The following is a 72,089-nucleotide window of genomic DNA, read 5'->3' as shown; positions in this document are numbered from 1 at the left end:
ACTAGGTTGATTAGGTTTGAGTTGGCTCAAGCCTGAGTCTTGATATTTTGAGTTTCGAAATTTGACAACACATGGAGATTGTGGATGCAATCGTCCAATTGGGGAGATGGTTGATACAATTCCCCTCTGGTCAATGTTGACCAATTAGATGTGAAGAAGAGTCAAGTAGGTCAAAAGGTTGATCAGATACTTGACTGGGAAAGTCCTAACTAGAGGTTAGACAGTTGAAAGTCCTGGTGAGTGAAGTCAGGTGAAAGTCCCGGTGAGTGAAGCCGGACTGTAGGAAAATTCTGGTGAGTGAAGCTAGGTGAAAGTCCTGGTGAGTGAAGGCAGGCAGGTGAAAGTCCCAGTGAGTGAAGCTGAGCAGTGGGAAAATCCTGGTGAGTGAAGTCAGGTGAAAACCCTAGTGAGTGAAACTAGGTGAAAGTCCTGGTGAGTGAAGTTAAGCAGATGGAAAGTCCTGGTGAGTGAAGCCAGGCACGTGGAAATCCAGGTGGGTCAAGGTTGACCGGACACCTAATGTTGGGAAGTCCAAGTAGGTCAAATGATTGACTGAATACTTGGCACGAGAAAATCCAGATGGGTCAAGGGTGACCAGACATCTGGTGGAATTCCAAGTGGGTCAAGGTTGACCGGACACTTGGCATGAGGAGAAAAGTCCAAGTGGGTCAAAGGAATTGATCGGACACTTGGTGAAGGAGACCTAGCAGGTCAAGATTGACCAGATGCTAGGCATGAGGTTCCAACAGGTCACGGATTGATCGGATGTTGGGTTTGGGAACCTTGGACTTGATTTAGGCAAGTCAAAGGTGGGTCAATCGATCAACTGATCGATTGAACTGTAGTCCAATCGATCAGTTGATCGATTGGATGTGTGTCGCAAAGAAGGTTTGGCCCAATCGATTGGTCGATCGATTGAGAGCAATTGTCGCGAGTACAAAACCTTTCCCAATCGATCAACCGATTGATTGGGCATCTCCAATCGATAGGTCGATCGATTAGAGACTGGATTTCTCGTGCGCAGATGCAAGAAAGGCAGGATTGATTGGTCAATTGATTCAGTCATTTCCAGAGAGCACAGAGGTGCTCTGAATCGATTGACTGATCGATTCAAAGTCTCCCCAATCGATTGAGAGTCATTCAATCGATTGAGATCCGACCATTGCGTAGGTTTAAAGCTGTTGCGATCGATTTCTTCTACACAGGTTCAAGCGCTTCTTCCCCGATCTGTTCTCCACTTAGCTCACTGACACACACTAGATCTTGGAGGCTTAGAAAGGAATGTTGTTCCACTTCCAAGCAAGTCAAGAGGTGTATTCAAGAAAGAAGAAAAGCAAGCTAGGGTTTCTTCCATGTAAATCTTATAAGATTTGATATTGTATTAGTTTGTATTTTGTTCTTCTTATATATCTTTGTGTGTGAGCTTGTACAAGGCTTCTTTGCCTTCGGTAGTTACTGTAAAGGAGTGTTTTTATAGTGGATGAGTGAGTGAGGGCCGGATCCTTGGATTAGTCATCTCTTCTTAATGTGGATACCAAGTAAATCCTAGTGTTAGCATTGCTTGAGTATTTTTCACTGCATATCATCATCAAAGAAGCAAGCAACGAGCGCGCGACGAACTATTCACCCCCCTCCTCTAGCATATTTCAACCCTAACAGCTAGACCACTATGATACACCTCAAGTAATTATTTACCTAACCACTTTACTCTCTTAACCTTAGATGCCTTGTTTTTGGTTAATTTCTCCTTGCCATAGTTATATGCAACTCTTGCATATGACTTTTCCTTGACTTTAGTTGACTTTACTATTACATTTCCACCAAAGTGCTCCATGGATAATTTCCCTTTACCATTGTTTGATGAATACCAGTATCCCAAACCGGATATATCACTTTTGAATTTTTGACTACTCAAAATCTTATCAAGTCTTTTAGATCCAACAACGAATCTATTTAGGAATTGCTCTACCCTATCAAGCTTTTCCCTCAAGGCTTGATTTTCTAATTCTAGATTTCTAACCTTATAATTGACTTATCCATCATGGACATTCTTAGATTTACTCACCTTCCTAGGCATATACCTTCTTTTCTTGGGATTAACACCTAGGTTTTCATTAGGTCTATTATTTCTAGGTTTAGCATTTGGATTTAATTTCTTAGGGTTATCAACCATATTAGCCCTATTCCTATCGTTATATCTGAATCTAAAATTATGCATGGGCATATGAACATATTTTTCATTTCTAGCATGTATAAATACACTAGGATTTGAATTGATACTTGAATTAAAATTCAAGTTGGGACTTACCTTCCTACTTACCATTAGAGCTCCCCTCTTGACACGAGCATCTACATGACTTGTTTCTTCTCCATTGTTTCATCCACTCCATCTTCTTGAGCACTCCATTCCTTAGACATTTTGTGTGGTAGTGTCCTCGCTCACCACACGTGAAACACATTATGTGCATCTTTTCCTTCTTCTTACTACAACTCAAATTAGATTCTAAATGTATTGAATTGAGTTTAGGAGTTACCTCTTTTTTCTTTTTCAGTAAAGGATAACTACTTTTGTAGTGTCCCATTTTACCACACTCAAAACACTTGATGCGGTTCTTTCCACTCTTCTCAGTAGAGGCAATTGAGAGTTGCGCTTTCAAGACTTATTCTTCATTTGTCTTGAACTCTACCTCCTCCCTTGACGATATGGACAATTCTACTTCTTCCCTCGAAGATGTGGATGATTCCACTTCTTCCTCCTCTTTGGATGTTGAGTACGTTTCAACATCCAATTGATCCTTCTCCTCCTTTTGGACCAATGAGTCCTTCTTCTTGAGCTCCTCCACTTATTGGATTGATGTAGGATTTACATGAAGAGCAATCACATTGCTCTATAGATCATGAGCATACTTGTACTCACCTACACAAGATAACAAATTAGGAGGCAATAAATTTATCAAAATTTTTGTTACCTTCATGTTTGCCTTCGATTGTTCCCTTTGCTCCTTGATCTAATATAGTGGTCGGAGACGCTTTCCCTTCTTGTCTGTCGGAGCTTCAAAATGTTCCTCCAAAGCTATCCAATGGTTTTGATCCATTTGGAACTATATCTCCAAGTGTTTCCTCCAATACTAGAAGTCTTCGTGCTCGTATGGAGATGAAATTCGGATGCCCCATCCTAGTACTCCTTCCGACTCCATTGCGATACCACTTGTTGGTATCGGATGATTTTCAAAAATCATTGCCTTCTTCCTCTAGTGCTAGTTCCTTTCAACGGTTAGTCCTTCAAGAGTGCTCCTCGCTCTGATACTAGTTGTTGGGATCTTGATCATCGGCTAGAGGGGGACGAATAGACGGTCACCCACTTCGTTCGCTTTCCTACACTTGTTAGCGCAGCGGAATACAAACAAACACAAGTAATACGAAAGCTAATTACTAGAAGACTATAAAGAAAGCAATCAAACCACTAACAGGTTGATGTAACATGGTTCGAAGATGATACTCCTACTCCACGGCTATCCGTAAGGTGGCCAATCTCTTAATCCATTGGTGGATTAGTCCTTGGAACTCCAGCTAGCTCAATCCTCTTTCTTGGTGAAAAAACCTCACTACAAGCTTGATCAAGACTCTTGGATTGCTCTGAGCTTTTGAGACTCTATTAGGAGCTAACTACCTCAAACTCGTCAACCAAGCCCGTCATCCCAAATTATATTATATAGAGCTTGGAAGGAAACACCCAAGTTGTGCTTTCGTCACCAGTTGACTGTCATACTTACCAATCGACTGGCCTTCATGGAATTCGATCGTTACAACCCAATGACGCAATATTGTTGATTGCTCACCATGGACCAGTCGACTTCTCCACATGGGCTGAGCGAACAGAGCCTTTAGTTCGCTCCCTAGTTGACTGCTCAGTCAACTGGATTAGTTGATTGGTGTCTTTACTAGTCGACTTGTAACCCTAGAATCACAAACCCCAAAATTTCATTCCGAATTTGCTGGTTCTTAACCACCAGTCAACTAGTATATATTCTAATCAACTAGTAAACCCTAACTTAGGGTTTTACCCTCGAGTATAATCACTCAACACTTATCCTCGCTTGCACAACCTTGACCTTGCCTTCTGGCCATCTTCTATTAGGTCTTGTGTCCCTCGGATGCTTTCCTATTCTTCATGTCTTGCCTTCAAGATGCATCCTTCGACCTTGTCCATATTGTCAGATCTTCCTTTACCCAAAGGCTCCTTCGAGCCTTCATCGTTGCCTAGAAGCTCCTCGCTCCTGGGACTTCATCCTTATCAAGTCACACTTGGACTTACACGGCTAAGCCTCATGCTTGGACTTACACCGCCAAGACTCCCATGCTTGGACTTCACATTTGCCAAGACCACACTTGGGGTTTCCTTTGCACCTGTCACCTACACACTTAATAACGCATATCAAATATAGATATAAATTATAACTTAAATTCTTTGCCCAAACATCAAAACCTAATGGTACACAGATTGTTCCAACAATAGAGTCACTATAATTTTCACAAGAAAGAGAAATAATGCAGCATTATGTTACTGAAATAGTTGTGTTATCTATCCATTCGACCTTGTATGGTTGGGGATATGGCCGCGTTGGAGTTCTATCATGGATGTCGAGACAACATTCATACAACTTCCTCCATCAATGATAAGCTCATGTGCTTGATTCCCACAACGAACCAACATTTGAAAAATAGATGTCCGCCACCAATCTTCAACTTTGACTTTTTGAGTAGTAAGAATACGCCTAACAATAATTGCCAAAGAAGTGTCTTCATCTTTCTCCAAATCATCCTTAATATAAACTTCAGAATCAAAAGAATTTTCATCTTCCTCTACTCTTTGATTTTTAGCATCATCTTCATGCTCTATCCCAATGTGTAGATTCTTTTTTTCGGATAATTATAAGTCATATGACACAGTTGTTGACACTTGAAACATATGATGCCCTTGTTCTTTAACTCGGTTGGTTTCAAAGTGGTTTAGAGTCACTTTGTTGATTAAATGAGTTGACGAATCCACCTCTTGCTCTCTAGTTGGTTTCATAATTTCTGTATTCATCCCTAAAACTTGAAGCTTCTAACCAAATGAATAACTCAGATACTCCTCCATATCCAAGGCAATTTGGAAAGCTTGTTCTAAGCTGTAAATTGGTTGTCTTAATAATTGTCTTCAGATTTCAGACCTTAATCTAGCTTTAAACTATACAAGAGTCAGTCTGAGATTTTCAACAATTTGGCTCCTTATTTTTAACTTACCAAACTTCTGCATATACTCAGCTACAGATAAATGATTCTGCTTTAAATTAATAAGTTGATCACATAATTTATCATAGTAATTTGTAGGCAAATACTTCTCTCATAGTTTAACTTTCATCTCCTATCATGAGTTGATTGGTGGTTGTCCTAATCTCCTTATGCCTGTTTTGACACCAATCCACCATATTTTTACTAAACTTACAAGCTTCATTCGAGCAAACCTTACTTTTTGATGATCTGGCATGTCATACCAATCAAAATATTCTTCTATTGTTGCAAGCCAATAAACAAATAAAGTGAGGGTTCACTTTTCCTTTAAAACATGGTACATCAGTTCGAACCTTCTTTGTGATATCTCCAACAACATCTTGGTAATTATTTTCTACTTCAAAAAGTCCTCTAGGCCACTTACAAAAAGGTTAATTTTGTTGAGGCATTGGAAGCCCTTCTTGAATCAAGTTGTTGTTTGCTTGAGATGTTTCTCAGTGCTCTCCTTAAATTTGATTACCTTTAGATTGAGAAATCCTGACTTCAACACCATTTAGACGAATTTGCATGCCATCAAGTTGCTCCATCATGCGAATAAGTATCTCATCACATTGATTATCAGTCAACTTTCCTCTAAAGTTCCTTCCAGATCTTATAGACATATTAAAACTCTAAGGCTCTAATACCAAATGATGCAGCACAAGCGGAGATTGAGGGTTGGATGCAGAGTTGTACCTATGTTCAACAAGGCCTAAAGTGAATAATAAAAAATGACCCTTTTGTTATGGTAAATAACTATATCGTTCAGTTTGCAAATAACCAAAGAGCTTAGCCAACAAAATTTCTCTTGAATTCATGGTTTACAGTACACACAAACATCTCTGTCCATGGGGTTTCATAACTTTGTGTAACTATGTTATCATATTTAGATTCAGTTTCAAAACATTTCCTTGGGTATTACGATTACCAGTCAAACAATCATGAACTGTCAGAGATCAACACTTAAAAGACATTCTTGATTTTCTGGTATTTTTTTTTTGGTAAAAAAAACTAAACATTTTTATGCCTAAAATTCAAGATATGACTGTTACAAATACAAGTTCAAGCATTGACATTTGTAGTAACAAGCATTTGCATCTAAAGTACATCCCTACTTTGAATCCATGAAACTCCAACAACAGTATTAAACTAACAATGCCCTTAAACTAATTACAACATCAAATGTCTTGATGCAAGCATAGACTAATAATCTACACTCACATAGTAATTGATAACCACCTAAAACTTATAACCAAAATGATATTGATGCATATTATATGATAATTGATAGTTCACAAGATTCCAATTTGGCACATATGCATTGATCACCATAAACTGCAGTGTCCTAAATCCATCCACGCTAACTTCATGCATGATTAGAGTTAGGTAAAATATTTAATTTGGATAATATAGATTCATTAGCAATAATTATTGATTATGTGATTTAAATTTCATGATGCCTACATTAGGAAGATTTTCTTTTTCATTTTCAAAAACTAGCGGGGGGGAATTAACATTTTACTGAATTTACAGATCTTATTAGTTAGATTTAATAATTATGTATTTCGAAACTCCTCATTTAAAATTTAAATAAATTATTTTACATGTATCATTAGGGGTTGTAAATAGTTTTATGGATTTAGATGAGGGGAGAAATAGAAATTTATGTATATACTGAGTAAGGGCACCTTTAGTTTCAAGATTTAAATTTTTTTGACAAATCCATCAATTTAAATAGGTATAAAATTTATATGACCCATCAATTTAAATAGGTATAAAATTTATATGACCTGAGGAATATAAAATTCGAATATGTATAATTTTTTTTTTATATAAATCCAAAACACGTAAAAAAATTTATATGACTTGATGGTTATTGTTGAATTATTCAAGGGTATATAAAAATTTATATGACTTGATGGTTATTATTGAATCATTCAAGTGTTGATAAATCCTGAATATGTATAAAATTTTATACAAATCTAAAACATGTATAAAATTTATATGATTTAATAATTTTTGTGGAATCAGTGTTGGCACAACCTATATATGGATGTGATATTTGGATAGAGGAAAAAGAACTAAGGTTTCCTCACCCTACACACCGCCGGCCCTAAGCCTTAACCCCACTTTGAATTTCCGCCACCCTAGCCCTAAGTCCCACCGGTCCTAGCCCTAAAGGGAGGAGAGGAAGAGGGAGCTTCGGTGGCAAGGAGTCGAAGGGGAAGGTTGTGCTCCGATCATAACTTTGTTCATTGCGTCAACGGTGAATCCTACAAGCAAAGACATGTTCTATACCCCTTTTATGTATTAATTAGTTCATATAATATATGAAACTGATGTTTAGCTATGGAAAATAATTTAGGGAATTATCTTTTCATGTTAGTTATGAATCGTAAGGATTTCTTGACAATTTGTGGGATTTTAGTTTGAGTTTTATTCAGATTTTAGTAACATGTGTGACTTACCCACCTATGCACCTTAATGTTATAACTACCATGTTTCTTTATTTAGATTTCAATGTGGTCTCATTATGGATATTCGGATTGTTAGTAACATGTGTGATGTATCCACCACCTATATACCTTAATATTATTGGAAGATAGCTACCAAGTTTTTTTATTTTCGATTCAGATTGTAGTACATATGTGATTTACCTACCTATGCACCTTAATGTTATAACTACCATATTTTTTTTATTTTAGATTTTAGTTTAGGCTCGTTAGGGGCATTCAGATTGTAGTATATGTGTGATTTACCCACCTATGCACCTTAATGATATAACTACCATGTTTCTTTATTTAGATTTCGGTTTGGACTCATTAGGGACATTCGTATTTTGTACATGTGTGATTAATCCATCTATGCACATTAATGTTATTAGAGAATAGCTACCATGTTTCTTTAATTTAGATTTCAGTTTGGACTCATTAGGGACATTTGGATTTTGTAACCTGTGTGATTTAGCCATATATGCATCCTAATGTTATTAGAAGATAGCTACCATGTTCCTTTAATTTAGATTTCAATTTGGACTCATTAGGGACATTTGAATTTTGTACATGTTTGATTAATCCATTTATGCACCTTAATGTTATTAGAGGATAACAACCATGTTTATTTAATTTAAATTTTAGTTTGGACTCATTAGGGACATTCAAATTTTGTAACATGTGTGATTTAGTCATCTATGCATCCTAATGTTATTAGAAGATAGCTGCTATGTTCCTTTAATTTAGATTTTGATTTGGACTCATTGGAGAATTTGGATTTTGTACATATGTGATTAATCCATCTATGCACCTTAATGTTATTAGAGGATAGCTACCATGCTTCCTTAATTTAGATTTTTAGTTTGGACTCATTAGGGACATTTAGATTTTTGTAACGTGTGATTTATCCAGCTATGCACCTTAATTTTATTAGAAGATAGGTACCATGTTTCTGTTAGGACCCTTGGCGGTCGGCTAGAGGGAGGGAGGGAGGGAGAGGGGGGGGGGGGGAATAACCCCTACACAAATAAAAATAAAAATACTTTTCTCGGACAACTAACGTAATTAAAGAACACTTGCATAAGAAATGATAAAGAAATCAAACAGACAGAGGCACAGAAGTTTTTACTTGGTTACAATCGGGGAGGTTGCTAATTTAAGGAAGTAGAGAGCACTAATATCTTTTTCAGGCGGAGAAACCTCTTTACAGTAATGATCACACAAAAAAAATGAAGCTAAACGGAAACTAGAAGCATACAAGTGTTGTTTCTCAAGATGCTTGTTGTGTTATAGCTTCTTGGACCAAGGTTGTATTTATACCCTTGGTCGGGGCGCCTGGAAGGGTTCCAGGCGCTTGGAAGGAGATAAAATTTTATCCCCTTCACAACGGATCGCGGTCAAATACGATCCGGATAAAACTCCGTTCCGGGCCCTCAGTTCCGAGCGCCCAGAGTCCGGGCCTTCCGCTCTGGTTCCGCTTGCTTCAATCCGGGTCTTCCGCTCCGACTCCACTCGCTTGGATGATTTCGATCATCCGAAATAGGGCTCACCCGAATCCAACTTCCGGACTTCTCCTAGAGCAAGTTTCCGCTCCGGCTTCTCGTCCCTCAGAAGCGTCGCGCGCCTCCTTCTCATCTGCTCACGTACTCTTCCGCAGTTATAAAATATGATATCCAAATAATAATAAAATAATAAGATTATTTGAGGAATAATCTTAACGAAATTTTTGAAAATTTTTAGGAATTTTCTCGGATTTAATCGGAGCTCGTATGACGTATTTGGAGGGGATGCATTTATGGATTTGGGAAAAGAATGTTTGGACTACCCAAAGATGGGAGTTGATTGAGGAATTGAACCTTAGGTTTAATTAAAATACCTAAGATTATATTTTATTTCTTTTTCTTTTTGTTTCTTTTCTTCCATTTCTCACCCGACCCAAGCCACGCCGAACCCTTTCCTCCCGACACCTCCTCCCCTCTCGCGACGCCAGCCCTTTTCGGCTTCCCCAATCGGTGTCGCCCTCCCGACGCCTATTGCTTCCTCTTCCCCCACACATACAAAGCCTTCGACCAAGGGAAGCCGAGCCCTCTCCATTACGTCGTCGCTTTCCATCCTCTTCCCTTTCTTCTTCGGCCATCTCCACACGGACGCACCCAATGCCACTGCCAGCCAAGTTTCTTCCTTCCTGTCTCGGAGTCATCTTCGGCCAAGGAGAGGATTTGTGCCCTAGCTTCAGATCAGTCACATCTCTCTCGGACGACCCTCCTTCCCTCTGCTCGAGCACTGGCATCTAATCCTTCTTCATTCCCCACTCATCGTCAATCTCTGGCACTAATCGTGTTAGAGTATATACTAAAAGTCTAGCTTTTTGTATAAACATTTAAGAATCACATTAGTCAAATGACTACATTTATGCGAAGTGTAGTTGTCCATTTAATTTATATTGTAGATAACATGGTGTGAGGAGACACACAGAAGATCATGTTATCAGATCCTTATAAATTATAAATAGTAGCTCACAACCAAGATGGAATGTACAAACCATTGGAGTGGTTATAGTGTAATTTGGTATTAGTTTATCTAGACTATAAAATTACACTAGTACACTATGAGTGTATTGAGCAGGACCATTTGAGGTAGTTTCTTTTTATACTGACTATATAAGAGAACAAAACCTCTGTTATTATGGAAGTCCATACTCTTAATCATGATATAATAACAAGCACGTATATTTAATATTTATTTCTTTGATTTATCAAAGTGTGCGATTTAGCTCGTTAAATCAATAGGCCCGATAAATTGGGAAATGATATTATTTATATGGTGTATTGTTGATTATAGAATGAAACTGTGTCCTAGTAATCTAGGTTGATGATGTCCCCTTGAGGAACTCATAAGGATTGTCATGTAAACCCTGCAGATGGACCTAGTCCGGCATGATAATGAAGTTGAGTGGTACTACTTTTGAAGCTAGATATTAATTATGTGAGTTGTCAGTAACTCATTTAATTAGTGGACATTTTATATCTTAAACACAGGAAGATTAATGCACTCATAATAAGAAGGAGCCCATAATGTAATTTGGGATTGGTACGGTAGTTCAATAATAACTCTTTAGTGGTATGAGTTATTATTGATGAACTTGAGTTGGGTGTTCGGGGAGAACACAGGAAGCTCAAGCTCATCGGGAGACCAAAACTAATTTCTCCTCTCGACCCCTGTTATAGTCTCTATAAAACCTTGTATCCACTAAGTTCACTTCTTACCCAAGTAATGGGCTGGCCACATCCTTGTTTGGTTCAAGGGGCCGACTAAGCATGAGCTTAGAAGCCAAGAGGTGGTCGGCCAAAGCTTGTGTCTAAGCTAAGGGCCGGCCACATAAAGAATAAAAGGAAAATTTTAAAAACTTTCCTTTATTGTCATGTACAATAGGAAAATTAAAAAAGAGAGATTTTAATTGTTATTAAAATTTTCTTTTTTACCATGACCAAGGATTATAAAAGAGAGGTAAAGGGTGCCTTATAAAACTAACCTAGCTATGCCTCCTCTTCTAATTTCCTTGTGGCCGAAACTCTCTTTATGGCCGGCTCATCTTCTTTTCTTTTGGTGGCCAGCCTTTACTTCTCTCCTTTCTCTTTGTTTCTTTCTCTCAAGGCCGGTGACACATCATAGAAGTTCCATCTCCTTGGTGGCTGGCTACTTGGAGGAGAAGAAGAAGAGAAGGAGTTTCCTATTTTGGCATCCCTTGGTGGCTCGAGAGTCTTGGAGGAGAAGAAGCGGTTCGAGTGGATTCCATCTTGGTAGATCATTGCCCACACAACGTCCAAGAGGAGGAGAGGAATACAATAGAAGATCAAGAGGTCTTTTGCTTACAAAGAAAGGTATAACAAGTAATTTTATTCCGCATCATACTAGTTTTCTTTGTTTGGATTTTTGAAATATCAAACACAAGAGGCTAACGATTCTAGGCAATCGAATTTATGTTTCGATTTTGTGTTTCTTTTATTTTTTGATCTTGTGATTTGATTGTTCTTATTGGTTAAACCTAGGGTTACTATAAGGAGATTAAATATTGAATTTCGTTGAAAGACTTTGTCTAGGAAGTGGTGGATGATCTTATACCCAAGAAGGCCTAGTGCCTCGCCATGTTTAACCTGGAAGTCGATCTCTGAAATAAATATTTAATCAAATTTATAACATGGGTAGATTTGGATTAATAATGTTAAACATCGTTTGCGATCCAAGTCTAAACCCCTAAGAACAGATGAGTTGAATTTAGAATCAATAATGTTAAGTTCTGTTTGTGAATCGAAATTTAATTTCTAAAGAACACAATAGGTTGTTAGGAAAGGTTCGGGACTTGTACAAAATTTTTGTACATGGGAACCAGTACGATATTCCGAGTAGCAACCAACAGATCACTGGTATGCGGCGTGCCCTAACATCAGCACGGATCCATCATCTTCGACCTTGAGGTGAGCCCTAACTTTGATCGATGATGCCGATCTGCCCTTCTATCTTACAAATCGCTGGTTGCCGATGTGATCCGATCGACGCTCTCTAGTTGCTGATCTAGGGTTTCGGCGACCACAACCCTTGCTGAACTTCATCCACATAGCAAGAAAGTGACACTTGAAGCGTGGAGGGTTTCTAGGACAGAGACGTGAGAGTCCAGAAAGGGAGCCAAGATTCATGCCATTAGGTACGAGATCTATAGAGTAAGGGTTAATGATTAAGATATAGATCGGTACAAGGTAGTTTCTGTTGTGGATCATATTGGAGTGTAGGAACCATACTAAATGTTGATTTGGGGAATGATTAATACAGAAGGCAGTGGCTTCACTTGGTCTCGACCACCATCACCAGTAGTGAGTTGCTCCGACTGTGAGTAGTGCATTGGTTTTGGGGTAAGACATGTTGTGATTGATTATCATCCTAAGGATTCATGCTTAGCCTAGTCTAATTTGTTAATGGAAGGAATGGTGGAGGCTGTTGGGATAATTTCTTATGAAGAGATTATTGTATGCCAACTTGAAACCATTCTATTACAATTTCAGGGGCAAATTCATATTTGGTAATCTAGTAAGTTTATGGTTAGTTGAAGGTCAACCTTAATAAATCAATAGTTAGGGTTAATGGTTATATCGATTAGGGTTTTCCCTAACTAGTTTTAGGGATTTTATTTAGCTATTTAATTCATATGGATTTAGCTAAATAATATATATTGATTGATGCATGACTCTAATTCGAGACGAGCGTCTCAACGTCGGGTTGGTTGATATGATCTTCTTTTGAGGCGGGTACCTTTGACTTATCTCTTTTGATATTGTCATTCTGATATGCTTAGTAGATTATAACTAGTAGTAATGGTTATGTTATTATCTGCTTTGGTATGTCACTACTTGATACCGTAGTATGCCTATAGTGTTATCTGTTGTGCATTTCTACTTATGTATTCTTGATTCTTGCCATGTGTACTTTTATTCATACAAGTAGTGACATATAATGCAGTACCGAATATAGGTCTAGCTACTAGTTTACCACTTGTCATGTGTACCTAGTTTTATTACCTGGCAGGTGTACCTAGATTTATTACTTGGCATGTGTACCTAGGTTTATTTTCTGGCATGTGCACCTAGATCATTGTTATGGACTTGGTTTCCTTTTTGGTACACATTATGAGGAGGCTAGTATTTTTCAAGATTTACATGCTTTAGTGTCATGCACCATTTTGCATGATTGCGTGCTGAGCGATTGTCGACTCCATTGTTGTTGTGCACATAGCCAGTTACATGACCTGTACACACACAACCACTCATGGATTATGGTATTTCAGGCAGGGTGTGTGTTGCAGTTTGCTCTGTCAGGGCTCCGCTGGTCCGCTCATGGGTAGCGATGACTGCAACGTGTAGCGGGGAGGGATCCCTCCCCTTGACTATGATACAGAGAGATGAGAGCTTAGGCTCCCCCACTATGTTTGGAGCAGGAGGATAGGTGTACTCCGACAGTATCCTGTCCACTCGGTCACTCAGGAGTAGTGATGGCAGAGTGCACAGTTGTCATAGCCCTACCCACTCGGTCTCACCATCGTGTGTGAGATGACTGACTGGCGTCAGGGGTGACCATGTCATTTGCATCATATACATGGATTACATTTATTGCTTGTGATTGTTGCATTTTTTATGTTGCATTTTGTGGATGCATATGTTTGACATGCATACAAGATACATTATGTATTGGTCTGATGACCCTGCATCTGTTGGTGAGGTTCACACCCTTATGTTCGGATAGGAGGTCCTGGTGAGTACAGTTTCTTTTGTTATTCAATTTTGCATTTCCTGTTATTAGTCAAGAGACTGTACTAAATGATTATTACTGGTAGTTATATTTTACTATGCATGTTCGCTTGATACCCGCTGAGCTGTTGAACTCACTACACTTTATTTTTCCTATTGTTTTCAGCTTAGCACATAGGTATGTCGTGACGCTTGGAGTATCCTGTCTGCCGGTCCATCGTCACATCAGAAGACGATTTACCTCGCTCTTGATTTCTTGATTTAGCTTTGTATTGGTGTTTAGCCATGTGACTATTTTATTATTTTGGTGTTGTATTTGTGTTTAAGTCGTGCCAACACGCATTGTGTTGTTTTGGTTTGTATGAGCTTTTCTTTTATTTTTTCGTTATGTTTTGGTACAGCCGAGTGGACTATTTAATATATAACTCCGTGGTTGTGTTTTTAGTATAGCCGTGTGGGTTGTTTATTATATATAACTGCGTGGTTGTATATATATTCCAACCGTGTGCATGGGTTGATGAGTACTTGTGGATGTACATGTGATTCAGATCGGCACCGGTACAGGGGAGATGATGTCGGATTTTCCTCTAGCAGGGACTCCTCTGGGGTGTGACAGCAGCACCTCATCCCTCAAACGCACCGAGCCCGTCGGCTCTCTCCCGTGCCGTCCTTCTCGCTAGTTACGTCTTTTTCCCAACACCCTGTGCTCCTAAGTTCCTGTACACTTAGACACAAGGTTAAATACAACATGACCTAACTTAACTTGTTTAATCACATCAAAACAACCTTGGGGTACCAATAATCTCCCCCTTTTTGATGTGAGCAACCCAAGTTAAGTTAGGGTAAACTAACATAAAGTAAAAATAATAAATTTGCAATTAAAGTGCAAAAGTTTAAAAAGGTAAAACTACATGTTAAACTATAGGTTAAACTACCACCCTCTAGACTTAATCTTCCCTTGCCCCCCTTTGATCATATAAAAAAAGGGGTACCAAAAAAAATCTAAGGGTTAAATTTTTCAAAAAAAAAAAAAATAGGAAAGTTTTTAGAAAACAAACTGATTTTCAACATTTTAAAAAAAATATCAATATTTTCCTGAGTTTGTAAAAACTAATTTTGTATAAATAATTTTGGAAAAAGTAAAGCTGATACTTAAAAAAAACTTTAAGTTAAAATTTTTAAGTTTAAAAAGATAAAAAATTATGTAATTATTTAAAGCATTTTTAATTATAATTAAATGATTTATCAGTTAGTCAATTAAACATTTTATTTCATTAATCGGCTTTCAGGCTGTGGCGAGGCACTAGACCTTCTTGGTTATTGGAGCAACAACCACTTTCTAGACAAAGCCTCTTAAAGAAATTCAAACATTTAATTTTCTCGTTGAAAGCACTAAGTATAATAAAAATTTAAGTTAAACAAGACTTTGGGACCCAATATAGGTTCAGCCTATTGGATTAATTATAAAAATTTTAGGAACATATTTCTTTGAAAATTTTGTAATTTGTCCTTATGAAATCTGAGATGCCAGCTTAGTCTTTTTTGAGTTCTAACATTCAAGCATGTATGATTTTTCAAATTCTTTATTTCATTTTGTAAATTGTCATTTTCCAATTTTATTTTATCAAATTCTTCTAATGGATAAGATTTTGTCAGAATTAATTTTAACTCTTTAATTTATTTTTCTAGCTTGCAACAATTCTTTGATAAATATTTTATAAACTTAAAAGACTTATCAGGAGGAAGAGATCGTACCTGACTTACCTTGTCGATCTCGTTATCCGTAGCTCCCCCTAAAGTACTGCTCTCTTCCAATGTCACTCTCCCTTCATCGATGCTCTCGATGCTCATTTCGGGCGAGCTTGCTTCGTTTTCGTTGTCTTGATAGCTTGCCATTAACACGAGTATGGAGAAAGCCTCAATCTCTGATTCAGACGACGTTTCATCACACGTTGCGTTTAGATTTTTGTGTTTGTTCATTTGGACGGGTTTCTTGTTCTTGCCTTTGTCCTTGTTCTTCAATTTAAGGCAGTTGTCTTTAACGTGTCATTCTTCATTGGAATGGTAGCATCTGATTTTTCTTCTCTTTCTACCTTGCATATGGTTAGTTTTTCTAGATTTAAATAACTTTTAAAATTGATTTACCATCATCGTCGTTTCCTCGTCGTCGAAAGAAGATTCTGACTCTTGTTCATCCATCTTTGCCTTGAGGGCAATATTGTGCTTTGACTCCTTTAAATCTACACATCTCGAATCATGGACTTCAAACATTGAAAATAACTCTTCTAAGGTAACAGATTCTAAGTCCTTAGAGATATAGTAGACATCTACTAATGATGTCCATTTCATATTTCTAGTGAAAGCATTAAGAGCGTACCTTAGCGAATCTCGGTTACTTACCTTTTCTCCGAGATTTGAAAGTCAAGTGATGAACTCCTTAATCCTCGAGTGAAGGTGTGCAATGGTTTCGTCTTCTTCAAATCGAAGGTTGGTGAGCTGGTTGCGAAGTAAGTCCCGTCTTGCAAGCTTGGTTTCGAACGTCTCTTCGTGTAGCTCAAGGAACTTCTCCCAAAGCTCCTTTGCTAAGTTGTAGGCGCCGATCCGATTGACTTCTTGTGGCGGTAGGACACTCGGCAGATGGAACTCTGCTTTATCTTTTGCCATGTAGTCGGCCTGCTCCTTCCTCGTCCATTGGTATTCTTCTTTACCTTCGGGTGCTACAAAACTGAACTTCATTATTAAAAATAATTCAAAATCGATTTTAAAGAATACCTGCATTCTCTTTTTCCAACTCGCGAACTCCCTCTTGAACTTCAGTGGGTATATACTCGGTCTGACCATCGATTCGGTGTTTCGATCGGCGGTTAGTCTTCCTGAAAGCATCCTTGCTCTGATACCACTTGTTAGGACCCTTGGCGGCAGGCTAAAGGGGGGGTGAATAGCCCCTGCACAAATAAAAACAAAAATGCCTTTCTTGGACAACTAACTTAATTAAAGAACACTTGTATAAGAAATGATAAAAAAAATCAAAAAGACAGAGGCACAGAAGTTTTTACTTGGTTATAATCGAAGAGGTTGTTAATCCAAGGAAGTAGAGTGTACTAATATCTCCTTCAGGTGGAGAAGCCTCTTTACAGCAATGATCGCACAAAAATATGAAGCTAAACGAAAACTAGAAGCGTACAAGTGTTGTTTCTCAAGATGCTTGTTGTGTTATAGCTTCTTGAACCAAGGCTGTATTTATAGCCTTGGTCGGGGCGCTTGGAAGGGTTTCAAGCACCTAGAGGGGGATAAAATTTTATCCCCTTAGCAATGGATCATGGTCAAATGTTATTCGGATAAAACCCCGTTCTGGGCGCCCGGAAGGGTTATGGGTGCTCGGAGTCCAGGCCTTCTACTCCGGTTCCGCTTGCTTCGGTCCAAGCCTTCCACTCCGGCTCCGCTCGCTTGGGTGATTTTAGTCATCCGGAATAGGGCTCACCCAAACCCAACTTCCGACCTTCTCCTCGAACAAGCTTCCGCTCTGGCTTCTCGTCCCTCGGAAACGCCGCGCGCCTCCTTCTCGTCTGCCCGCGTACTCTTCCGCAGCACCTCGTCCTTCAGACGCACCAAGCCTGTCGGCTCTCTCCCGTGCCGTCCATCTTGCTAGCTGCGTCTTTTGCCCGACGCCCTGTGCTCATAAGTTCCTATACACTTAGACACAAGGTTAAACACAACAAGATCTAACTTAACTTGTTTGATCATATCAAAATAACCTTGGGGTACCAATAGTTTCTTTATTTTAAACTTCGGTTTGGACTCCTTTAGGGATTTTGGAATTTATGATTTTGCATGTTGCGTTTTGTTTATGATTATATGACATGTGTGAATAAATGAGTTTAAGTAAAATAATTAATTTAAAAGCAAGTCGTTGGTGGCAAGACTGTGTTCATGTATGGGTAGAGTTATGAATTGGGTGTTAGAGTGTATACTAAAATTCTAGTTTTTTGTAAATATTTATTTTAAAATAAAAAATCACATTGGTCAAATGTCTACATTTATATGCTAAGTGTAGTTGTTCAATTAGTTTATATTGTAGATAACATGGTGTGTGGTATCACACACAGAAGATCATATTATCAGTTCTTTATAAATTATAAATAGTAGCTCACGACTAAGATGGATAGGAACAAACCATTGGAATAGGCGTAGTGTAATTTGATATTAGTTTATCTTGACTATAAAATTACACTAGTACACTATGAGTGTATTGAGTAGGATCATTTGAGGTAGTTTCTTTTTATACTGACTACATAAAAGAACATGACCTCTGTTATTATGGAAGTGTGTGCTCTTAATCCCCATATAACAATAAGCACATATACTTAGTATTTATTTCTTTGACTTATCAAAGGGTGAGATTTAGCTCGATAAATCAAGAGGCCCGATAAGTTGAGAAATAATATTATTTATATGGTGTGTTGTTGGTTATAGAAGGAAACTGTGTCCTAGGAATCTAGGTTGATGATGTCCCCAAGAGGAGCCCATAAGGATTGTCATGTAAACCCTGCAGGTGGACTTAGTCCGACATGACAATAAGGTTGAGTGGTACTACTCTTGGAGCTAGATATTAATTAAGTGAGTTGTCAGTAACTCATTTAATTAGTGGACATTCGATATCTTAAACGCAGGGAGACTAACACACACATGATAAGAAGGAGACCATATAGTAATATGGGATTGGTGCGGTAATTCAATAATAACTCTTTAGTGGTATGAGTTATTATTGATGAACTCAAGTTAGGTGTTCGGGGCGAACACGGAAAGCTCAAGTTCAGCGGGAGACCAAAACCAATTCCTCCTCTCGGTCCCTGTCGTAGCCTCTTATTTATAAAGTTTTATACCCACCTAAACTCACCTTCTTACCCATCCCAAGGTGGCCGGCCAAATCATGCTTGGAGCCCAAGCAAGGGTCGGCCAAGATAAGGCTTGGATGGGTTGAGGTGTGGTCGGCCTAGCTTGGAGCCCAAACTTAGGTGGCCGACCACAATTAAATTAAAAGGGATTTTAATTTTAAAATCTTTCCTTATGTGGAAGCCATGATTTAAAATAAAGTTTTAAAATTAAATCTTTTCTTTTATAGTTTCTACAAAAGATTAAGAGAAAGGTTTGATATCTTTCCTTATTTGTAGTTAAAAGGAAGATTTTAATTTTGGAGAAAACTTTCCTTTTTTTATAATCATCCACATGTTTTATAGAGAGATTTTAATTTATAAAAGTTTCCTTTTATAACCAACCATGAAGGGAATTTTAAAAGAGAAATTTTTATTTTAAAAAATTTACAAAAATAAATTAGGAAGTTTTAATTTTGTGTTTAAAACTTTCCTTAATTGGAGGACTTGTAGGTGGCCGGCCATTAAGGGATTAAAAAGGAAGTTTTAATTTTTTATTTTAAAACTTTCCTTTTTAGTCATTGGCAAGGAATATAAGGAAGTTTTAATTATGTTTAAAACTTTCCTTATTTGCCAAGACCAAGGATTATAAAAGAGAGGGTAGAGGTGCCTCATCTCACACAACATATCTTCTATTATTCCTCTTTTCTCTTCCTTGGTGGTGGCCGGCCCTCATTCCTTCTCCTTCTCCTATTCTTCTTCCTTGTGTGGCCGGCGACATCTTCATCTCAAGGAGCTTGGTTGGTGGCCGGATATTGCTAGAGGAAAAAGGAGATATAAGAGGCTTTGTTTCTTAGCATCCCTTGGAGCTTGGTTGGTGGCCGAAACTTGCTTGGAGAAGAAGAAAGCTTGGGTGGATTCTCGTCTCGGTAGATCGTCGCCCACACGACGTCCGAGATAAGAAGAGGAATACGACAGAAGATCGTGAGGTCTATAAGCTACAAAAGGTATAACTAGTTATTAGTTTCCTCATCATAACTAGTTCATTCTTTTGTTTAGATCTTGAAATACCAAACACAAGAGGCTAGTGATTCTAGGTTTTGGATTTGTGATTTGAATTTGTGTTTCTTTTGTTTTTCAATCTTGTGTTTCGATTGTTCTTAATGGTTAAACCTAGGGTTACTATAAGGAGATTAAATATTGAATTTCGTTGAAAGGCTTTGTCTAGGAAGTGGTGGATGATCTCATACCCAAGAAGGCCTAGTGCCTCACCATGTTTAACCTGGAAGCCAATCTCTGAAATAAATATTTAATCGAATTTGTAACATGGGTGGATTTGGATAAATAATGTTAAGCATCGTTTGCGATCCAAGTCCAAATCACTAAGAATAGATAAGTTGAATTTGGAATCAATAATGTTAAGTTCTGTTTGCAATTCCAAATTTAATTTCTAAAGAACACAATAGGTTATTATGAAAGGTTTAGGACTTGTACAAAATTTTTGTACAGGGGAGCCGGTACGATATTCCGAGTAGCAACCAACACCGGGGACCTACGCCTGGGGAACTTACCAATTTTTTTATGGGTTGAGTTATGAATCGGAGGACCTATGCCCGGGGAGCTTATCGATTTTATTATGGGTTGACTTATGAACCTGGGACCTACGCCCGAGGAGCTTACCAATTTCATTATGGGTTAGAGTTATGAACCGAGGACTTAGCCCGGGGAGCTTGTCAAATTATGTAAGGGTAGGGGTTTTCGTTCTAAGGTTTGGATCCCTGCCAACCTAGCGTTATGGTAAAAGTTGTTGGGTGCTACTCGGAATTCCATTCTGTTTCCCCTGTATAAAAATTTGTACAAGCACAGAACTTTTCCTAGCAACCCATGTATTCTTAAACTTGGATTGGAAACGAAACTTAACATTTTTACTCCAAGTTCAAACCATGTGTTCTTCATAAGTTAAACTTGGATTGGAAACGAAACTTAACATTTTTACTCCAAGTTCAACTCATGTGTTCTTCAGAAGTTAAACCATATTACAGAAGTTGATTAAATATCTATTTCAAGGATTGACTTCCAGGTCGTTGGCGAGGCACTCGACCTTCTTGGTTATAGGATCATCCACCACTTCCTAGACAAAGTCTTTCAAAGAAATTGAATATTTAAACTCCTCATAGTAAACCCTAGGTTTAAATAAAGAGACCTTAATCGAAGCACAAGATCGAAACACAAAATTGAAGCACAAAATCGAAACACAAAATCACTAGCCTCTTGTGTTGGTATTTCAGGATCCATACAAAGGAAAACTAAACTAGTACACCGTAGAAACAATTAACTAGTTATACCTTTCTTTGTATCTTAAAGACCTCTTGATCTTCTGCTGTATTCCTCTCCTCTTCTTGGACGTCGTGTGGGTGACAATCTACCAAGATGAAGACACCCAACCTTCTCCTTCTTTTCCAAGCTTTCGACCACCAAAGAATACAAAGTGAAGAGGCCTCCTCCTCCTTCTTCTTCTCCTCCAAGCAACAGGCCACCAAGGTAGAGTCTTCTCCAAAGGGGTGCCGACCCTAATGAAGAAGAAAGGATGGATGCCGCTGGCCTTTAGGGAAAGAAGACAATAGAAGAAGATAGAAGAAGGGTCAGCCACACAAGAGAATAAAAGAGGAGCCTTAGGTTGTGTTAGTTTTTGGGCACCTCCCTCCTCCTCTTTTATAATCTTTGCTAGCGGCTAATAAGGAAATTTTTTAATAAAATTTCCTTTTATTTGCTATTGTAGATGGTTACAAAAAAAGAAAAGATTTTAATAAAATTAAAATCTCTTTTTTAAACCATTGTGAATAGATATAAAAGGAAAGATTATAACAAAATTTTGTTTTAAACAAAATCTTCCTTTTATTCCTATAATGGTTGGTTACAAAAAGAAAATTTTTTAACAAAATTAAAATCTCTCTTTTAACCATTGTAGATAACTACAAAAAAGGAAAGATTTTAACAAAATTAAAATCTCTCTTTTAACCATTGTAAATAACTACAAAAAAGGAAAGATTTTAATTAAAATCTCTCTTTTAATCCATTGTAGAAAGCTATAAAAGGAAAAAATTTAACAAAATTTTATTTTCAACAAAACTTCCTTTTCTCTTCTTGTATGGTCGGCCCCATGCTTGGGCACCAAGCATGGCTTGGCCGACCCACATCTTGGGCACCAAGAGGGCTTGGTCGGCCCCTTACTTAGGCACCAAGCAAGGATGTGGTCGGCCCCTCATTTGGATAAGAAGGAAAATCAAAACGGATGAACGCGAGGCTTTATAGAGGCTACAGCAGGGACCGAGAGGAGGAATTGGTTTTGGCCTCCCGATGAGCTTGAGCTTCCTGTGTTCGACCCAAACGCCCAACTCAAGTTCATCAATAATAACTCATACCACTAAAGAGTTATTATTGAACTACCGCACCAATCCCATATTACATTATGGGTTCCTTCTTATCATGAGTGCATTAATCTCCCTATGTTTAAGATATCGAATGTCCATTAATTAAATGAGTTACTGACAACTCACTTAATTAAATTCTAACTCCAAGAGTAGTATCACTCAATTTCATTGTCATGTCGGACTAAGTCCACCTGCAGGATTTACATGACAATCCTTATGAGCTCCTCAAGGGGGCATCATCAACCTAGATAATTAGGACACAGTTTTCTTCTATAATCAACAACACACCATATAAATAATATTATTTCCCAACTTATCGGGTCTATTGATTTAACGAATAAATCTCATCCATTGATAAATTAAAGAAATAAATACTACGTATATGTGCTTGTTATTATATCGGGATTAAGAGTACGCACATCCATAATAACAGAAGTTCTGTTCTTTTATGCAGTCAGTATAAAAGGAACAACCTCAAATGATCCTGCTCAATACACACATAGTGTACTAGTGTAATTTTATAGTCAAGATAAACTAGAACCAAATTACACTACAATCATTCCAATGGTTTGTCTCAATCTATCTTGGTTGTGAGCTACTATTTATAATTTATAAGGAAGTGATAATATGATCTTCTGTGTGATATCACACACCATGTTATCTACAATATAAATTAAATGGATAACTACATTTTACCAAATGCAGACATTTGACCAATATGATTCTCATTTCAAAATAAATATTCATACAAAAAAGCTAGGCTTTTAGTATATATCCTAACAAAAATTTGATCAAACAATTAAGTTATGTACCAACAATATGAAATTAAACGCTATGGAAAACTATGTTTATGTTTATGCACTGCCAGTGGGTATGTTTAATCTTTACAAGTAGTTATGTTTATGTCTATGCCCTGATAATAAATATGTTTAATCTCTTCAAGTAGTTATGTTTATATTTATACTCTGCCAGTAAGTATGGTTATTCTTTGCAAGTAGTTATGTTTATGTTTATGTCCTGCTGGTAAGTATGTTTAATCTTTACAAGTAGTTATGATTATGTTTATACTCTACCATTAAGTATGGTTATTCTTTGCAAGTAGTTATGTTTATGTTTATGCTCTACTAGTAGTTACGTTTATTTTCTGCAAGTAGTTATGTTTATGTCAATGTAGTATAAGAAGTTAAGGGTAAGACTAACTAAAATATGTCTCTCTTTAGTACAAGTAATTATAGGGAGTAATTAATGCATATCAGGGTTTTGAACGTGCTGAGTCATTAAACTCAAAGATCTAATTATTGCAGGAGATGAGACGGGAGGTTTTGACCAATAAGCAGACTTGGAACAATGGCAGCACAACTCGAAGACCTTCCAGTTCATATTCTGCATTATTTAGTAGATTTCTTATTTTGTTATTAGAAGAATAAATTTCTAGAACTTTATGACAATTCATTAATAGCTACTAGTAGTTTTCCGTTTCAAGAACTCATTGGATTATTTTAATAAATTTTGAAATTTATGTTGAGAGCTTTCCTTTTGAGATGTAAAAAAACTACATATTTAGGATAGCAGTAGGGGATGTTTCATAAACAACTTTAAAAATCATAATCTTGCAATCTAAACAAGACAATACTCATCCACTTAAAAGAGAGACTTGTTCATCTCCTAGACCATGACTTCACTAAAATTGATGCAAGCATGAAAAATCAAATGACAGTCAACTAAGAACAATAAGAGGGGGAAGAAGGAGAAAGAGAGCACTTGCAATCCTCACCAACAAGGCAACCCACCAATCGCCACTTCTCTAGATTCCAGCCACCGCCATGCTCTTTTCGGCCCACTGTCGCCTCAGTGGAAAGAATGCTGGAGAAGAAATCGTATGTAAAAAAAAAAACTAGGAATGTCACACATCGTAAACTTGTAATGTCGGTGCGTGTGTCGCAGAAGGTGCATGTCTCGAAGTATAAGAATAGCGTTCTTCATTTTTTTCTATATAATTAAAAAAATGGGTCATTTCTTGGGCTAGGCCCTGAGGCAGTTGCCTCTCTGGCCTCATGGAAGGTCTGACCTTGGTTGGATGGTTTGGGGAGTAAAAATTTGGAATGAAGTGGAAAAGGGATTATAGAAACTTAGGTATCACACCTAAAGGTACCTAGATATCAAACCATAGGGAGACTGTATAGAGAAATGTCGAAACTCAGGTATCACACCTAAGGATTCCTAGGTACCACACCTAAGGATTCCTAGGAATCACACCATATGGAGATTGTATAAAGAAATATAGAAACTTATGTATCACACTTAAGGGTTCACACCATGAGGAGATTGTATCACAACAAAAAAAAAAACTCTCAAAACTTTGATATCTATTTTATATTCCAGCATTACAATAATACATATATTTATAGTAGAACTCATAAAGGACTTAAGCAACATAAATGCTAGTAGATAGTTTCATTAAAAACACAAAAGACTTGTAAAGATAGATAAGAAATTTAAAAGACTCCCAGCATGGTAAACTTAAAAAACTCATAAATATTTTATAATTTTTCAAGCATGATTATTGAAATGGTTGATTATTTAATGTTGACTTTTAACTTCATCATTTTTCGAGTAGCTTTATCATCTTTGAAGACATGCTAAATTAATAGTGAAATTTTAGAATCATTATTTCTACGCTTAATAGATTTTCAATGGAGTTTATCAATTTCTCTATCAGGCCTCCCTTTTTCAAACCGGTAATAATCATGTTTTTAGAAGTTCGATTAATTCGATCAAAATTGAATTAACTAATGTTCAATTGATTCGGTTTCTTTGATTTTTATTGGAAAATTTTGTTGATTCAGTTGATTCAAAAAAAAAATTGATTTGTTTAATTTGATTCAGTCGGTTTAGTTTTCAACCGAATGCTCAATTCTAAATGCTATAAATCGAACTTGTCGATAGAATAGACATGGCTAACTTCTTTTGTTGCTTAGGTGATATTTGATGATCGAGAGATGACGGCAATGTGATAGATTTGGTACGTACAACTAATAGCTCTTTTTGCTAGGTGATGGTTAACAGGTCGTCCTCGCATAGCCTCATTTAGAAGAACATTAGGGTTAATTTTATACAAAATCAAACACCGAAAAAATGTTAAAAAATATTTTTTATGAAATAATAAAAATAATAATAATAATAATAATTATTATTATTATTATTATTATTATTATTATTAATTACTAATTATTAATTAATAATAATAATAATAATATTCTTTCTTCTCAACCAAACATCCATGCCTTCCCTCCATTTATTTGAAACTTTTTCAGTCTTCCAAGTAGCATCACCATCATCAAGATTATCTTTCCTTTGCTACTCCATCTCCCTACAAATCCATATGAAGCATCCTTGCAGCTACCATTAGGGTTTACTTTCGTCCGCCGCTCGCAACTGTATCCGACCGAGAACCCGACATTTCCATGGGCACTGTAAGATATATCACCATCAGAAAACACAAATTGATAACGATAACGATAACAATAGTAAAATATTTTTGTGTTATATAGTAAATAACAAGCTTTCCTGATGACTTCGAAGATGACATTGAAGATGTTGAAGTTCAACGGGTCAGTCGAGAACGCTTCCCTTTCGGTGATGCAAATGAGAAAGACGAAGATGATCGGGAAACATATCAAGGAGAAGTGTAGGCTCCGTCGAAGCATCTTTGTTTCGTTGTATTGCGATTTTATGGAATTCCATAAATCTCTTTCTCTTAAAGGAACAAAATAAGTATACGAAGGAATATACCTACACATATACATACTATATTTATTTAGTATGTCATTTTTAAAAAAAAAAATTAATAGCTAATTATCTTTTTTTAAAAAAAAATCGTAATTTAAGCATTATAAATCAAATCAAATCAAATCTTAAATATCAAATTTGAAATAAATTTTTTTTTCAAATATTCTTAATTTATTTAATTTTTAATTAATTGACTCACATCATGACGGCGATGAGCACCAAGATCGCCGGCGACAGCTTCGACACGTCCACGATCGTCTCCCCGGTGTGCCTCGAGTTCACCGCCTCAAACAGCGTCGCCACCAGTTTCCGGTACCACTCCATGCCGCCCAACACCTCCGGCGACGACCTCCACTCCTGCGCGCACACCATCGCCACCTGCACCGCCACGAACCCCACCGCCGTCGCCGCCAAGTAGACGCAGTGCCGGCGAGGCAACAAGTGCTTGTACTCGCTCGCCACCGCCTCCGGCGCCCGCAGAACCCCCGCCAGCTCCTTCCTCCTCGCCGCCCTCTTCGCGACCCAAGCTGCGAGCCTCAGGCCGCAAGGGAAGAGGGTGTTGCCGGCCAGCATCTGCGGGATCACCATGAGAAGCAGAGCAGAGTCGTTCTTGAAGACCGCCATGTTCTCATTCGTGGGGACGAAGCCGCAGTTGCTGAAGGAGGACACGACCAGGAAGACGGCGAAAAGCGGCACCCCGATCGCCTTCCGCCTCAGCACCTCCCTCGCGTCGCGCGCGACGGCGAAGTACACCGAGACGAGGAAGATTCCGGCGAGGTGGAAACAGAGGAGGTATCCCAGCACGGCGTAGCCCAGCCACCTGAGCACTTCGCGCTTGTCCTCGAGCTCGCCGCCGGAACCAACGGTCGAATCCTCCCGTTTTAGTCTAAGCTTCAGGCTCGTGAATTGGAGGCCGAGCAGGGAGGTGAAGACCTCGCCGCCGGCGAGCATGAGGACGACGAGGACCCAGAGCTGCGCGGGAGAGAGGGATTCCATCTCGACGGTGTTCATACTGGACACCGTCGAGGCGGATACTGACGTGAAGAATAGGTCTAGATCTTCAATGTGACGGCCCCTTCCGGCGACCGCCGGCGATCTCAGAACGAGGAAGCCGGAGAGCGAAATGAGAAGAAAGTATAAGAATTGAAGAAAGAAGGGATCGCAGCGGAAGAGGAGGAAGTGGCTGAAGCGTCTCGCGAGAGAACGCCATGAATGAGGAGGAGGAGGAGGAGACTTCCTGCTGATATGTTCAATCTCCATGATCATGAAATTTAATTGAAAGTTTTGAAGATTTTGTTGAGAGGGAGGGAATATTTATAGTAAACACAAAAGGGTAAACATGTATTGATAGTCAACTTAGCCAAAATGCATTTCACTGATGTGAGAAGTAAAAGATAATATCGCTCATCTCATGGAAGGGAGATACATCACGATATTGAGTGGCTTCTTAGGTGGGAGGAACTTGTTCTCTAAGGGAATGAATTCCAAAGAATTCAAATTTTACTCCTGTGATACAAGTATATCACTTGAGTACCAACTTAGTTACGTCCGTGGAGACAAATGCATTTCACTATTATACTCAATGAGCTCATAAAGTTTCCTTATCTTTTTAAATTTAAAGTTGTTAAAAATATTCTCATGAAATTTTAAATCGCTATGAATATTTTGAGGAGTTTAATGTTAAACTATATGATTCTGTCTAAAATAGGTGAAGACGGTGAGCTAGAGATGTGGCTCTACTATTGACTTGATGAAGACTCCGTACTATCCTGCAATACAGCGAGCATTAGTGTCAGACCAGGGAAGGGATCTTCGGCGTTAGCCCTCTGACGCTCAATTTAATGATCCGGTTAAGAGAAAAGAACAAACGAAGAACACTGAAGCAAAGAGCGTGTTTAAAAATGTAGCATTACATACCTTCACCTATAAATGAAAATCCCTTTTACAATGTCATTGTTGTGTTATACATGTATCTTAAAGCATTAATACGTTTTCCAAAGTTTTTCTAAGAAAGGATAGATTATAAAGTGCTCCTGACATCTTTCCTTAAACGGATGTATAAATCTCTATAATTTGACAAGCTGAAAGCTTCTAAAGGACGATTTACTGGTGAGATATCTTCTATCCTTTTCGGTACAAACTTCCAAAAGAGTAAGATATCTGGGTAAATAAATAAATAAATAGAAATATCAAACGAAAATTAAGTTTGCGAAAAAACTACAAAAGATATTTAAAATAAACATGGACATAGTGACTAATAAATACATCATGGTGACCTAAATCCTAATAAATAGATACATTCTATTCTATGAGAAAGAAAAGAATAAAAAAAATTATTAGTAATAATAAAATTATTTTAAATATAGATAATAATAGAATAGAGAATCGAGTTCTAGTGCATTCTTTTTATGCAATAAATACTTGATAATTATTATTGTTATTTAAAAGATGAGATTAGATCAAGTAAGGGATGGAATAAAAGTTCTAATAATAATTGTGGTAACTGATAAGAATATGCATCCCTTAGAAGTTGGAGTGATTCAGTTGACTTCTCAGGAGAATATATGCCATAGATTAAGGAAGATATTTGATTAGATTTGCTCGTTAAAGTTGATATTTTACATAGCCAAAATTATCCTAATTGAAGCCCCGGGCACAATGCAATACTAATAATATCTCTGTCGTTTATGCTTCCGAATTTATTCGATGAGTGAACAGGACAAATGTCATCTACCTCTAGAATTAATCAAAACTTTAATATCTAGATTATAAAAAAATCAATAAATAGTGATGAACAGATAATCATTTATGATATATATAATAAGATTATATAGCCATTCAAATAATAATTACTTTACGTTTGTAGAAATTATAATAAGATTACATTACTCCACAATGCTGGAGTACCTCTAAAGACATTGAAGTACTACATGTATCATATAATTTTAGTACAAAATAACACCTCTGTTTTTTAACATAATTTGAAAACATTATAAAAAACAAACCGATGCATGAAACTCTCAATAATCATACTAGATTAGATCTATAATTTTTTACCAAATCACGTATGTAAAATTTTTAAATTATCAAATCATATAAGTTGGTTTAAAAATTATCAAATCGGGTACCTATTTCTCATTTTATCTCTATCAATCGACTGATATATTTATCAGTCAAAATGATTTTGTTCAATGCCTAAACATCAAATTTTTAAGCAATCCAAGATCATTTGTTTCATCAATCAATTTTTGACAAAATTAACATATAAACTAAATGACCTCAAATTAACATTAAACTAGTTCTTGTGAAAAAAATCAATAGATTGATTTGTTAAAAAAATTCAACATTTTAACACAAAACAAAATCAATTCGATGAAAAATAAATACATAATTTAATAATTTTAAAATTATTCTATGCGATTTAGTAATTTTAAAAATTTACTTACATGGTATGATAAAAGAGAACAGATCCTCTGGTCCGCAAATTACGGATCAGGGGATGGTCCACTACATAAGGACCTTTGATTTGAATGGACCCCACCTATTTAAAGATGGGGTCCATCCAAATCAAAGGTCCACATCAATGGACCATCTCCTAGTCCACAATTTACGAACCAGAAGATCCCTACTGATGATAAAAACTGTTAGATCTATTATACAAACTTTTACTTTATCTTATATTTTACAAGAGTTTACCGTTAAGCCAAATTCCCGTTCAAATATTATGCTATGTATGACAAAAAAAAATAAATAAAAATAAAGATGTCTTTTCCTTGTCGAGTGTGGTTGCAACTTTTGGAACTTATTCTTGAAATGGAGTGGGACACTCACCAATTATATTACTTTCAAAATAGTGAATCATTGTTCATCTAACCATTTGTGGTTACTTTTAAAGAAGTGCTCCATCATTATCATTTCATTTGGAATAACATCACCACACATGTTAGATGTTGATTCCCTGTGTGTGCCTTTTGTGGATGCAAAATGTCTAATGAAAATGTTCTTAACTGCAATCCAGTGCCTTCCTTCATGGTCGAAGCTCAGACTGACAGTCGAACCCATAACTATCAATTCAGCATTGTTATTCGGGATTCAATCATATTGTTTAAGGGTGATGAAGATTGGAATGAGGACTCGGATGGGCAGAGGTCTAAGCCATAGTAGAGTCATTTTTTAGGGTGCTCTTCTTATTAGCGAGTCTTTGAGAAGAAAAGAAAACTTGTAGATAGAGGTTGTGAATGACTTGAGTGTAAAGAGTGTACGCCAAAAGTAACATATTCGATACATTTCTACCACAAGTTACCATGTCACTTGAAAATAAAAGTGATTTACTCGTCTTACCAATAATCTTTCATGGTATCAAGAACATAAAGATTAACAAGCAATACTAAAGCAAACTCGATCATAATAATATTCTTCTTTAAACAATCATGTAAGATTTGATGACCCAAATGATACACTGAGAGAAAAAACAGAGCTCTCCACTAAGATTGATGCATCAGAATAACTTCAAAAATAATTAAATAAATAAACAAAACACTACCAGTTCTGAAAGTTGCAACAACTTTCAGTATTATATCATTACTGGTGCGGAAAAACAGAGCAATGTTCTAAAAGAACTTCAATGATTTCAGATCAAGTGGATTTGTTATATTTCAGTAAATTCCAGATTCTTTGTTATCTTGTGAGGCTCTTGGAGGAATGATATGAATCAAAAGGGATGAGAAAGAAATAGGTGCATCACAGAACACATTGAAAGATTAAATATAAGTTTAGGCTACTTTATTATTTTTTAGTTTTTTTTATTTAGATAATAAGTAGATGATCTTTTTCCTAATTCGCTTAGGGATAAATTAGAAGTACAATTTATGCACACTCAGAAATTGATCTCGTGTTGTCCCTCTGAGTAATTTACCACTGCACCATACATGTGGGGCAAGTTTAGACTACTTTAGTTATTAGGTAATGAAAGCTAGAAGATGCCACATGGAACATTAGATGGTATGAAGAAAAAAGAGCTATAGAATTCATTTACCTAAGCGAGAAAGGCCAATCAAAATCATAAAAATATCCACAATAAAACTAGTTAAACTAAAACAATTATAAAACTCAACTCAACTTCTTAATTCTTCCTCTCCTCTTCTTGATGCCCATCCTTTATCATGACATCAAAAATCTTTCACCTAAAAAAGGATAAAAAAAATTATACTACTATTAAAAATGATTTTTAATGAAAGTCTATTTTCCCTACTTAAATTTTATAAATGAATGGGTTGACTTACTCTTTATAGAAATAAATGATTTATAAGAATCTTTTGACTCTTTAATAAGAGTGATATGACCTCACTAAAATCATATTGTCCGGTGGAGGCCAATATGACTTGCACTAAAAGCATATCATTTAGTGTAAAAAAATTGTAATTGTCACTGAGACATGAGATGGGACGTGCCGACACTCGATCCACTAAAGACTAATCATGTCTATTACATAGTTGGGTTGAATGGTTTGAAGCTTCTTCCCATGCTCTTGAGTGTTGGTGCAATCATGCCCTGGAAGTTTCAATGTGTTGACAATTATTTAAGTTTAGGTTAATACGTTGGATCTAGCGTGTATTGTGAGTTTGCAAGAGAAGTCCTTGCAGGTCAAAAGGTCGGATGTAAGGTAAGAAAAGTCCAAGAAGGTCAAGGACCAGATTCTTGGCAAAAGAAGTCTTTGCAGGTCAGAAGACCGGATGTAAGGCAAGAGAAATTCAAGAAGATCAAGGACCAGGTTCTTGGCAAGAGAGTCAGAAGGCTGGATGCAAGGTAAGAAAGTCCAGAAGAACCGGCGTTCATCTGGCACGAGGTATTTATTAAAAGAAATATGTGTTAATCCACTTGCTATTAATCAGGAAGCCAGCAATCGATTTACCAATCGATTGAGACGCATGGCTATGAAACAGAGTGTTTCTGGATCGATCAACCGATCGATTGGAAGAAAACCAATCGATCGGTCGATCGATTGACCAAGCTTCTGCGCGAAGCACAGAATACTCCTGGATCGATCAGCTGATCGATTGGAGTAAACCAATCGATCGACCGATCAATTGACGAAGCTTCTGCGCGAAGCACAGAATGCTCTTGGATCAATTAGTGGCCAATCGATTGGAGGTATCCAATCGATCGACCAATCGATTGGAGGTATCCAATCGATCGACCAATCGATTGGAGGTATCCAATCGATCGGCCAATCGATTCACGAAGTTTCTGCGTTAGAGCACAATGCGTCTGAATCGATCTATTGATCGATTGATGAATTCAATCGATTGAGAATGTTGTCCCAATCGATTGAAGTTCGAACCAAATGATCTACACCATTGATCTTGACGTGATGGCGCTCAACAGATACTTCTGAATCGATTGGAGATTAACCCAATCAATTCACAACGACGATCATGTGAGAAACGACTATATTTGAAGATGTTTAAAAAGCTGGGAAATGGTTAACGAAATAGCGCTCGCAAAAATACACTGTTTTATTGCTCTGAAGTGCTAAAGATCTCTCAAGTGCTCAAAATCTCTCAAGAGCTCAAGTTCAAGCTTTCCTTCTTGCCATTACACTCTACAAAGAAGAAGTCATTCCAAGTTTGTAATCATCCTCTTTTTCTTTCTTGTAGTGGTTGTGAGCTTTTTCCTTTGGAGAGAGAGAGCTGTAAATCTTGTAAGGTTTCTCCACCTTCGGTGTAATTCCGAGAAGGAGAAGTTCTATAGTAGAAGAGTGACGATGGTGTGGATCCTTGGACTAGTCATGATCCCAATATCAATCAGTTGAGCCAGCCATAACATAGCTAGCATAGCCTGACACAAGATGGGATGTGCCGAACAAGACCCACCAAAAACTAGGTCATATTGTGCAAAGCTCAGCCTATCCCACAGTTGGGTTAGGTGGCCACCACTTGACCCATGGGTGCCGAGCTTGGCATGAACCCACACCAAGAACAACCCACATTCCAAGTTGGGTCCATTATAACTATTATCTTCCTACCATTATAACTAAGAATATTTATGAAGTATTTTTTTTAAAGAAAGGAAAAGTACAAAGATTTGAAGAGATCTAAATGGTTCATTAATATGTAAATCTTTAAGTGTATGGTGGACCTTTATGAACCTCCAGAAACTCAAGGAAGATCCATATAAATCCCACCAATTGTTCTTTGTCCATATTTACAGCAAGTGCGCAACTTAAACGACCCACCAAGAATTAGGACATTAACTTGCAATCCCATTCCACAGTAAAAAGTATAAGATAAGTCGCAAACAAGGGAACAGATAAAGCAAAGAGAGTCATCATGTCGTAGGAAATCCAGAAACAAAAGATCGAATGGCAAGAAATTTGAGGCGAATGCTAATTTTGCATCAAGATCAAGTTACCAGATGAACCAACAACAAAGCAGGTGTCTAAAGAGGAGTTTTTTTTATAGAGAGAAATGCTTACCTATCAAAATAGCCACAGGATTCATCACTCATCGACAGTGTGATCGTTCACGATGAATGATTGATGTTGATTCTGCATCAAATGGCAAGAAATTCAAGAGAAATATTCATTTTCCGTCAAAATAAAGTTTCCAGATGAACCAACCACAAAGCAGGCATCCAAAGATAAGAATTTTATCAGAGAGGAGCTTACCTATGAAAATGGTCGCAAGATTCATCGTAGTGTGATGCTGCAGCAAAATGGCAAGAAATCTGAGAGATATTAATTTTGCATCAAAATAAAGTTAACAGATGAACCAATGACAAAGCAGATGTCCAAAAGATGATATTTTTATCAGAGAGAGATGCTCACCTATTGAAATAGTCACAGAGTTCAGTGTACTTGTTTACAAATGCTGATTAGAAGCATGGTGTCCTCTGAAGTTGTTCTCATATGTATATGTGAGGATAATCCAAGCAGTGTTCTTGCAAATCCATATATAACTAAAGTTGTGTATTGAATTTAGAGGAAACCTTCAAATTATTTGACCAAAAATAAAACAGTCATGCTATATGAACTAACTGTCTTTGAACATGACAGATCCTCAATGGCTACAAGCTAATACACTAAAACTCAAAAGTGATTAGTCATGTTTAACTCATGAATAATTAAGTGCATTGTAGACCCGATCAGTACAAAGTGTGAGGTAATGCAACCAAAACTTTGACAAAGTGGCATCGCATTGCATATCATGGACTCATATAGGTTGAATGCCTTCATAACCGACCGCCTTGATCAGTTCTGTGAACTGGTTCAGAGGACCAACAAGGCTCCTCAGAGCTTTGATTAACTGATCTGCTTGCAACCTCATTGCATCGCTAGGGTATGCCAAATCCACCAGAGCAGGATTCACACCAAGATTATCTTTTAGCTCATGTTTCAGAATGACATGTATCTGCTGAGCATTCTCATGCAGCTTACTCATCATAATTCTCGCCTTTTCTAAGTTTTCTTTATCTTGATTCTCATCTTCTATATTCTCTTTGGAACCTGAAAGTTGAGATTCTGTATTCTCAGTAGGATACATCAACAGAATCACGTGATCTCATATGCAAATTTCATAGAGAGGAGATTTTCGGCCATCAAGTTCAAGCAAAGGTAGTGGAGAAGAAGGTGTGAGATTCCATGAGGTTAATCGGTCCAAAGAGTTTGATATACATATTGGTAAGGTGACAGTGGTGCAGGGTGAAGTAGCTCATCGAACATAAATTCCATGAAGATTTAGTGGCATAGAGAGTTAACCATAGAAAACATGATTTGCTGTTCTAAACCACAAAGTTCATCAGAATGATTGGTTACAAGATTGGTTGGACTTTGATTGGGTGTGGAGGCAAACTTTCACAAATTAAAAGAGAGGCTCACAGACAATGGCATTCAGTTAGCTAAAGGCTAAGTAGATATATGGGGAAAAAAAGTGATTTAAGAGGAGAGTGCCCATCCTCAGCACTATTACATCAAATTAGTATATCAAATTTCTTTAGAGCAAGAATGTTTGCCCATGATGATAAGTAGTCAATCCAACTATCTGCATAATGGCTGGTATGTGCTATATGTGTTCATGGTTCATAATTCAATAGCGTTGCTTAGCAAAAGGAAATGCATTAATGAATGAAAGTCGAGTTGTGAACAGACCTGGAGCATCAGTAACATCCAGCATTTCTGTCTCTTCGGCCACAGGTAGCTCTTGCAACCCATTGGCAGCCATGATGATGCCCTCCACCTCCATATCGACCAACACAGCCTGACCCTCCTGCGGCCTAATAACTGCATCCATGGCACTGAACACTTCCTGGTCGAGCATGTACGGGAGCCCTAGCAAGTGCTTCTTCTTCTCACTATCCAAGCTCCAGTAGGATCCCTCTCCATGCTTGAACTCCCACTCCCTGATCTTCGAGTGGGCAGCGAGCAGCGACTTCCACCGCCTCTTGCACTGGTGGGAGGATCGTACGACGTTCGAGGCGGCACAGTTGTCCGCGATCATCTTCCACTTCTGGTACGAGGAGAGCGCCTTGAGCCAGTCCTCGTCCATGGAAGCGATCTCGTTGAGAAGGACGAGCGTATCGTAAGTGGACCAGTCAGGGGCGGCCTGCAAGCGAGTGCATCGAGAAGTGCCGGTCGGCGACGGAAGACTGCTGCTTCCAGTGCCTCCAGCGATGCGCTCCTTTTGTTTCCTAGGAGTGGCCGGCAGAGCCTGGATAATGTGTAGTTGCTCCCTTGGCAGAACCCGGACGATCCTCGGTTGCTCGGCCGGAAGAGCCTGGACGATGCTCGGTTGCTCGGCCGGAAGAGCCTGGACGATGCCCGGCTGCTCCATTCGCTAGGGTTTGAGTAAATCTTTGAAATGAGAAGGGGTTGGAGATCAATCTTTCTCCCGGTTAGGGATTGGCGAAGACGAACCCTAAGGAATCCACCGATTTCTCCGTTTTGGCTGCTGATGAAGCGATACAAATCCAAGACGATATAGAAGAAAAAGGAAATAGAGGAGGTGGCGGAGGGTTTACCGACGAGGACGGAGGAGGGATCGCTTCCTTAGAAGTTCGCTGGCCGGCCGGCCAATTCCGCTGGTTACTCGTCGCGCGCTGTGATCGAGGGAGACGGAGTAGAACAGATCCGGCAAAAGAAATTAGTGAAATTTATTTTTTTTTTGAGGCACTTATCTTTCAGAATTTCCCAAATAACACCCTGCACTATCCAAATTCCCAAATATCAAGAAGAGCTTCGACTCGGACGACCGACGGCCGTGGAAGATTGCAGAATCCAAGAGAAGACCTCCAAAAGGACCTCCTACAGCCTACAGTAAGCTCATCGTCAATGTAGCTCTGTGGAAGGATCCCAAACGAACGGAAGGGACTTGCCGTCGTCGTCGTCGTCGCCGCCGCCTTCTATTTTCTCCGAAGGTAAAAAAATGGCGGATCGTTGGCTTGCTGCCTGTTCGCTGATCTCCTTCTCCGGCGGCGGTGTTGGATTTCAGTTTGGCTGCTTTTTTCTCAGGAGAAAGCTCTTTGGATCGCGGTGCGTATGGTAGAAATCCCTCGCCCATTTTCCCAGATCCGAGCGGTTTTCCCTCGATTCTTGCTTCAGCGATAGAGCTCGTCCCTGATTCTATTTCCTTCTTCGTTCTCGCGAATTTATTTGGGAATTGGATCCGTCGATTTCGGAGCACTTCGGCTTCCTTTACACATGTTTGGAAACAACTTAAGTGAAGGGATTGAATTGAATTCTTTCCTACTGAATTAGCAGGAATTCAATTCAATTCTTATGTTTGAAATAGATGAATGAATAATAGAATTGAATTGAATTACGTAATTTGAAATTTATTTGCATTGAATTTCATTCTTATACATTTATCATTTTATCTTTATAACTAACCATTTAATAACAAAAACTCCAGAAAAAGAGTGTTAGCATACCACTTTTGATCTATCCAAACAAAATGTAGAGGCTACTGAGGAAGTCGTTGATTTTGTTGTTGATTCTATTCAGCAGGTAAGAACTCGGTGGCTGATGTGAAACGTACCCAAAAAGTCAGATTTCATGTCACTATGCTTACTAACCAGTCAGATTTCAAGGCTCTTCCAACTTACTAACCAAGTCAATAGATTAGTTGTTGATCTCATCGTGACCTGCCAATATATGTGGATGCCACATATTCTATTGCCAAATGCAAGGGAATCACCCTTTAATCACAATCTTTTATGGCTCCAAATAAACGAAAAGAGAAATGAAAAGGATAATATAAACAGAATTTTCCAACCACAAAATGGGTTTATAAATATCTCAGGTATTATCACAAGGTCATACAAGAATCAACTCGTCTCAATGCCAATAGGTGATTATCAAGAGAAATTTCTCTAATTAGTCTTCCAAAAATTAATTCACCAAAATAAATGCCACCAAAATAAAATTCTCAGGCATTATCTAGTCTTATGACTTCATCAGATTCAATAGATGCCACCAAAATAAAATTCTCACAAACATACCGTAGCAAACCTAACTTCTCCCCCCAAAAATATACCAAAGTACCAAGTTAAGTTGTTGTATGAACACAACAACTTTCCTCCCAAAAAAATACATACATAAAATCACTAACTTAACTTTTTAGCTAACCATTGCAAGCGTAGCTCTTCTGGGAAACCAAAAAAAACTCCAATAAGATTAGAATGTTCATTTAGCAATTCAACAGCTTCAAAAAGTTTGTCAACCTCCAAACCCAATTTAGCTACTGCTTCATATATTTCTGCAAGCTTCCAAACTTAAGTGTTTGTATTTAAAATAGCTTGTGCATTATCTTTCATTGCCGAAGACACCTCATTTAATTGGGATGAGTACTCATTTGTCATTGGTGCTTTTCTTTTTTTACCTTTCGCAACTGAAGCATTAGATAAAAAAGATTTGATGTTCCAAATTGTGATCCCGGTGTTGATGGCATACTTTCAAAATCAAAGGTAGAAAACTTATCCAAATAAATCTGATTGTTTGCTTGCATCTCATCAATTTCATCAATACTAATATGAGTCTCCTCACTTTCCCATCTCTGTACTTTTTCTCTAGCACTCTCAGCTTGAGCTCCAGTTGCTACATCTTTCTCATATATCTCTCTGAGAATCTCCAAGTGATGAAGGGATTTTCCTTTGATATTTTTGTACTTTGGATTGGCCTAGTAACAAAAGGAAATCACAATAAGAAAGTTCGTAAACAAGCATGTGCAAGGAAGATGCTACCAACTATATTATAGGAAATGAAATATAATACTCATATCTTTATCAGAGATTTCCACACCTCTAGAGGAGCCTCAAATGTTTTAGAAGAATCATTCCATCCTATTCCACTTTTCAACTCAATTTCTTTTGATAGCACCATTTGTTCTTTAAGAGTTTTGAGACGATTCATCACTTTGGTTTTGTTGATGTTCAAAGAAAATTTATCATTAATTTCCTCTACCACCTTCCTATATGCTTCAGTAGAAAAAGCTCTATCTTCCTTTTGACCCTTACTCTTTTGCTCCCTAAGAACTTCAAGCATCACACCATCCATTTCTATGGTCCACTTAAAATATGCATTACAATCATTTTCTCCCACTTCAAAAACTTTTTCAGCATCCATATCACCACCTATAATGTACTGAAATTAAAATAACACAATAATAAATTATAAAACATAAAAGTTAATCATCCATTATAATGTCACATCCAATAACAACTAACAAATCAAACCATACATCAACTCTAGTTTATGTTTGAGAGCAACAATAATACACACAAAAAAAAATCAATGTCTAGTTATATAATCATTCCACATTTGTGCGGCAATAGAGTCTAAGATTTCCCTCTTTCATCCATCTTCTCCTCTAGCAATTGCTCCATTAGCAAGTCCATGATCAGGCTCATTATTCATGAGATCCCTATCAACTTGTGCAATAATTTCTTCATCTGGATCAAAATCCACTAAGAAGTTGTGCAAGATGCAGCATGCTAAAACAATTTCACTCACTGTCTCTACATCATATCTAGACATTTCTGCTAATATTGGAAACCTATTCTTCAAAACACCAAAAGCTCTTTCAATTGCATTGCGTAATGAGGAATGTCTTAAGTTGAATAACTCTTTTGGGTTTTCAGGCGGATGTCAAGAATATTCTTTCAAATGATATCGAGTGTTTCGATATGGAGTGAGAAATGTTGACCTCAACATATATCCAGCATCGGCCAAGTATAACTTACCTAAAAAATAGAATTTAAAATATTTATATAAAAAAATTCAGGAAAGTTTTAAATAGACATGAAACACATTTATGGAAAAACTTAATACCTTGAGGGGCATTTAGATTATCTTCTCTACTTAACGCATTATCTAAAATTCTTGAATCTGAAGCAGAGCCCTCCCACCCAGGTAACACGTACGTGAATTTCAAGTCAAAAGTACAAGTTGCCAAGACATTCATTGTAGGATAGTTTTTCCTTCCTCTATACCTTGACACATCTTCTTTTGAAACCTTCACTCGGATATGTGTTCCATCTATTGCACCGATACAATTCTAAAAGTTTCAACATAAACCAGTAATCATTATCATGGGACATTACAAAAATAAATTTAAAACAATATTTATATTTAAAAATACCTTAAAGTATGGATAGAATCTTCCTCCACTATTGAGTATTTGTGGTGAGACAGTAGAACCATTTGGTTGGACTAAAAATTGATCTTGAAGTGTTATTAAAGCTCTAAGAACTTTGTGGAAATGACGACTAATGGTCTCAGTAGATCGACGAAAGAAAAAACTTTCTGATCGAACACGTCCTTGACCACTTAAAATATGTAGAAACTTAGCAACTTGTTCCTCAACAAAACTGTATTGATTATCCCTCAGAAGTCCTCTTCCACGAAGTATTGCAACTAATCGAGTGAAAGCATCATAACTCATGTGTATTACAGAGCGTGAGTTATAATGAGCTTCTAATTGAGCCATCAATTCTCGGCGCACTTGATTTCCATTACATCGTTGTGATTGGGTAGTTGGTCTTTCAATACGAGACACATGTCGAGTCATATATTGCATGCAAGCTAAATAACCAGCATAAGCAACTATGGCTAAGATTGCATTTCTATCAAATTACCTCATATTACCTACAATGTAAGTGTCTTTCAATTTTCAAGATAATAAAGTTGCAAACAAGGCACAAAACTGTGGCTAAGACCAGTAACAATGGTGGCAAAATTAAAATTATTGAAATGAGGATCTTCCTACTGTTAGTCTCGAAGCAAATAATGTCAATGACATTTTTTTATTAGTATATTCAAAAAAGGAGAGGTCAATTTATCAAAGCAGTAATTTATCAATAGCCAAAAAATATGACCTTTTACTTGCTAGCATAAGAAAAAAAAATTATCATAGCAGACAAGGCTATATATACACGGAAACGAAGTTTATCCCTTAATCAACTATATAAATAAAGGTAAAAAATAGGATCAGGAAACGGAGCATGGCAAATCAATCAAGAGAATTAACAAGTAACAGGTATCAGTGTAGATACCTTATCTAAGCGGAAACGAGAAAGGAGCTCGTGTTTGTTTTTCTAGGGTTTCAATCCAGCGCACGGGAAGAAGTTGGCACACGACGCACGGGAGCAAGCAGTCGGCGGATGAAAAAAAGGGGGTTTTAAAAGGGGCATTTAAATAATTATAGTTCTTCAGGGTAAATTCCCTATCCAAATCAGATGAGTTTTGGTCTGATTTGCTTTTGCATTATTTCATGGAATTAGAATTCAATTCTTGAGCGATTCCATATCAAAATTTTATACCAAATAATGGAATTGAATTCCAATTCCACTAAGAATTCAATTCTTAGTCTTTTCAAACATAGTATTAGATCGGAAAATTATCTGAGAGTTGTTCTTTGATCGGAGACGTTGGAAGACCCCACGGCGGCGGTTGACTATGGATTATTAATGGTGAATCCATTGTTTTGTGACTTTACGTTGACCTATTCGACCTCAAAGTTTTATCGGCTATCATGGTCGGACTGTGTAGAAGTCCCGTATCATTTGGAGAAAAAATTTACGTAAATACGTTAAAATTGAGATCAAACCGTGGATGCCTGGGTGGAAATCTAGATTTCTTACTGTGACACCATACCGTGTGCGACCATAAGGTCGCTTAGCCGAGCAGTCCTGCATGATCAAGAAATCATCCGCCTAGAAATCAAATATCTTTTATATTAATACATTTTTTTCATTTAATTATCATCATTCAATATATTAAAATTAACATCTAATATAGGGTTTTATTATCCTAAGGACCGTATGGTAGACAATGTGGTGAGTTGACGCGGACTAAAATTCAACATTTTCTCCTCTTCAAAATGCGTTAGCATATTTTGGCTCTCTTTTTCTAATTCCCTTCGTCTCTCGTCGTTGCTTTTCAAAATCAAAGTCCTGAACCCTCTTCCCCTCTCATCCCACTCCTCTCTTCCCCCGTGTCAAACCCTAGACCTAAGCCATCTTCTTTAGGATGTCTTCTTGCGTGGAGTCAATTAGGGTTTTTGTCCAACCTTACTTATCTCCCTCCTCACTTTTTTCTACTCGTATTTTTTAATGGCGCATTCTACGGGAGTTGCAAAAGTATATTGAGTGTTTTTCTTTTCCCTGTCATTGTAGTTGGTTTTTGCAAACCAACACCAACCTTGGTGTTGGTATTTGCAAACCAGTTACAATGTAGTACTGTTTTTTTCAATACTAGTGTTGGGATTCAATCAAAGTTTCATATTGAAAAGATTTGGTAAAGATCATGAACTTAAAATGATGTAGGATATCTCCATTGGCAAAAGGTCTTTTGGAGAGAGCCGAAGAGCAAAGTCATGAGAGTCTAGACTCAAAGTGGACAATATCATGTCATTGTGGAGATATGTGAATATCCTTTAGTTCTAATAAATGGTATCAGAGTTATGGTCCAGACCAAATGCCATGTGGGGTGACCTTGAACGAAGTTTAGGGTGGGCTCGAGGTAGGTCAAGTTGACTAGATGCTTGCGGGAAGACCCCAAAGTAGGTCAGGGTGACCGGATACTCGTGGAGAGGCCTAGAACAGGTCAGGATGACTAGATGCATACAAGGAGGTTTAGAGCAAGTCAGGGTGACCGGATGCTCGCAGCGAGACTCGAAGCAGGTCAAGGTAACCGAATGCTCGTGGGAAGGTCCGGAACAAGTCAGGGTGACCGGATGCTCACAGTGAGACCCTGACCATAAGAGTAATTGTGATCATTCGTTTGAGGGAAGGATTATTATGATTCAATCAAAGTTTCACATTAGAAAGATTTGGTAAAGATCATGAGTTTAAAAATATGTATGATATCTCCATTGTCATGAGACCTTTTGGGGAGAGCCCAAGAGCAAAGTCATAAGGGCTTAGGTCTAAAGTGGACAATATTATATTATTGTGGGGATATGTGAACATCCTTTGGGCACAACAAATAGTATCAGAGTCATGGTCCAGACTAGATGTCATGTGGGATGGCCTTGAACGAAATTGAGGGTGGGCCCAGGGGTAGGTTAGATTGACCGAATGCTTGCGAGAAGGCCCCGAAGCAAGTCAAGGTGACCGGATACTTACGGGGAGACCTGGGACAAGTCAAGATGACCGGATGCTTGCGGGGAGGTCCCAAAGTAAGTCAGGGTGACCGGATACTCGTGGGGAGGCCCGAAGCAGGTCAGGATGACTAAATGCTTACGGGGAGGCCTAGAGCATAATAGGGTAACCGGATACTTGCGGAGAGGCGAGTAGGTCAAGGTAACCGGATGCTCGCGGGGAGGTCCGGAGCAGGTCAAAGTGATCGAATGCTCGTGAGGAGGCCCGGAGCATGTTAAGGTGATCGGATGCTGATGCTTGTAGGGAGGCCCAGAGCAGGTCAAGATGATCAGATGCTTGCAAAAATGCCCGAACTATAAGGGTAATTGTGGTCCTTCGTTTGAAGGGAGGATTGTTGGGATTTAATTAAAGTCCCATATTGAAAATATTTGGTAAAAATCATAGGTTTAAAAGGATATAGGATATCTTCATTGACATGAGACCTTTTGACGAGAGCCCAAGAGTAAGCCACGAGGGCCTAGATCCGAAGTGGATAACATCATGTTATTATGGAGATATGTGAATATTCTTGGGTCACAATAACCATCTACAATGTTGTGCTGATATGTAAAAATTAGCTCAACTTGTGATGATTTTTCAAGAAGATTGTCTAAGTCTAGAGTTTAATGTGGGAGAAGATAGGAGTGGGATGAGAAGAAAGGAGGATTTAGGGCTTTGATTTTATAAAATAGTGACGAGAAACAAATGGAAGGAAAAAAGAAAGAGTTAAAATATAGAGCTAAAATATGCTCACATAGTTTAAAGGGAATGAAAAAATACTAATTTTTTATCAACGTCAATTTGCTACATTGTCTGTTGTCCATAATCGTCCGTATGTCCAGGAAAATATTGATTATCGGATATGATAGTCCTCCGTATATCGATCCTCCACTGAATTAGGAGAAAATCTCATCCTGTATACATTTAAAATAATTTAATAAAAAGCTATTTAAGATTTTAAAAAAAAAAACGCTCTTTGAGAAAATTGAAAATTTAATGTGCCTTTTGGGCATTTTCGAACTTTGTATTTATCTTGTTGCTGGCGGTTTTTAAAAAAAAAAATCAAATGTTCTAATTTCATTCGTTAATTTTGATGATAAATTACTTTCCTTTTTATTATCTATCTAATAAATTAAAAAAAAAAACAATTTATATACACTCAGCGTTTGATGTATAAAATATTTATTCTTATTAAAATTAAAATTTTAATTAATTTATTTATTTCTCTAAGTATTTTCACCATTACAATAGGTACATTTGTTGAAATTATCTCCATAATTAATCAATTTAAAAAGTTAAATATCTAAATTATCAAAATAAAAAAAATGAAATTACCGGCGACGTTTGGTGACGCAGGAGACATTTTAGTACAATTTAAGATAAAATTTGAATTGAAAGTTCATATTCTCTTTAAAACAAAGTCATTCTTAATTAATTATAATTATTTAAATAATTTTAAGTATATTAGAGTTTTTTTAAATAATAATAATAATAATTTTAAAATATGAGATGTTTTTTTACATGTACAAATGGATTTGATATGATGTGCGGCTTCCCCTATGCGACGATGTGGAATTTTTGATATTATGTGTGACTTCCACGTTGCTATGAGTATGTAGTTATTATGACATAGACTTAATTTTCTAGTAGCCTTCGACTCGTAGTTATTACAATGTGTGTAAACAGATCAGAATCATGTTCTAGTAATTATTATTTCGTAGTTGCTATTAAGATTGTAAATGAACTAAGTGTTCATGAACAAGTTTGGTATTTAGTTTGATAAGAACTTATTTTTTTTTTTATGTTCACCATGTTAATTAAATAAATAAAAATAACTAATTAAACTAAACAAATAAGGTTAAACACATATGTATTCAGCTCGTTAACATTCGTGAACAACATTCATAAACAATAGTCACAAATCACATTATTAATAAAACTTAAACAATAAAATAAAATAAATAAATAAATTTGAATTATCAAGCTCGATAATCATTTAAACAATTAAAATTTCAAATAATCAGATAAGTTTGAATTGATAGATTGATAATATCTAAAAGAATCAAGTTCAAGTATGACTTGAATTGAAAGTTCGATAATATATAAACGAACCAAGCTCAAGATAAACTTTAAATAAACTCAAGTTCATAAAAAAAATAAATTAAACCAAGTTTGAATAATTATTTCAAAAACTTAATTCATTTTAAATTGGACTCGACTTAATTCGGTTACCTTATCAAATAAGTTTGAACATCCCGAAACTTAATTTGACTCAACTCGTTTACCACCCTAATTGCTACCATACAGATTTTATATTATAATAGTTAAGTTACGAATTCGTAGCTATTATAATATGTTTTTATGTTATAGTAACTATATACTCATAACTATTGTAATGTGATTAAATAAATAATGATGATATTCTATCATTGTTATATAAAAAAAAATCTACGACAATAAGATCGCGTATAATCGTATATCAGTTATTTAAAACGGAGACAGTTTTTTTTTTTTGGAAAAAAAAATCTGGCCATTAAAAATCATTAAATGCATTCATAAATTCTAGCGCAATTTTCAATTTGTCAAAATGTCAGGGTCTAAAATGGCATTTGGCCATTATTATTTTAAAACCCAAAAGGCATGGTAGCGGCCTCGATTCCGAGAGAGAGGAAGGCAGCAGCAGCAGAAGCCATGTCTAGGGTTCTTGGGAGTTGCAGGGTGCTCATGGCGGCGGCCAAGGGCGGGGCGAAGGAAGCAGCAGCAGCGAGGGTGGTGACGAAGGTGGCAGCGCCTGCTCCTCCTGCAGCGGCAGCAGCGACGCCGCCGAAGGTGGGCTTGCGGAAGCCTGTACCGGTGTCCCCAGCGTTGAGGAAATTCCTCGGCGTCCAGGAAAGCACGCGGATGGAGGTCGTCAAAAAGATCTGGGAGCACATCAAAGCCAACAAGCTTCAGGTTCGATCCCCGCCTTCTCCTATACTTTTTTTTCCCGCACTATGTCTAGGGTTCGGGAAAAGTGTAAACATGTATTTGACCTTCGTCGCTGCCTTTCCATAGATCTTACTATCTTGCAGTGTGACCGTTCTTTGTCATTCTAGGAATTTTAGGGTTAGCTCACTGTCTTTAGCCTCTACGATCGTGGATGTCGAGATGTTTGTTGTATCCGCACCAGCATTAACCATTGTCTGCACTTTTTTTGGGCTATTTCCGTTCTTATAGTTGCTGGTGTCGCCTACTTATTACTGTGCTTTGGCGGTTTCTTAGCTGTGGTTTTTCTGTAGGACAAATTTTCACGACTTGATTATTACTTGATTGATGATTTCTGTTGTGAATGATCGATTTCGGGATGAATTTTGGTGTTTGCATAATCTTCTATTCAGTTCTTATTGATTTGGAAGCTGAGAGTCTTTTGTTCTAGGTTTATTTCTCCGTTTTTTAGTTTTTTGGCGATTCGCCTCTTTTGCTCTTCTCCATTCACCTCCATGCGACCCTTCGGCCTCCTCTGCACCCCGTCCCTCTGCCCCCATTTGTGCCCCCTTCACCTCCACTCCTTCAGCAGGGGGGCAGAAGCTGTTGAAGGGTTCATGGAAGAGGGGAAAAGGAAGAGAAAGGCAACTGTGAATATACTTGCTTCTATCATATATCCCCCTGTGAAACTTTTCGTCAGAAATTTTCTTTGAAAAATATTTTATTTATACAAAAAGTTTTCTTTCCATATGCAACTTAGCTCTTCCTTTTTCCGTCAGGGCTATACAACTTAAGGTTTTAATATGTTAAGGAAATCTGAACAAGTTTATTCAGAAAAGGAAGTGACAACAACAACAAAAAAAAAAAAATAGTTAGAGCATCAAAGTGGCCCATCCTTAATTGTCATATTGTTTTGTGTTTGTGCTTATTGGATTAGTGGTTCTTCAAGTTTAAGCTACAGCCTACAGAGTTGATAAATCCAGGATTGGTAATTTATTGGCGTCTGCTATGATAGAAAAAAGAAAGGTATAGGATAAGATGCTTATCTTGTCTGTCTACTAGAATTAAGGTCAACTTATTCGTGGTCTAAGTCTACTTATGCACTTACTCCAACAGTGATTTTTATTTGAATCACATTTGACAAATGGATAAGTTGTGATAGCGATTCAGATAATTCTTTCGTGGATAACCATGGTGCTACAAGAATTTGATGAACATCCTATTGTTAAATTCAGTAGGTTTTGACTGTGTAAGATATCAATATCCCACATAAACCGGGTTTCCCCTTCTTATCTTGCATGTTCATGCTCACTTTAAATGTAATCGCTGGTATCTAATTGCATTGTGTAGCTTATTGCTATTTCTATAATCAATCAGCTTGCTGAGGTATCTCAGAGTTATTTAATAAACAAAAAATGGAAAAAAGAATATATTGTAGGTATTGAAACACATAAATAGAAGAAGACTTATTTAAAGATATTATATTTGAATACTTTCAATTCAGGACTTGTCAATTGGATATGCTATATTTGCTTGCTTGAAAGAGGAACAAAAACACATTGTTATTGTGATATTTGCTTGAACAACTTATTCCCAGCTCTATCTGATTGATCAAAGTTTCAGTTCCAACATTTTTTTCTTTCATCATTGCAGAATCCTGCAAATAAGCAGGAGATTCGCTGCGACGAGAAACTGAAGACTATATTTGACGGCAAAGACAAGGTTGGAATGCTCGAAATGGGGAAATTGCTCAACCCTCATTTCCTCAAACCTTAGTGAACCAAGGGATGTTGTCATTGCTGAATGTTTCTGATGTCTGTTGTTAGTTTCTAAGTAAGAAAAATCCTATCCCACTAAACTAGGACTCAGTGCACTACAAACTATGCCTTATGTTGATGTTTCTCATGTGTCTTCTTTATGCATATTGTGCTGATCGCAATGGTACCTTCAGAACCCAGATAAATTTGTCGATTGATCCATCAGCTGGATTGGTTGGTACTCAGTATAAATGTCTCCTCGTTTGTGAAATGTCTCCGCTCTTAGTTGGATTGGTTGAACTAGGAATGGTTGGTTAGTACGGGGCCGGATCTTCTGGTCCGTAATTTACGGATCAGGGGATGATTCACTGTACGAGGATCATTGATTTGGATGGAGTCCACCTTTAAGTTAATGGGGTCTATTCAAATCAAGTCTACAATAGTGGACCATCTCTTGGTCCGTAAATTGCGGACCAAGGATGTCCTCGGTTAGTACTCAGTATTGTGCTGATCGTGATTTTTTTTAAATAATTTGGAAGTTTAGATTTTGCTCGATTAATTTTAGAAATCGATGATCCTTTGTTTTTTTTCTAAAATTTGCGATAAATGTGGAGTCGCCGTGACATCGTCTTTGAAATTCAAATTTTAATTAATTAATTAATTTTTTAAATTGACCATAGTTTGTAGAATTATGATACTATACAGAATTTATTTTGGATTAAAATTTAATTGGTGGGGATCGGATCAAAATTATTCTATCCTTGAAAACAATCCTTAAATTTATGATCCAAGATTAATAATTAAAAAAAACTGAAAATTTCATTGTAGATTAATAATTGTGTGTATGCATATAACTATCGACGTTTAACATATTATTATTAGATGTATAAATTTAAATTAATTATTATTTTTTTATTTTTTATTTTTTTACTTCTGGAGACAGGATGTGATGATTGGATCAGATCTTTTGGTGATAGATTAGGAATTTAACATTTAAGTTTCAGTCATATTATTGGGAATTTTTTCTTTAATGAATAGCGGATTTAAGAATATTAGTCATTAGGATGAGTTTCTATATGTATTTTTCTAATTTATCCTTGCGATCGTTGTGAAATTTCATAGGACGATCATCCCAACTTTAACATTATCTAATTTAGTTATTTTTCTTTAATCAGAGTACCATATGTTTTAAATAATAATAATAATAATAATAATAATAATAATAATAATAATAATAAGCTGACTTAGGAAGTAATCCTTTAATTTTCTAAAACTAATTAATTTCTTAGAATACAATATAATAGATATCTAAAAATTCACCATTTTAAGAGTAAAAAATAATAGAATATTATTGATTAAAATCTAACTAAAAATAACTAAATCATTATTTAAATTATTAATTGAAATGCATGATATAGAAACTTGTAAAACCTCATAGTGAGTTTGTTAAACTGATTCTTCAACCTAGATTTGTTGATTTGATGCTTGTCGTCAGAAGGACAATTACAGATTGAATGATTCTTCATTGTTCCACGAACCAAATCCCTTTAATGCTTGCTTCGGATGTTCTTCTTCTTCACAAGACACATAGTCTCAGTAAATACAGTCTCTCAGCAACTTAGTAACCCAGCATCACTTCTTACTTGGACGCACACACTTATATAGGTACTCGTGTAGTCCCTAAAACTTTTGCATAAAGTGCAGAAGTGGGAGGTAACGACAACCACGTCTACACAATGTGCAGACATGGGTGCTACTACTAACATAAATATTCCCAAAATTCTAACCCTAATTCCGTAAAAGATGAACACAAATAATAAAAAGAGGACTAAAAGTCTTTTGGAACTCACAAAAAATTTTAAATGACATTTTTTTTTTTGAAATTGGACCGTTAAGAATAAACCAATCTCATACTGGAGGTTATGTGAGTAGACCAATCTCAACATGTTATGTGTTCACGAGACTTTTATCCAAATGTTACAAAGATATTTATACTGAACAGATCATGATATTTCATATATTCAATTGTCTTTACAAAGTGTTTGTTACACTTTACAAAGTTTCAAAGACTTCACATATTTTTGAAACGACTCTTTAGTCAATATTTAGTAAAAGGATTTGTAAGCATAGCACGTGTAGTGACATACTCAATAATTATCTTTTTCTTGTCAACAATATCCCTCACAAAATTATATTTTATAGCGATATGTTTGCCTTTGCTGTAATATTTAGGATCCTTCAAGAAAGATATTGTAGCTTGATTGTCACAGTACACAGTTACTGGACTCCCACTATCTTTAACAATCTTCAAATACTTTAGGAATCTTTTTAACCAGACTACTCCTTGCATAGTCGTTGAACATGCCACATATTTAGCTTCCATAGTTAATAAAGCAATGAAAGCTTATTTCTTGTTGTTCCATAAGATGACACCACCATTCAGCAAGAATGCATAGCCTAATGCAAATTTTATATCATCGAGGTCTCTAGCCCAATCTACATTTGAATAGCCTTTTAGACTCATATATGGTCTTTGAAAATAAAGACAATAATTGTTGTCACCTTCAGATATTTGAATATCCTTTTTACCATCTTCCAATGTCTCAGTCCTAGGTTTGACTAGAAGCGGTGACTAAGCTAACAACATAGCTGATATCATGACGTGTACACAACATAGTGCACATCAAACTACCAACATAGTTCACTGCATATAGTTTTTTATTCATCTTGGCTATTTCCTCAGGAATTTTGGGACTCATACTTTTGTTTAAAACAATATATTTCACAATAGGTATATGTTCTACATTACAATTAGACATGCTGAAATAATGTAACATCTTATTTTTATAAGACTTTTATGACATACCCAAAATTCTTTTAGAATAATCTCTAATAATCTTTACTCATACGATGTACTTGTTAGGACCAAAAGTAGCTAGAGGGGGGGTGAATAGCTCGTCGCGTGCTCGTTGCTCGGTGTTGCTTGTTTCTTCAAGAATGCGCAGCGGAAAATACATAAACAAACACAACCACGCTAACACTAGGAGTTTACTTGGTATCCACCTCCAACGGAGATGACTAATCCAAGGATCCACACCACGCACGCACCCTCCACTATGAAAACACTCCTTTTCGGTAACTACCGAGGGCGGAGAAGCCCTACAAGACTCTCAGTACAAGAAGAAGAAAGGGTAGTAAAGAATAAGCAAAAACTTACAAGAAATGCAGTAAAAACCCTAGCTTCTTCTTCTTCTCGTTGCAACTCGCCTCTTGACTTGGATGAACCTCCAAGAACCTTCAAGAACTGGCGGTGAGGAGCTTAGAGAGTGCTGGGGAGGAGCTGTGTTGAATCTAGAATGAATCGGTGAAGTTCTGCTGAAGAAATCGCACGCCTGCAGGCGCCAGCGGTCGAATCCCAATCGATTGGATTGCTCCCAATCGATTGGGAGGCTTGGATCGATCCACGGATCGATCCGAGCATCGACTGGAAAAACTTCGGATCGATCCACGGATCGATCCAGAGTTATCGAGCAGCGGCGTCCCAATCGATCCACCGATCGATTGGGACTCTGATCGATCCACGGATCGATCCGAGGTTCTGCGTGAGGACTCACCGGATCGATCCACGGATCGATCCAGATCTTCTGGATCGATCCACCGATCGATCCAAACCTCGGATCAATCCACGGATCAATCCAAACCTGCTGGATCAATCCACGGATCAATCCAAACCTTGGTTTTGCCCAAAACCAAGCCCAAAGCCCCTAAACCAACATCTAGTCAACCATGACTTGTTGGTACATAAGACCTAGCATCCGGTCACCCTTGGCCAGCTAGGACTCTCTCACCAAGTGTCTGGTCAATCCTTTGACCCACTTGGACTTTTCTCTTCTTGCCAAGTATCCGGTCACTCCCTAAGACCTACTTGGACTTTTCTTCCTCGTGCCAAGTATCCGGTCAATCCCTTTGACCTACTTGGACTCTCACCAGATGTCTGGTCAACCTTGACCCATCTGGATTTCTCTTGCCTGGCTTCACTCACCAGGACTTTCCCAATTGCCTAGATTCACTCACTAGGTCTTTCACCTGGCTTCACTCACCAGGATTTTTCTCCTGCCTAGCTTCACTCATTAGGACTTCCCAATTGCCTAGCTTTACTCACTAGGTCTTTCACCTGGCTTCACTCACCAGGATTTTTCTCCTGCCTAGCTTCACTCACTAGGACTTCCCAATTGCCTGGCTTCACTCACTAGGTCTTTCACCTGGCTTCACTCACCAGGATTTTCCTCCTGCCTAACATCCTAGTTAGGACTTCCTAGTCAAGTATCCGGTCATCCTTGACCTACTTGACTCTTCTTCAATCAATATCTTATTGTCAAACATCTAAACCCAAACCAAGACTCAGCTTGGTCAACCAGGTCAACCTTGACCTGAGGGATGTTGCACCAACAGTACTCAGTTCCTCCTATATCCGTTGTATCAAATTGTGATGACAATCACTTCTTGACTTTATTCACATATCATATGTCATTTCCAACTATTAGCATATCATTAACATATAATGATAAAATAATATACTTTCATTTTTCTCTTTTTAGGAAAACGCAATGATCCTAATTGATCATCTCGAAACCATAAGATAAAATAACTTTGTTAAATCTTATGTTCCATTATCTTGACGCTTGCTTTGACCCATATATAGACTTTTTAAGTCTACATACTTTTCCTCTTGGACTTCAGTAATGAAATCTTCTGACTGAACCATATAGATTTTCTTGTTAAGCATACCATTAAGGAAAGTAGTTTTTACATCTATCTAATGTAATTCCAAGTCATAATGTGCCATAAAGACCAAAATAACTTGCGTTGACACAAATTTCACTACGGAAGAAAATATCTTTTTAAAATCAATACCCTCCAATTAGGTAAACCTTTTGCAACCAAATGAGCTTTGTTTCTGTTAATCAATCTATCATATTTTCTCTTTATTTTGAGAATCAACTTATTCCCAATAGCTCTTCGACCAAGAGGAAGATCGACTAAGTTCCAAACATGATTCTGATTCATAGACTATATCTCTTCAACTATTGTAGCTTTCCACTTTTCTCTAACTTTACATCCCAATGCTTCCTCAATAGATTGAAGTTCATCATCATCAACTGGGAGTGTCATCAATGCCTCATTCTTAATATCAAACTTTTTCTTAAGTTTGATTTTATGAACACTTCTTCGTAAGTTGGGTTGTTGAGAAATCAACTCATAACTTGGCAAATCACTCTCACTGGGTTGACTAGACTCAGACTTCTCTTTTGATATCTCTCTTGCTGATAATATCTCATCCTCCTCAAAAAGTGGAACACTTTTATCAATATCACCTTTAGCTGTAAACTTTGTTTCGAGAAAAGGCACATCTCTCGAATATATTTCGGAGATGATTCTATCTAGTTGTTCACCTATGAAAACATAACCTTTGGAGGTCTCAGGATATATAATAAAGATACATGTTTCACCCCTAAGTCCCAGTTTTCATACTTGTGAAAACTATCATGAACATAAGAGTTGACCCCTAAGGTCTCATATTACTCAAATTCGATTTTCTTCCTGTCCAACGTTCATATAGGTAGATAAAACTGACTTTAAAAGTACTTTGTTTATATAGATTGTACCTTATAATGCATCTCTCCAATAAGAGATCGACATATTAGCCTATGTCATCACAGACCTAACCATTTCAAAAAAAGCCTTATTTCTTTTTCAGATATCTCATTTTGCTGTGGAGATCATGGGATTGTCAGATGTCTAATAATCCCTTTATTATTACATATTGTCTTAAACATATCAGACAAATATTCTCCCATGATCAGTGCATAAAGTCTTAAATTTAAGTTCTGTTTGATTCTCAACTTTATTCATATAATGAATGAAACAATCCAATACTTCAGATTTATGAGAAATCAAATACATATGGCCGAAACAAGAAAAATTATCAATAAATGTAATGAAATATGAAGCTCCACGTCTAGCCTTCACATTCATTGGACTACAAATATCCTAATGAATTAATTGCAATGGTGAATCAACCCTAATAGTCTTATCAAAAGGTTTCTTAATTATTTTTCTAGCAAGACAATGCTCACATATAGACAAGTGAATTTTAGCACGAGTGCCCAATAGACCCTCTTTAGCTAATTGATTCATATATTCTTGTCCTATATGTCATAATCTAACATGCCAAATCTTGTCAGTTATACCTACATCACTAGTTAGAGCAATGTTCGAAAAATAACTCTCAATATCATAATTGACATCTGGTTCTACATCAAGAACCATAAAATTATTTGTTAAAAAATCATATCCGATTGACACTAAGTCAATTTTAAGTTCAATACACCAGTTGTAAAAAATTAATATAATACCATAAATTAAGAAGACATATAATGGAAACAAGATTCTATCAAATTTTAGGAGCATACAGGACAACATATAGAAATAAAAGACTACCACTATGGTGGTTGAGTTTGTAAGTGCCGACTCTTTTGACTTCAACTCTTGCATTATTTCCTACATCAATTCATTTGTTGTCAGCTGATACCCAATGATACTCTACAAATGTAACTTACTTCCAAACTACATGGTTGGTTGCTCTTGAATCTATAATTCACAAAGAATAAGAATCAGCTAATAACACTGAACTAACAATAAAATATTTAGAAAAGAAAGGCATACTCAGATTTACCTTTCTCGACTCAGTGCACTCCCATACGAAGTGGCCCTTCTTGCCACAGTTATAGTAAGTTATTTTGTTTTTAAGTTTCTCACCAGTATTCTTTCTCTTCTTAATTGTGTCATGTCCCACAACAGCAGCTTCTTTCTTTTTTTCCTTCCCCTTCGTGAACTATTTTTTTTCTTGGATCTAGATGATCTAATAGAATCGACAGCCACATAAGCCAGTCCAGAAATCCTTATGGATTCTACTCTCTTTACCTCCAATTCTATATGGTGTGAGATGTTAGTGAAAGTCTTGATACTCTCACTGTGAGTTAAGATTTACTTCATGGTCTCCCAAGAATCTAGAAGGGAATGAATAACTGCTTGACCTTGTTGTTCATCGATCAACTCATGATAAGAGTTTTAAGCTCCCAAATCATGTTCGACATCTCCCTGAGGTGTTGAACCATCAAAACATTTGGATGCTTCTTGTAGTTGTCAAACTTGATCATCAGTTGATGAAACTTGCTTAGACTTACTCTACTATATTTATCCTTAAAGGCTACCCAAATTGCATAAGCTGATAGATACGACTCATACTCAAAAGTTAGGTCATCAACCATTGAACTAATTAATATACCCTTTTTTAGGTGTTGTGTTCTAAGTGACTTCCACCTATTGTGAAGGCCACTCTCGAAGGTTTTCTGAGGTCTAAGCTTTGTGGTAAGTGCTTCTAGTTTTGGTTTCTCACAATATGTGGAGTTTTTTGGCAGATTCTAGATCTCTTTACTGTTGGAGGTGTTTACCGGTGACCTTTTGCCTTCTTAGGTGATCTTCACCAACCAAACATCGACCACACTGTCCAACAGCTCAATGACAAGTATCAAAACGATTCTTGGCGACAATCCACTACCTTGGGGCTAATTCAAAATAGTGAATGCCAAGTGCATTCATGGGATAAGTTGAGAGGTGGACTAAGTCCCTAGGTCCAACTGGCTTCTTCTCATCCAACATGACAAAGAAGAAAAGAAAAGAGAATAACGAATCAGGTCAAAAGGCTCCTAAGGAGGTGGCAAATCATGATGATGTGGTAGATCAAGTTTTTCATATGTGGGAGAAATGGTGGAACAAATGGGCCAACAAAGTCACATTGACTTGGACCAGCAAGATGAGGTGGACAAAGAGGCTAATGTGGCAGACTTGCCACATGGAACAACTGAAATGCATTCCCAAGATCAAGCCCAAGGTGTGCCAAACCCACCAGGTGGAGGAGGAGATACTACTGGAAGAACATCAACCTCTGACTGGGAATAATCTGTCGGATGTAGGCAATGTTACTGTTGGAAATGGTAGATACAAGCAACTTCAACAAAAGAAAACTTAGACCAATCTCTTCAAGGACAATCAGAAGATGAAGAACGCCATGAACTTGGATTAGTATGAGGCCAAGGGGGAAAGGTTAGCTTTTGATTTTGAGGATATTAACACTATAGAAGATGCAATGACTTCTCCCTAGTTGGTTGTTTCATAGGCCAACACCCGGACAACAATGGAGTAGTTGGAATAGTGTCTTGACGGAAAGTTCACTACAAATTTTTCATGCATAAAAGTGGGTGAGTTGTGTTTTAGTTTGATACAAAATAGGATATGGACATCACCTTACAAGGAGGACTATACTTTGCTTTTGGGATCCCCATCTTCTTGAAGGTCATGCCATGTTGCTTTCTATTCAATGAAGATGAAAGGCTTGTTCCTACTTGGATCCAAATCCATGGCTTGCCACCAGGCTATTTGTCGTAAAAGGTATTGAGCATGATTAGATCGGAGGTTGGAAAACCATTGTACACGGACAATTTACAAGGACAAGGGAAAGATTGGAATATGCTTATCTCATGGTGGAAGTTTCAGTTGTTGGAGAAAGGGTTCATGAGATGCCGATTACGCTGCCCACGGGAGTACAATTAGAGCTCAAAATATTTAATGAAATGGTGTTGGATTTCTATGAAGTTTGTCAAAGAATTGATCATCGCAAAGAGAATTGTCGCAAAGGTGCAACTCTTACTGGACAACAACCCAACCGACCAGAACAAGGACCTTTAGTAGCTTAAAATGTGCGACAACCTAGTAGACCAAGGTCTCAATCAATGAGGGGCAGGGGGAGAACAAGAACAAGGTATAAAACTTGCTTGAGGCATCAATGGAGACCAGCACAGCAGAGAACAAATGTGGAGGTTTCAGAGGCAACAAATGATCTAACAATTGTGGCTATCAATAGTCTCATTCCGGTAGTTGTGGTACATCCCCTTGAACGTGAAGGCGAGGCACATAGAGATGATGATGCATCAAATTATAATATACCTCAAGAGGAAGAGCCAAATCAAGAATCAAATGCAAACATATCATGCCAGCAGGAGAATGATGTAGAACAATCTGTATCATCTGAGTTAGGAAGCTCATCTTCTTCCTCAAATACAACAGCAAGTGTAACTATATGCTCCACACCAGAGGTCTCAACATCCTCCCTTGCTACAACAACTTCTTCGGGTGCAAAGGAACTGATAGAAACAACAACTCCTGTGCCTAGGAGTGTCAGGCAATCACAGGTGCGAATAACCCGCAACTGTCATAAATGAAGATTGCTTCTTGGAATGTGAGAGGCTTTCACAAGTCCCTAAGGTATGGAGGAGTGTAGCACATCCTCCAATAAAAAGATATTCAAATTATGACATTAATGGAGACAAAGCTCAATGAAAATTCTTTAGGTCCAATTTTGCAAAGAAGGTTTTCAGGTATGGGTTATGGACATAATTTTGATTTCTCTAATCATGGTTGCATATTACTTCTTTGGGATCTAACTACTTCTTTGGGATCTACAGAAGATTGATATGGATATTATTATGAACACCGATCAGTATATACATTAACATGTCTGGTGTTGTATTTCTAGAAGGGAATTCTTGGTGACTTTTGTATATGTGTTACATTCGATTTCTACAAGAAGGTCATTATGGGAGACACTCATAGATTTAGGAGGCACCATTTCTGATGCATGGATGATTGTGGGAGATTTCAACTTTTATTTATCTATTCATAAAAAGTAAAGAGGTTTTCCAGTCACAAATCATGAAATAAGTGACTTATAGATTTTTGTACAACCTTGTGACTTAGTTGATCTTCGATCCATTGGATACTTTTTTACATGGTCTAATGATAATGTTTCTTGTAAGTTAGATAGAGCTTTAGTAAACTCCTTTTGATTGATGATAGATTTTGATGCTTATGCGGAGTATACAGTGCCTGGATGTATCTCGGATCATTCATGTACTATTATGCATACTTTAGCCAAGAATCGGTCACCAAATAGGGCTTTTAAATTCCTCAACATGTGGTCATTACATAAAAATTTCAAGAAGGTTGTAGAAGACTTTTGGGCAGCCCCAGTAATAGGAAATACCCAATTTATTCTCAAAACAAAGTTGTTTTAATTGAAAAAATGTTTGAGGGAGCTAAACAAGAAGCACCTTGGGCAATTTCGAAGAAAGCAAAAAGAGCAAAGGTAGAACTAGAAGAAGTGCAAAGAGGCATCCTAGATGGTGGTCCAACCCCTATGGAATATAGTCACATAAGAAAGAAAGACAAATTACTAGTGGAAGTTAAAAGACAATTTTATCAGCAAAGAGCAAAGAATGCCTATTTGAGAAATGCCAACAAATGTATAAAATTTTTCCATGATGTAGTAAAAAGGTACAATAAAAGAAATGTGATCATTACACTTAAGAAAAGTAATGGAGAACAAACCACAAGTATAGGGGGAGTAGCAAAAGAGTTTGTTGATTATTTTCATGGTTTGCTTGGCCAAAAGGACACATGCAACATCTTGGGCAGCAATAAACTCACGGGTAGGAAGCTCACCATGGGGTAATATGAAAACTTATATAAGCAGTCGACCTTGAAAAAATAAGGGTTACTCTATATGATATTGAATGCGGAAAGGCTCCGGGACCGGATGACTATGGTTTAAAATTCTTTACCTTCTTTTGGGATATTGTTGGTAATGATTTCATTGTAGTTGTGCAGGAATTCTTTTAAAACGACAAGCTACCCAAGCAATGGAACCACTCTTTGATATCACTTGTGTCGAAAGGAGACCATGCTGTGGGTGCCTCGGATTATAGGATAATTTCGTGTTGCAACGTGTACTACAAAGTTATTACAAAGATCCTCGCTGGTCGGTTATCTGAAATTTTAGATTTTTTATTAGATCCAACTCAAGTAGCATTCATCAAGGGGCATTCTATAGGGGATAACATATACTTAACTCAAGAATGATTTCAGAAGTATGCACGCAAAAGAATATCCCCTAGATGCATGATCAAAGTGGACTTGAAGAAAGCTTTGGATTTGGTTGATTGGTAATTTCTCACGTCAGCTCTCATTGGTTTTGGTTTTTCCCAACAATATTGTAATTGGATCAAGGAATGTGTCACTATGGTATCTTATTCAATTTCTTTAAATGGTGGCATATATGATTTCTTTAGTGGTAAAAGAAGACTTGGTCAAGGGTACCCCTCTCTCCCTTATTGTTTAGCCTATGCTTTGAAGTGTTATCAAGGAAGCTTAAGACCACTGCTACATTGTCATCTAATGTGCAAGGAGGTGGGCATTACGCATCTTGTTCATGTGGATGATTTAATGTTGTTTTACCGAACGGATATATTATCTACAAAACATATAGTGGAATATTTAGACTACTTTGGAGGGATCGCGGGGTTGTGGGCAAATTCTCAAAAGACACAAGTTTACATGGATGGTATGGATACAAGTTTAAAGAGTCAGCTTCTCGGTCTTATGGGGTTCCAAGAAGGCTCATTTTCTTTCTAGTACTTGGGCATTCTATTGGCGGCAAAAAAGTTAAGGATTGCCAACTATGGGCCTCTCCTAGATACTATCACAAGAAGGATAAATGCTTAACCTAAGCATACCTTATCATATGCCGTACGTTTGGAATTGGTGGGTACGGTTCTCCAAGGTATGATGTGTTTTTATTTTTCAATGCTTTCGATTCCTAGTGGTGTAATTGACAAAATCAAAGTCATTTGTCGCATGTTTGTTTGGTATTTAAAACATCCACCTATATCTTAGTCAAAGATTTATTTATTAAAGCGAGATGGAGGATATAGACTTAGGGACCTTCTCGCATGGAATGAGGCTTTGTTAAACAAAATATTATGGGACATCAATGCCAAAATAGATTCCTGATAGGTCAAGTGGGTGTATTCACACTATATGAAAGGGGTTGATTTTTGGGCATGGGAAACCAAGGCTGTAGACTCACCCTTGATCAAGAGACTTGTAGAAATCTGGAACAAGATCTTAAGAGCCTCAAATGGAATTGATAGGGCAAACATGACAATGATGGATTAGTTTGTTGGGGAAGCAAAAGGAGTTGCAAATGCTTATCAATTTTTCATGTCAAAAGGTTCGGAGGTGGCTTGGAATTCAATGGTGTGGAGACTGGAAATTATGTCAAAACATAGTTTCATTTTATGGATGTTAGCAAATGATAATTTAAGAACCAAGGATAGAATGGAATATGAGCCAAACAAAAAGTATGTTTTGTGCCGGTATCAAGATGAATCAAATTATCACTTGTTCTTTGAATGCTCTATGACTTGTGGATTGTGGAGTAAAGTGAAACAATGACTGGACATAAATCAGGTTTTTCACTCTTTTGATGAACTGCAGCAGGTCCTTGGCCAAAATTACAAAGATAGCAGCCGGAAAACAAAGATAGCAGCAGGTCCTAGGCATCTCTAACAAGATCTATTTCATATGGGAAGCTCGTAACAGGAGCCGATATCAAGGGATTGCTCCGAATATTGATTGGATTTTCCATAAAATCTAGATTCATGTGCACCGATTCATGGACTTACCTCTAGTCTAACACATATCTTTGCATGGAAAGGTAGCTACTCTTGTAATTTGGCAGTTCTGTGTTACTAGAATTCAACGTGTTTTGTAGTGCTGTGATGAAATTGTTGCTCATATGTTTTTGTAAGCTTCATGGTGTCTGGTTTGTGTCCATGAGATGTATTCTTGTTGATTAAGGCGTGCATGCAAAGTCCAATGAGGACTTATGTCCGTGTAATGCCACTTGTGGATTAGATATGTTGTTGCATGCAAGGTAGATGGTGTGGACATCTCAATGGGTGACATGTTCCCATGGGATGCATGATTGTAGTAAGGATTGAGTGTTGATTGTGGAGCTTACCTCAATTGTAGAGGTTTAAGCTCTAGGATATTTTATATGCTTAACATGTTGTATGAGAGTTTTACCTTTCAATGTAGATTTATATACATCTACCTATTTTTTTTTTTTTAAAAAAAAAATCAATTTGCCCTTTGTAGTGAAGTCGTTTTTCTTCCATGCCTTATAGACACCAAGATCTTGTATGTTCTGTACAGTGGGATCATCTACAAGTTCTACCATAACCTGTTTTACAACTTCCAAAACTTCTTGTTCCTCAAGTATATACTGTATCATGAGGTGCCAGATTTTATAATTTTTTCCATTAAGTTTTTCTCCCTTATTGAGTTCAACTATAATGTTTTTGGTTGTCATAATCTATCATAAATAAATAAATTATTTAGATATTCAGTGTATGCTGTATGTATGTAATATCTTATGAACTCAATATAAATCTGATTTGGTTTATAAAATTAAGTGATAAACTATATTTCTACATATCATTTGTATATACCAATTTGGCCGACATTGATAGATTATATTACATACACCCCATCTAATGAACTTAATTATTATTCAATCATGATTTTCATTTAATATAAATAAATGAACTAATTATTTATTATTATACTCATAATGAACTAATCAAAAGTATATTGTATTGATCATATTATCATGCATTATATTGAGTAATCAGCATAAAACGAACATATGAATGAATATATCATTAACATAAACATACTATATGTTAGGACTTTCGGATAGCGGCTAGAGAGGGGGGGGGTGTGAATAGCCGACCCAAATTCTCGTTTCTTCTTACAATTTGAGTTAGCGCAGCGGAAATAAAAGATAGAAACGAAATGGGAGAATATCAAACCTCAAACGCGACGATATAACGAGGTTCGGAGATGATACTCCTACTCCTCGGCGTGTCCGTAAGGTGGACGAATCCTATCAATCCGTCGGTGGATGAGACCCCGGAAAACCGGCTAATAAAAACTCCTTCTGGGTGGAGAAACCTCGCCACAATCTCTTGCAACAGCAAGATCAGAGTACAAGAAATACAGCAAGAAGCCAAGAACAATATGAATGTAAAAACACTAGTTTGCTTGCCTTCTCGTCGACTGTTGATGAAGCTGCAACTTCACGGATGCCAACCACAGCAGCAACTGTTCAGTTGGAGACCCAGCCGAGGGAAGCTCACACGAAGCTTCAGTAATGGAGAGCTCAGCAAAGCTCAGATCGCAAGGAGGAAGAAGAAGCAGAACCCTATAGAGGCCCTCCACCTCGTTATATAACTTGAACCTGCGAAGAAGACAGAAATCTAGCCGTTGTGTCTCAACAGCTAGGCCTGGACCGATCAGGCTCCACCCTGATCGGTCCAGGATGGGTCTGATCAGTCATGGGACTGATCAGGGCCTAGGCTGATCGGTCCCCAGACCGATCCCAACTCTCATAGAGAGTTGTTGCCGATCCCTGATCGGTCTGTGGACCGATCAACCTATAGGTGGATCGGTCCACAGACCGATCAGCCTATAGGTCCGAATCATATCGCCTTCTTACTGATCGGTCACCAGACCAATCAGATAACTCACAGAAAGTTTCTGTGTAGTTACTGATCGGTCCACAGACCGATCCAGACATCCAAAGTATCACTGGATCGGTCAACAGACCGATCTAATGCCTCTGTTGGTTTTAGAGCTTCCCAACCCTAAACCCTAACATCTTCCTGGTCTAGAGAACGAGCTACCGAGCCCTCTCTGACCTAGTCCGGAGAACGAGCTACCGAGCCCTCTCCGACTCCATCGTCCGAGTCAGAGAACGAGCTACTGAGCCCTCTCTGACCTAGTCTGGAGAACGAGCTGCAGAGCCCTCTCCGACTTCGTCCGGTCCAGAGAACGAGCTACCGAGCCCTCTCTGACCTAGTCCAGAGAACGAGCTGCCGAGCCCTCTCCGACTTCGTCCGGTCCAGAGAACGAGCTACCGAGCCCTCTTTGACCTAGTCCGGAGAATGAGCTGCCGAGCCCTCTCCGACTTCGTCCGGTCCAGAGAATGAGCTACCGAGCCCTCTCTGACCTAGTCCGGAGAACGAGCTACCGAGCCCTCTCCGACCTCCCATGCCAAGCTTCCATACTTGGACTTTTCCCCATGCCAAGCTCCCTGCTTGGACTTTTCCCGTGCCAAGCTCCCTGCTTGGACTTTTCCGTGCCAAGTCTCCATACTTGGACTTTTCCCGTGCCAAGCTCCCTGCTTGGACTTCTCATGCCAAGCTCCCTGCTTGGACTCCCTACTTGGACTTTTCCACGTGCCAAGCTCCCTGCTTGGACTTTTCCCGTGCCAAGCTCCCTGCTTGGACCTTTCCGTGCCAAGTCTCCATACTTGGACTTTTCCCGAATCAGGTCAACACAAGTCGGGTCAACCAGGTCAACCTTGACCAAAGGTTGCACCCATAATCCCCCAAGTTCCTATTCTTGTCAACCATCAAAATATAAGTTCTCTATTCTTGTCAAACATCAAAATATACCTCGAGTCAGGTCAACTCGAGTCGGGTCACCCAGGTCAACCTTGACCTAAGGTTGCACCCACAATCTCCCAAGTTCCTATTCTTATCAACCATCAAAATATAACTTCTCTATTCTTGTCAAACATCAAAATATACCTCGAGTCAGGTCAACTCGAGTCGGGTCACCCATGTCAACCTTGACCTAAGGTTGCACCAACACTATATATTGTTAACATATAACAAACTCACATAACATTGTTACTACTCATTACTTAAACAACTTTAATGAACTAGATATGCTAATACCACTCATATTAAGAATAACACTAATGTAGTGGTTAATAAAATTCGATTCATTTAGGACTTGGTAAAAACAATCTTAGGTAGACTAGTTTCAGAATTTTTTATTGGATCCGCAATCAGAATCTCTTCTGGATCTTCCTCAAACTTTTCAGGGTCCTTTTGATCCACATGGACATAGTGAAGTAGTTCCACACATAACTCTGAATATGAGACGCGTCATTCATGGCACCCCCATACATAGTCTGCCATCACCTTAGGATACTTTGGCAATAAACGCATCAAAGTCCAAATCCTATAATTATCTAGGACTGGAAACTCTTCCCACTCGAATGTCTAAAATAATCTATTGAACCGTTCATTGTGTCCGCTGACTCCATAAACTGAGTTATATTCAATTTCCTGAATTTTCTCAATGAGCTGGTTCCGTCACACTTCACGATGAATTAAGGTGGTAATTGTCGATGTCATCTGTAAATTAAAATTAAATAAGTTAGTATAAAATAAATTAATCAGTATAAAATCGATTTAATTCAATTTATACAGACATAGAACAAATATTATTTATCAAGAAAAATAATTCTTCTCGATTTTCAGGAGTCTAAGTCGACTAACCCATTGGACTGATAGATTGACAAATCGAATCCTGAATTTTGTCTATTGTCCTCATTAAAACTAATTTAATTGAATAAAATTTTTTTACATATATTTTATTATGATTTAATTTAAACTTATTTAAGTTAATCTTAAATTTATTCATCAAACCCAATTAATTGTTTAAGCGGAAATTCAGATTTTACATGCTCAATTCAATGGAAAAACAGAAACTTAAACAACAAAATTAAGATTTGTGTTCATACGCCAATATTTTCTAAGGCAATTCGATGCCATTTTTCAAGCCATACCAATTAATTAAAATAACTTTGTTTAGCATGCAATAATTAAAAAAAGTTTTTTTATGAAACACTGTTATGCAATGCAATAAATAAATAAAAAAATTATGTGTTTTTAATTTGCATTTAACAGACAATTATAAAAAAAATATTTTTTCTTTTTGTTTTTAATAGATATTTACTAGAATTAAATAAAAGAAGTATTTATTTTATTGTTGGATTGTTTTATACTTATTTATGCAAAATGAATATCTATATAAAATCCATAATATATTATTGTTGTAATTATGATTTTAGTATATAAATTGTTATATATAAAAAGATTAAAAGCATATATAATATATTTAAAATGTCCATGATTGATTAAAATATGAATTTTTAATTGGTAATCATTAATGTAGTTTGCTGACATTATGAATATGATAGTCTTATACGGATAGTTAGTGTAGTGACACTAAGTAAAGACATTTATATAATATGATTATATAGGATAATGACCAAATGTGATTTAAGTGTCTATGTTTAAAGTACCGTTACAAAGACTTAAATTAACATCGCTAAGATGATCATATGTAGATAAATCTAAATCCTGAGTAGTCATAAACTCCTTGTTTGTATTAATAGGTCTCTTGATTTGTTTGCTAAAATCTATTTTAATAATAGATGTAACACTTACATTTTGGAGACTCGGTTATACATTCAGCTAGGAATATGATTTATAGATATGAAATCTGTAACTTCCGAAATGATGCTAAAATGGTTCTTTTGAGTGTTAATTCTAGCACTGTAGTTTGAGCGCTCTAATTCATAATTAGATTATGAATTAACTGTTCACTAGTGAATCAATAGTATTTAAGGTTTTAGAGACAAATAGAGAGGTAAAACGGTAATTCCATCGAGCTCTATTTGTGAATCATGAACGGATAGTTGATCAACATATAATGATTATATCAATGAATTATTCAAATCTTTTGAGTAAATACATTCCATAATTCTCAAGAGTATAATTCTGGGTTTTAGTGGAATAATCTTGTAGTTAATAAACTAGATAATTAATTAAAGAGCTTTAATTAATTTTATTTAAATTTATCGGAGCTTAAAATTATGGATCCATGGTCCCCAAATCATATTCCAAGGATACTCTTAAATAATTAATTTGATTAATTATTTATTCTCACAAAATTTATTAAATAATAAAATTGTTCATTATTTAAAATAGAAGGACTATTTGTAATTTGATTATAAATGAAATATAAAAGGGAGAAATAAAATATTTAGTAATATTATAAATATTCTCACAAAATTTATAATATAATTTTTTCTTTTTTCTCTCCTTCTTTATAATACAAGTTCCTCTCTTTCTCTCTCACTTTATAATATCTTATTCTATATAATACATCCCCCCTCTCAAGAATTTTTCGTGAAAAATTTATAAAGTTAGTCCATATTTTTGTCCATCGGTTGATTCAAAGAATTGGTGAGGAAGATCGTGTCTTGAAAGAATTTCGGTGACCTGCAAATCTGAGACACAAACTCAAGGTCAAAAAGATATCCGGTAATGATTTTAATCTTTTTTTGTAGAATTGTAAATGTTTTGTTGTGAAATTTTTTAAAAGTATTTAATCTAATTTTTTACACATTCCGTTGTATCGAACAATTAAATACCAACACATAAATATTTTTAAAATTCTAACTCTAACTCGGTTAAAGATGAAAAAAATAAAAAAAGGACTAAAAGTCTTTTGGGTCTTTGAAAAAATTTTAAATGACATTTTTTTTTTCTAAAATTGGACCGTTAAGAATAAATATCATAATTAACTATAGATCTTCAACGAATTTTGATTCAATATATTATAGGTCTCATAATTCAATTCGAGTCAAAATTTATAATCTCGCAAAGCTTCCATCGATTCTGTTAGGATCCTATTAATTCTGTTCCGATTCTATCAAATTTTCTCTAATTTTATTATAAAAATCAGTTCTGTACGATTTATGATTGATCTATACTTTAAATAAAAAAAAGACTAAGGTGGCGTTTGGAATGTGAATAAAAATTAAGGTGGCGTTTGGTTAAATGATGAGAATGACTATGAGTATGAGTTTGATAGTAAGGTGTAATGGGAATGAGAATGGAAATGAAACCCACCTAGTTATATATATTTGGTTGATTCCCATAAATCTAGAAATCATTCCCAAATTGTCATTCCCAAACCCACAATCCAAATACCATCTTTTACTATCATTCCATTCCCTCATTCCCAAACCCATCAACCAAACACCCCATAAGTTTTGGATGAAAATACCCTTAATATATTTGTTCAATTTTTCTTTCATTATTTCACTCTATCTCCTTGTTCTCTCTCATCATACTTTCTCTCTCCTCATTCTATCATCACATGTTCTCTCTCAACATATTTTCTCTCTCCTTATTCTCTCTCATCATACATTCTCTACCATTTTCTCTCTGTATTCTTTCTCATCATACACACTCTCTCATATTTTCTCTCTCTTCATTCTCTCCTCATTTTTTCATCATACTTTCTCAATCTTCAATCTCTCTTATCATACTCTCTCTATATTTTATCTCATCACACTTTCTCTGTCTTCATTCTCTTCCATCAGACACTCTCTCCTCATTCTCTCTCATCACACATTCTCTACCATTTTCTTTCTATATTCTCTCTCATCACACACACTCTCTCTCATTATTTTCTCTCTCTTCATTGCCTCCTCATTTTTTCATCATACTTTCTCTCTCCTCAATCTTTCTTACCATACTCTCTCTCTATATTTTCCCTCATCATACTTTCTCTCTCTTCATTCTTTTCCATCACACTCTCTCTCTCCTCATTTTCTCTCATCGCACTTTCTCTCTCTATTTTTTTTTTCCATCACACTTTCTCTCTCATCACATTTTCTCATCATACTTTCTCTTCTCAATCTCTCATTTTCTCTCATCACACTTTCTATCTCTTTATTTTTTCCCATCACTCTTTCTCTCTCAACACACTTTCTCTCTCATCATACTTTTTCTTTTCTCAATCTCTTCTATCACGTTCTCTTTCTTCATTTTCTCTCATCACACTTTCCCTCTCTTCATTTTTTCCCATCACACTTTCTCTCTCATCATATGTTTCTCTCACATTCAACTTTATCTTCCATCTAATTTTTTCTCTTATTTTCCTCTAAGGGTAAAAAGGAAATTTAAGTTCATTCTGATTGAAAATATTCAACTAACCAAATATTATTTTTAGGAATGATACCCAAACTTATACCCATTCCCATTCCACAATACTATAATACTCATTTCCATTTCGATTCCTATGAGAGAACCAAACGCCACCTAAAAGTCTTTTGGCCGAAAAAATTTTAAACAATATTTTTTTATTCTAAAATTGGTCCGTTAAGAATAAACCTTATAACTAACTATATATCTTTAACAAGTTTTGATTCAATATATTATAGGTCTCATAATTCAATCTGAGTCAAAATTTATAGTCTCTTAAAGTTTCCATCGATCCTATTCTGATCCTATTAATTCTATTCCGATTCTATCAAATTTTCTCTGATTTTATTAGAAAAGTCAATTTTGTATGATATAGGATTGATCTATAGGATCATATCATTGTACCATTGTGATTTTACAAACATGGATAAAGAGTATATGTATTATTATTGATGCAAAGATAGGGTGACTCATGCCATTATAGACATTAGTTTTCCCCTCTTAAATTTTAAACAATTTTATTATTATTTGATACACATAAATTTTCTTTTCTTTTTTTTTTAATAAAGAAGTAGCTCAACTAACTGATTAACGTGTTCGACGATCCACGATTTCTATCACAGAATCAAAATCAATCACGCAGAAAAGGAGTAACTTGCGAAAAGGGTCAAAATGAGAGGGCTAACTGCGATATATGCCAGGGACGTTTTTGCATATATGCCAGGCGCGTCGCGTGGACATGCTTGACTTCTAACTCCGTCCCTTGGAAGCGTCTCCCGTCTTTGACTTCCTCCAAGCTCGAACCTTCGCTTCTTCGCGACCTCCGATCTCCACTCCGTTGACGTTCCCGCAAATTCCCATCTGCTCTCCCAGTTTCCTGCTGAGTTTTCTTGGTTCCTTGCTGCGCGTCTTGCGCCAATTGAATCGGTTGCGGATTCTAGGTTTTGGATTCGGTCCGGTGGAAGTAATCTGCGCGCTTGCGCTTGGAATCGAGAGGGAGAGGATGAGTTTCCAGGATTTGGAATCAGGGAGGCCGCTCATCGTGCGGCGGCAGGATACGACGCAGGCTGTCGCGGCCGGGCTGTTCCAGATTACGACTTCCGTCCGCAACTTCGAGCGCTTGGTCAGCACGATCGGCACCCCCAAGGACACTCCCGACCTCCGGGAGAAGCTGTGAGTATCATTTTCTCCGCGGAATGCTGGTTTGGGTAGGGTTACGAGAACGGTTTAGGGCTAAGTCTTCGCTTTCGCTGAAAATATTTTCGGTAAAATGTTTTCCGAATGTTTTGGTGCAGTGTGGTCTTAAAATCCGTTTTGGTCGATAAAAACACATGTTTTTTTTTTAATGAGTTCCCAAATGGATTGAATAGATTCAAATTGGTTGAGTCGACTGGACTCTGATCCGTCTAATTGGACTCTGTAGCATTATCTAAAAGTTTATATATATTTATATATTATTCAGTATCAAATGGAGCCTAAGAATGAAGATTATTTTCACTCCTGCTTTGCTGATTGTTGGAAGAAACAATATGTTGCCCCATATTTATGGGGTATTAGCTGAATTTAAATTATACTAAATTAAATTCAGGCTGTCAGCATGGGCTGGTTTCTGCTACGTGCCGAAGAGCGGCAGATCAGACTGAGTGGCTGAGTAGGCAGACCGGCTGAGCAGCGGGTCTGTGTTGCCGAACGGATAGAGGATCTCGAGCGAACTTAAAGGCAGGGCGGACAAGCAGTAGTTTGTCCAACCGGGCAGTAAGGCCGAGCAAGCTCAACCAGACAGAGAGCCGACTGAGTGAGAGACCAGTCGGGCAAGCAAATTGGCTAAGCGAGAGGCAGGTCGGGCGAGCAGACAGGCCGACCGGGCAGACAAGCCGAGTGGGCTAGCAGACAGGCCGGACGAGCAGACAGGCCAACCGGGCGAGGAGACAAGCCAGTCGAGCGGTCAAAGAGACCGATCGGGCCGGGTGAGCGGATAGGCCGGGTGAGCAGACAAGCCAAGCAAGAGGCAGGTCGGGTGGGCGGGCAGGTCGGGCGGGCGGGCGGGCGGGCAGCCCGGATGAGTAGACAGGCCGACCGGGAGAGGAGACAAGCCGACCGAGCAGACAGGCCGGACGGGCTAACAGACAGGCCGAGCGGCCAAAGAGACTGACCGGGCAAGTGGAGAGGCCGACCGGGCGAGCTGACCGAGGCATGCGATTGACGCAGTTTCCTTGAAACAGATTCGCCACACCTCCGGCAGTGCTTCGAGGTTTACTCGGGTTGTCTGTTTCCAGGATACAATGGTTAACCGTGATTCCATCAAGCATTGGTGGTCACGGCTAACTGAGTGGCACCCAGATACTATCACGGGCACTCTGCCGAGCAGGAGCTGCACGACAGAGGAGGAGGGAATGAAGGTGGAGAGCTTTTGCTTGTGTTGCTGTGTGTGCTCTGCTTGTGATCGTAGCCTCCTTATATAGGAGCTCAGATCAACGACATCGTTAATGGTTGATTAATGACCATTACTCGCCGAGTAGTGAAACGCTCGCCGTTTCACTCATTATCACTCGACCGTTTTGATTCTGCATTAATCTTGATTTTAATGCATCCGTTACATAACAGCAAAAGGTTTACGTGGCAAAATGTTGGTTGTTCCACTTGGGCAAATTTTGCCCAGACCGGTCTAACATTTGGCGCGTGCAGGTTGTGCCCGCACACGAGTCAACATGATTTAGTGCAATCCGGGCCCTGGATTTGCACCCCTTTGTGCACTCACGCGTGAGAGAGAGCCTCTCCCCATGCATTTGTTCACATCCTTAATGCATGTGAATCAATATAAACCAACAATATGCCATGAAACTCCCAATGTGGGACTAAAGCCCCATTCACAATGGAACTTCTATCCTCTTCCACCTCTTCTCCATTCAAACATATTCAACACTGATTTAATGGAGACTGTTAAGTTTGTATTTATTCTAACTGGCCTATTGCTGGATTTGCTTGGGTGGAAACTGGAAAGATAGGAGGGAAAAGGGATGGAGAAGGGGAGGGGAAGTCTCACAAAATTGCACATTGAGCATGAACCACTCATGTCCATTTTTGTGTCACTTTCCCTCCCGTCTGTTTCCCCTCTGATTTCTATCTTTCTGCCCATGTAAAACTTTGCCTTGTGTTTACTTAGAGGAGAGGAAGCAGGGAAAAAATGTAGTTTAAATGAAGAGAAAAGAAAAGAATTGAATTACCTTGTATTCACTCTGTTTCATGTTTCTTGTTTAGTTCGATTGAACTAAACAAATGAAATAATATTACTAACTTCATTTTTTACGAAAATAAAATAGAAAATTGGAAGTGATCAAATCATTTTCCCTCTAATTCTCTCCAAGTAATAAAAAAAATTAGTGATTTTATTTTTTCCCTCTCTTTTGCATCCTACTTCCATCCTAGTAAATACAATATCTAAGAATTTCTTTGGTAGGTTTTTCACTTGCATAAGCCTATCTTTGTCAGTGTGTAAACTTACTGCTTCTAGGAAATCCCTTACCCCAAGCTTCTTTGTCAACTTTTTTCTCTTGTATATATGAGAAATTTCTCTACTAGTGGAGCCAATTAAGTTATAAGTATATTGCTTACTGTTGTATTCTTTTTTTTTTTCTTTTTCAGGCACAATGCAAGATTACATATTGGACAGTTAGTTAAAGATGCTTCTACCAAACTTAAACAGGCCACTGAAACTGATCATCTTTCTGAAGCTAGTGTAAGTAAATAGTACTTTGAGTTTAATATCTATTGAAGCTTGCATCTGCTTTGGTTGTATGATTGTTTTGGTTGGTTTTTCTATCTTCTTCAGTGTGCAACAACTGTGGAGGTAGTCTTATCTGGAATTTCAGTTTTAAGAAGCATACCATGCAGACATTTATGCCTTCGAATTTTGTAGTAGTTGTATACTGTTATTTTTTTTTTCTTGAAGCATTTTCAATAATTGACAAATTAATTTATTAATTTGGCCATATGCTCCAGCCTATCTCCAATGGATCCTAGAAACCCACTTAACCTATTGAATGTATAATTGTGTGTTAAGACTATCTTAAATTATCAACGTTTATATTTATTTCTGTACCAATGAACCGTATGATGAGTCTTTAATAAGTGGTGCGCATATTATTTTTTTCCTAAGTACTTTCTCTAAGGTCTATTTGTCCGAAGTTATGAATAAAATTCTATCTACTTTCTCTCATAATAAAGAAGAAAAAAAAAACCATTATATTATGTATGGTTCTTGACTAGTTTATGCTTGTGAGCTGATTACCTACTCATAATGCAATCTTGCCATATCACCATCTTGTAGACTTCCTATGTCAAGAATTTGTAGAAGGTGGCTTGTGCAGCATGTGCAATGCAATTAACCTCAAATGTAAAGTGAGATTACTCAGTTTCTCATTGTACAAATGCTCCCCTGCCATTAGAGATTTGATGGAAAGTGGATAGACTGCATGACTTGATCAAAGCTTTTATTTATGATTCTGAACTCTGGGCTATGCTTATTATCCATTACCACTAGAAACATCATGGAGATTCAACATGCATGACTATCAACCTTTCTCATTTGACTGAGAATCAATTCTTTCTTATTTCTGTCATGACATTTTCCTCATGGTTAAGCATTGTGATAAATTGCAGACAAGCAA

The 72,089-nt window shown here is 37.3% G+C and overlaps 5 protein-coding genes and 1 non-coding gene across 13 annotated transcripts in view; 2 read left to right on the top strand and 4 right to left on the bottom strand.

Annotated features, from left to right (window-relative positions):
• Positions 1-25,639: 25,639 nt before the first annotated feature.
• On the bottom strand, positions 25,640-28,370 carry LOC122026248 (probable cation transporter HKT6). Of its 2 annotated transcripts, XM_042584916.1 has the most exons (3): positions 26,392-28,368; positions 25,971-26,195; positions 25,640-25,874 (listed from the first exon to the last, which is right to left on the bottom strand). In XM_042584916.1, the coding sequence occupies exons 1-3, from the start codon at positions 27,456-27,458 to the stop codon at positions 25,670-25,672; spliced, it is 1,497 nt and encodes a 498-aa protein (XP_042440850.1). In that variant the 5' UTR covers positions 27,459-28,368; the 3' UTR covers positions 25,640-25,669. The 2 variants fall into 2 exon arrangements, with proteins under 2 accessions (XP_042440850.1, XP_042440848.1); XM_042584914.1 differs by having other exon boundaries at positions 25,640-26,195; positions 26,392-28,370.
• A 2,826-nt stretch (positions 28,371-31,196) lies between these two features.
• LOC122027077 (trihelix transcription factor ASR3-like) lies at positions 31,197-36,929 on the bottom strand. Of its 7 annotated transcripts, none has more exons than XR_006124276.1 (5): positions 35,338-36,929; positions 34,018-34,148; positions 33,859-33,917; positions 33,667-33,738; positions 31,197-31,375 (listed from the first exon to the last, which is right to left on the bottom strand). XR_006124276.1 is itself a non-coding variant. In XM_042585908.1 (4 exons), the coding sequence occupies exons 1-3, from the start codon at positions 36,017-36,019 to the stop codon at positions 33,714-33,716; spliced, it is 744 nt and encodes a 247-aa protein (XP_042441842.1). In that variant the 5' UTR covers positions 36,020-36,927; the 3' UTR covers positions 31,197-31,375; positions 33,667-33,713. The 7 variants fall into 7 exon arrangements, 4 of the variants coding, with proteins under 4 accessions (XP_042441842.1, XP_042441838.1, XP_042441839.1 ...); XR_006124278.1 differs by having other exon boundaries at positions 34,018-34,129; positions 35,338-36,927; XR_006124277.1 differs by lacking the exon at positions 34,018-34,148 and having other exon boundaries at positions 35,338-36,927.
• LOC122028431 lies at positions 33,315-33,419 on the bottom strand. Its single transcript, XR_006124811.1, has one exon. It is a non-coding gene; the product is annotated as a small nucleolar RNA snoR103 (small nucleolar RNA).
• Positions 36,930-39,036: 2,107 nt separating the features above from the next.
• Positions 39,037-40,171, bottom strand: LOC122026812. The gene is made up of 3 exons (XM_042585526.1): positions 39,824-40,171; positions 39,675-39,739; positions 39,037-39,238 (listed from the first exon to the last, which is right to left on the bottom strand). Exons 1-3 carry the CDS (start codon positions 40,169-40,171, stop codon positions 39,037-39,039), a joined length of 615 nt encoding a protein of 204 aa, XP_042441460.1.
• A 5,270-nt stretch (positions 40,172-45,441) lies between these two features.
• LOC122026084 (upstream activation factor subunit spp27-like) lies at positions 45,442-47,790 on the top strand. Its single transcript, XM_042584720.1, has 2 exons — positions 45,442-45,776; positions 47,442-47,790. The coding sequence occupies exons 1-2, from the start codon at positions 45,465-45,467 to the stop codon at positions 47,562-47,564; spliced, it is 435 nt and encodes a 144-aa protein (XP_042440654.1). The 5' UTR covers positions 45,442-45,464; the 3' UTR covers positions 47,565-47,790.
• A 20,383-nt stretch (positions 47,791-68,173) lies between these two features.
• The window catches only part of LOC122027390 (syntaxin-22-like), a 6,728-nt gene continuing 2,812 nt past the window's right edge, over positions 68,174-72,089 (top strand). Inside the window, exons 1-3 of the mRNA XM_042586340.1 lie at positions 68,174-68,595; positions 71,065-71,158; positions 72,082-72,089. The exon at positions 72,082-72,089 is cut by the window's right edge and continues 132 nt beyond it. Of these exons, the coding sequence (XP_042442274.1) occupies positions 68,426-68,595; positions 71,065-71,158; positions 72,082-72,089 (272 nt within the window). The 5' untranslated portion in view covers positions 68,174-68,425. The remainder of the gene's footprint in view (positions 68,596-71,064; positions 71,159-72,081) is intronic.

The sequence above is a fragment of the Zingiber officinale genome, chromosome 10A (genome assembly GCF_018446385.1).
Source record: "Zingiber officinale cultivar Zhangliang chromosome 10A, Zo_v1.1, whole genome shotgun sequence".
Lineage (NCBI taxonomy): Eukaryota > Viridiplantae > Streptophyta > Magnoliopsida > Zingiberales > Zingiberaceae > Zingiber > Zingiber officinale.
This window is presented reverse-complemented; position numbering and strand designations above follow the sequence as displayed.

Bases quoted from the DNA above. Each gene is read 5' to 3' on its own strand.
- LOC122027077 (XM_042585904.1), bottom strand. From the start codon at position 36,019: ATGGAGCAGCCGGGCATCGTCCAGGCTCTTCCGGCCGAGCAACCGAGC. The intron at 34,696-35,337 runs GTCTGTTCACAA...CTCAACTTTCAG, and splicing joins GGATGTTACTGATGCTCCAG to GTTCCAAAGAGAATATAGAA.
- LOC122026084 (XM_042584720.1), top strand. From the start codon at position 45,465: ATGGTAGCGGCCTCGATTCCGAGAGAGAGGAAGGCAGCAGCAGCAGAA. The intron at 45,777-47,441 runs GTTCGATCCCCG...TCATCATTGCAG, and splicing joins TCAAAGCCAACAAGCTTCAG to AATCCTGCAAATAAGCAGGA.
- LOC122026812 (XM_042585526.1), bottom strand. From the start codon at position 40,171: ATGGCTCAATTAGAAGCTCATTATAACTCACGCTCTGTAATACACATG. The intron at 39,740-39,823 runs GTATTTTTAAAT...TGAAACTTTTAG, and splicing joins GATTCTATCCATACTTTAAG to AATTGTATCGGTGCAATAGA. The intron at 39,239-39,674 runs GTATAGAGGAAG...TTTGAAGAATAG, and splicing joins TCAAAAGAAGATGTGTCAAG to GTTTCCAATATTAGCAGAAA.
- LOC122026248 (XM_042584914.1), bottom strand. From the start codon at position 27,458: ATGATCATGGAGATTGAACATATCAGCAGGAAGTCTCCTCCTCCTCCT. The intron at 26,196-26,391 runs GTGAGTCAATTA...GTATATGTGTAG, and splicing joins GTGCTCATCGCCGTCATGAT to GTATATTCCTTCGTATACTT.